This window comes from Solanum verrucosum, unplaced genomic scaffold (genome assembly GCF_900185275.1).
Source record: "Solanum verrucosum unplaced genomic scaffold, falcon-dt-bn FXZP01000251.1, whole genome shotgun sequence".
Taxonomy (NCBI): Eukaryota; Viridiplantae; Streptophyta; class Magnoliopsida; order Solanales; family Solanaceae; genus Solanum; species Solanum verrucosum.
The window spans coordinates 355,333-427,421 of record NW_026020453.1 but is presented as its reverse complement, the minus strand read 5'-3'; the positions used below and the strand labels follow the sequence as shown (position 1 = coordinate 427,421).

Below are 72,089 nucleotides of genomic sequence, written 5' to 3'. Positions count from 1 at the left end.
TGACCAATCATGTCATCACTATCAAATTTTTCCTAAAATATTTGGCAGATTTCATTAAACAAGAGACTCAAAATTTTAAAACAAATCTTAGAGACAATAAATAATCAGCAAGGTTGATACACTTGATGTGGTGGGCTGAAAACAGAGGGACCAATTGCAGGTTATGGACAAAACAGAGGGACAATTGCAGGTGATGGACAACACATAGGGACAATTGCAGACAATAGACAATTAACATAGCATAAGAAAGAGGGACAAGTGCAGGTTATTGACAAAAACAGAGGGACAATTGCAGACAATAGACAATTAACAGAGCATAAGAAAGAAAGAAGAAAGAAGAAGACGAGATAAAAAATCATACATTGCAGTCTCTTGAAATAGTGTCGCAGCAAATAAGTTAAACAAAAATAAATGTTTGGAATGAAGTAGTGAACCATTTGGAGAGAAGTCAAGAAGTGATTTACGAAGTAAAAAATATAGTTACTGTCAACCTCCCTAAAGCAGAAAAGTGATACAAGTTTGATTCTACGAACAATATTTCAATGACATTGGATAACCATTTGTAAAGTATCAGATGTCAGTTGTGAGGTACTGCTACGTAGGGTAGAGTACGTATTTCTAATCTCATTACTAAAGTAGCTTGACATTTTACACCAGGTAAAATTTGTGCAAACATTAAACTTCTGCAATATAAAATAATCTCTTACTGATATGTTACACCCAGGTGACTGCACTTTACATCTATTCCTATATGTTCTGATATATTGCAGAGAAGGTCAAATAAATGAACCAGCAACAAGATTCAAGAAATACAATTCAATTAGTAATATTCATTTAAATCCTTACAGTGACATCTCCCCACATGTGTTTCCAATTTAGCTTCTTCGATGTCTGTCCATGAGTGTACTCGCAAAGGACACATATTACGATCACGAACTAAGGAACCTAAGTGTCTCGAAAATAAAGCGTGATGATCCCCAACAACTCGATTGTGGTAAAAAGTGACTCTAAGCTTTTCTCCAGGTTTGAGTCCTGTAACAACTTTACACAAATTTGGTCCTCTAACCTTTTTTATCCCTGTCAACTTCACATGAACCTACAAGTTTTGACATATGTCAAACATTACAGAATCTCAATCTAAAAACAGTGAAGAAGTTCTAACAGTTCAGAGAGTTAAATACCTTCTTTACTTATCTGAGTGTCTTGCATCACTTCAACTTCATCTTGAGGAAGAGTAAGATCATCTTCCATTGGATCTAACCCCAAAGAAACACGATTTTTTAGAATCTTTATTTTTTCCATTCAAAGTTCTCTTTTCAGCACACCTTCTCGGAGAGCCCACATATGTAAAGCTTTGTGCTCGCTCCCGTGCTAATAAAACATTGAAATAAACTCAATCCACTAATAACAAAATGAATTACCTACTAAAACAGAAAAGTGCACTTTACTTTAGGCTAAGTGAATTCACCAGAAAAGATTTTCTTTGACAAAAAAAGTATCAGCTTTTTAGATGCTGGAAGAAATCATGTGATGGCAAAAACATGAGAATAGTTGTTGCTGAAGAGAATAGAAGTGAGTATATGGAATTAGAGAGTATAGCTGCTCGTAGATAAATAGATACAGACACTGCCACAACAACTAGCATTTAAAGAACCACTTATTCCATCACGTTACATGATTACGAAAGTGATTTTTTGAGACATAATATGACCTGGAAAAGTAGCACATGCTAAGAGTTTACTTGTAGCTCAAAATTGATACACAGAAAAAAATAATCCCAAAAGCGAAATGACATTTCATTCACATGTTAAAGGAAGTCTCCATATGCATAAGACCGTAGAAACTCAAATATGGGATGCAGGTAAAGAGCAACTGCATCTATATAGAGAAAACTGGTTTTAACAAGATACCTTTAATCTTTTCTAGAGCACATACTTGGACTACTGCGTATATAAGACCTTGTAAAATACCTGATTTACTTCTCAAAGCCTCTTGCATTGCTTCAAGATCATCATGAGGAAAGGAAGTATCATGTTCTATTGGATTAAAATTAGGTTGCCTAATGATCTTAGTACTTGCTGGTACATTCATATCAGAAGATACAACACTATACCCTTTACTTTTTCCAATCGAAGTTCTTTGTACAAAAATACTTCCTCTGGCAGAACCCACAGATGTAATGTTCTTTCTGTTTTCCTTGCCTATAATAAGAACATTACAAAATCTCAAACTCAAATAAATAAAATAAATCTGTATGTTTAGAAAATAAAATACCTGGTATGCTTCTCATGTTCTCTTGCATTACTTCATAATCGTCATGAGGAAAGGAAGTTTCAACTTCGATTGCATCAAAATCAGGACAAACGACATTAGTCTTTTGTGGAATGACATTCTGATCATATATGGCAGAATTTAGACCTTTGTTGTTTTCAATCATTATTCTCTTTCGATGCCTTCTCTTACAGAGCTCAGAGATGTAAATCTGTTTCCTCGTCCCATTACTTCAAGATCATCACGAGGAAAGAAACTATCAACCTCTATTGGATCAAAACCAGGTTGCATAAGGTTCTTATTCTGTGCTAGTTCATTTTTATCAGAAGATGGAACACAATAATTTTTTCCAATAGAAGTTCTCTGTACAACATTACTTCCTTTAACAGAGCACGCAGATATAATGTTCTGTCCATTCTCCTTTGCTACAATTCAAACATTATACAACCTTAATCGTCTAACAATAATAAATTTTTCATACTAAGAAAATGAAATAAGATTAGAAACCTGGTTTACTTGTCACAGTCTCTTGCATTACTTCGAGATCATCATTAGGAATGAAGTTTCATCTTCCAGTGCATCAAAACCAGGAGGGACGACATTAATCTTCTGCGCAACGACATTTTGAGTATATGTTGCAGAATTTAAACCTTTGTTGTTTCCAACCATTGTTCTCTTTTCGACGCTTCCTCTTACAGTACTTTCTTTAACAAAGCCCCCAGATGTAGAGTTATGTCTGATTTCCTTTTCTGCAATTCAAACAAGTTAATCATTATAATCAATAACCTGATTTCTTCTCTGAGGCTTCTCCATACATGATTTTCTAAAATTAATCAACTTGAAAAAACATAAATTTAGACCTATTCAAAATTACTATGGAAGTGCACTTTCCTAAAGTTAAAACTGGAATCAACTTAAACAAAACATCCTTCAAAACTATTCTAGATCAGAGAGCAGGGACAAAATGGAAATCCACATTACTATTTGGAAATGACAGTATCTGTTTACGCAAGAAACTCAATGTACAGACATCTGTAGCTTGAGAAAATAAGACATAATCGCCTAACAATATATATCTATAGCTTGAGAAAATAAAATACAATACCTAATTTGGTTCTCATAGTTTCTAGCGTTATGTCTGTTTGATCAATCAAGCTTCTCTTTTCAGCAGTTACTCTTACAGAGCCCATCAATTTGAGGCTTTGGCCTCGTCCCCTCGCTAAAACACCAGGTGGAAGGAATGATTGCTTAAAATTCTTTGAACTTGATCCCATTTCAGACTTCTTAAATTTGAAGGATTCATGTCATCCTACCATAAAATCCAACAGTAGAGTACTATTAGAAAAGTATCTTTTAGGATGCATATTAACATAGAACAAATACAATAATAGTTAGGATAAACAAAAAAAAGCTAAATTCTACGACACATTTTCTCTATTCATTATGTACAAAGTAATAAGAAGATATTATTATTGGATCAACCTTTATTCTCTCTAAGTACTTCAACTGATCAAAGTTACGTAAAAAAGATTTAGAATATGTACATGTAATTGAAAAACTATAAGTATCAACTATTCCAAACCTGGATGAGTTCTTTTTCTTTTCCTATCAATTGAATAATGTAAATCCTCGAAATCATTATCATTCTTTTGCATATCATCAAAAGTATCACGAGGCAGAAACTTTCGCACCACATTCCAGCCTTTATTAGAATGATCTCTAGCATAAAATACTTGTGATGCTTGATTGGCTAACACAAAAGGCTCATCGGTTTTCAAAAATCGTTGGGGGGTTAACACTTACAAAGTCATATTCATCCATTTTAACTCCCCTTTCATTGTCATATACATCAAACCACATACATCTAAACAAAACCAGCCTTCTCCCGCCAATAAATTGTAGTTCAAGAATATCTGTCAGATCGCCATAGTAATCAATGATTTTACCTTCTTCATCAGTCTCACCAGCAACAACTATCCCACAGTTTTGTGTCCTCAAACCTTTATCGTAATCTTGTACATGAAATCTATATCCATTAATAATGTAGCCTTTGAATCTTGTCACATATTTCATTGGACCACGTGATAATGTGAGTAAATCTGCCATTTTCTTACTTTCGTCATGTTTGCTTAATCCTTCAATCTATCATGATTAAGAACATAGTTTAGAAAATATTATCTATATGATTTGAAAATAAAAGTTTTTAAACAGTATTCACCTTTCCTTTAAACCAACTGATGAATTGCCTATCAGAATTTTTTTCAGAGGAATCGCCTGGAATTTGAGAAAACTCTCTATAGAAGAGGAAGCATAATAAGAAATAAGGAATTAATAATAATTCTGAAGAAGTGATAAGATGATTATTTTGAAAATTCATTACTTACTCGAGAAATGGTTGAACTTCATCACAATTCTTCAAAATATAAATATGTGCTTGCTCTAATTCTTTTAAATTAAGTAGTTGTGTCTTGCCACCTTTTAAAGCTCTTCCAGGTTGACAGAAAATCATTAAACCTCCATCAGATTCTAGAGCACCCCCATCATAGTTTCGTTCAAGGAGATTAAATTTTGTTTCCATTGTATGCAAATACCTTGAACATAAGGTTGTAAATTCATTAGCTATATATCCCTCTGCAATAGATCCTTCAACGCAAGATCTATTACGAATAAAAAGCTTCAAAAAATATAACCATCGCTCCACTGGATACATTGATCGGTATTGAACAGTCCACCAATCATAGCCTCATTAGCTAAATGAATTGGCAAGTGCTCCATGACATCAAAAAAATGCAGGAATGAAAACCTTTTCTAACTTGCATAGAGTTTCAGGAATTTGTGCTTCTATTTGTTCCAACTCCTCAAGTTTTAAGCACTTTGCTCCAAGAAGATTGAAAAACAATGACAACTCAATTAGCGGCTCACGCACTTCAATGCATAGCATACTACGTATGGCAAGTGGATTAAATGTTGAAGAAGAACATGACAATCATGACTTTTTAATCCTGAGATTTTGTGATCTTTCATATTGATACAGTGAGAAATATTTGATGAACATCCATCCGGGAACCTTTAAATCCTTCAAAAAACTTAAAACTTGTGCTTCTCTTCAGGAGATAATGTGAAACATGCTGTCAGTAAGTCATATTTTTCTCCATTTCTTTTTGGATGTAATTCTTTCATGATCTTCAATTCTTGCAAATCCAAACGACTACTCAAGGTGTCTTTTGTTTTTCCTTTGATATTTAAGATTGTTCCCAAAATATTATCACATATATTCTTCTCAATGTGCATCACATCTAAATTATGCCGCAACAACAGAGTTTTCCAATATGGAAGGTCAAAAAATATACTCTTCTTATTCCAATTATCACCTCTACTATCATGTGATACTTTAATCTTCTTCTTTTGATCATTTGTTAGAGGTAACCCATCTAAATCAGCCACTTGATCAAGTGTGTCCTCACCAGATAATGTATTTGGAGGTAATCCCCACTCTGCAGTACCATCAAATGACTTCTTATCGTTCCTCCATTTGTGATTAAGGGGAAGAAAGCGTCTATGACCCATATAACACTGTTTTTTACCATTTGTCAATCTTTTTGAGAAAGTTTCTCTATTACAACATGGGCAAGCCAATTTTCCTTTTGTACTCCAACCAGATAAATTTCCATACGCTGGAAAGTCATTAATGGTCCATAATAAAGCAGCATGCAACGTGAAATTCCGTTTAATGGACGCATCAAAGGTACAAACTCCAGTTTCCCATAATTCTTTTAATTCATCAATCAAAGGTTGGAGATAAACATCAATTGCATCTCCGGGACTTCCAGGACCGGGAATAAGCATTGACAAAATAAAATTTTCCTGCTTCATGCATAACCATGGTGGTAAGTTATAAGGAATAAGTACCACAGGCCAAATACTATACGGAGTTCTAGAACAGCCAAATGGTTGAAAACCATCACTAGCAAGTCCAAGTCTAACATTACGAGGCTCCATAGCAAATGATTGATGCAGTTCATCAAACTTTTTCCATGCTTTTGAATCGACCGGGTGCCTCATAATTCCATCATTAGCTTTGTTTTCATGATGCTATCTCATTAAAGGAGATGTTTTTGAGGACATAAACAATCTTTGAAGTCTTGTCTTTAAAGGAAAATAGCGTAAGATCTTGTATGGTATCTTTTTCCCCTTTTTTAATTTTAGATTCCCCATTATGTTTATCCTCCTTCCATCTAGATGCGCCACAAATTTTGCAAGAATCAACAAACTTGTCATTCTTCCAATATAGCATGCAATCATTCCTACATGCATCGATCCGATCATATGAAAGCCCTAGGCTTTTAATTAGCTTCCTTGCTTCGTAATATGAATCTGGCAAGTTTGATTTATCAGGCAACAAATCTTTCTTTAACATCTTCAATAACATATTAAATGAGTTATTACTCCAACGACCAATACTTTTAATATGAAGCAATTTCACCAACGTAGAAAGTTTTGAAAGTTTTGAACCTTTGTACAGGGGTTGATCAAAATCCTTTAAAAGACTATAAAATCTTTTTGCTTCAGGATTTGGTTCCTCCTCGAGAACATCATCATCGCCAATATTCATATTATCTACATTATAAAAAGGATGTAAATCTGTGAGAATGTCATGTATTTCATCCTCCTCATGATCCTCGCCAATTTTATCATCGTCATTTACAGATTCAGAATCTGGTTCTTCTGTCTCACCTATCGTCTCTCCATGGTGATACCAAAAGGTATAATTTTGAATTATTCCATGTACTATTAAATGTGATCTAACAATCTCTCGTGTTCGAGACACTGCATTACAACATTTGACACATGGGCATCTTATTTCATTCGCTTCCCTCAATCTTGTAAAAGTATAATTCAGAAAGATTTCCACCCCATGTATATAAGCATCATCAAGTCTATTATGAATAAGTTGCATCCATTTCTTATCAGGTGCCATAATATTATCTAGAAAATAAAATATGGATCAAAAGTATTTCAATACAAAAATTAAAAAAACGAGCAACAACTAAAAATATATTCAAAGGCCAAGAACTAATACATTAATCAAACAAGATGGAGAGGGGGTTGACAAACCTACAAAATAGTGGCATCTCATGCACGCTAAGATACTCGAATAATATAATCACTTTTTGGAGTATTTGACTAATGAATAAAGATTCTAAAAGCAGATACAGAATGGTAAAGGCTGAGGTGTTTTGTATCAAAGATGAAATTAAAAAAAAGGCTGATTTTTGCAACATCGATTTATGCACTTTGGATAGAGAGAGGAATACGAGAATATTTCAGAACAAAGCATCTACCAAAGAGATATCACTCCATCAGATGAAGTTCTCAATATGTACAAAAGAGATACACAGCCATCGATTATTAAGTTTCATTTGTTCCCTATGAAAATACTGTATTAGCTGAACGTAGGTAGAATGTTTATCATCAAATTTTTGAATTTGTTCAAAATTTTGAATCTGTTTTCAAGTAGAGTAGGCTACTGAGAAGGGACATAATTTTGTAGTTTGCCCTCATATTGTAAAGCTCACTGGAAATGAACAAAAAATTGCTTTAATTGTCAAAAAAAATTGGTGAAGGAGTAGAGAAAATATAGCCAACAAGAAGCAACTTTCCCACTTATACCACATATGTTCATCTTTTGAGGTCTAACCCATCAATATAGAAGGAAAAGGAAAAACATAAATGGCCTCAAAGAAGCTAATCCACCATTCAGTCTCTTAAATATAATAACATACGAGTCACATAGGCTACTACTTATTCGGCATATCAATAAAAATCATAAGAAAGAACAGATGAATAGAATGAAAAAGAACAATTGATTTAGTTCATACATATTACATAAAGAAACACATATTAGACAACATTGAAATTCCTAACCAAGCTTCTTTGATGGTTAGGAAGATTCTTAACATGAGGAATATTGGGGACAGCAGGAGATCATAGATCAGGTAGTTCAAGAGGGTATATTTCAGATCACTCGAGCTTTTTAAAACTGAGAGGAGATATCAGTAAAGTACCATGAAGAGACCTAAAATATTATATTATGGCTGAACCTAAACAGGTGTTCATACGGTGTCTCACATTACATGAAAAGCTATGAACAATCTACTGCAGTGGGGAATGATATTGGGTCGCACGTGTGTATTCTGCTAATCTATGCCTGAAACTAATGGCCATCTACCAATCACTGCTTTGTTTAGCTCAATCTAGATTAATTAGAACATTGTCGATTTATATAAACAATCAGGCATATACGATGAGTAAGAAGTACGACACAAAACAGATTGTTATTATAAAAAAAATTGATAGAATAAGAACATAGACCATCTCCGATCTTTATGATTAATCTGAACGACTTGTTCTAGCTGACTTCTGGGACAATCTTGCAGCAAAAGAATGATCGAAAAAAACAACTCATGACAGAACAAAGACTGATCAGTCCAAGTTAGATGATTTTAAAAGTTGGTGCTGCCGCTAAAAATCAAATCGTCACATCTAGTTTAATTTATAATTTGATCCAGTTTGAGATAAAGAGCAAGCATGAGAAACCATTCCAAAAGCAATCTTAGCAATCCTAATTATAGCTAAAAACCTACCAGCTTCCCGTTTGATCTACAAGACATTATGTGGCTGACTTCTCGAATAGTCTTACCAATCAAAAACAGATTACTTGAAGTTAGATGGATGTAAAATTGATGTTGCTGCTTAAGAAAAAAATCAACACATCAGTTCCTTTTAAAATTAAATTTCACAAACCAAAAGTAAGAATGATCAGACGACATATAGGACACCAAAAACAAATTAAACGTTATAGAATACAAAGAGGTCAAGAGTTTTGGCAGAGAGAAGAGAACAATCACTTACTATTGATTTTGTAGAGGAGGAATTTCTCAGTTGATTTGCAGATTTGATGCTATCGATATCTCTGTTTGAAGGAGAGAAGATGAAGAACTGCTCCTTAGATTCAAAGTTATCTATGTTCTCTCTTATGAACAAAGAAAATTGAAACCCTGCTTTGCGCCGTGGATCTGATGAGAAACGTATAAGTTCAGAAGAGGCCAATTATCTCTAAATAAACTGGAGGGAAAAATTTCAGAAGAGGCGCCCTTTTTCCTAAAGTTATTGGTAAATTTAATTTTTAACCCAAATATAATTTACATACAATAAATGCTAAAATAAAGAAAACACAATATATATATATATATATATATATATATATATATATATATATATATATATATATATATATATATATATATATTTGGATTAAAAATTAAATTTACAAATAACTTTAAGAAAGAATTAATTAAATTTTTTTAACGACCGGAATAATATTTTATAACGACTAAATATTTATCCCCTCGCTTATAATAAATTAAAAACTACTTCTACCGACCAAAAAAAAAAAAAATTCGTTATAAATACACCTTTTACGACCGCATATATGTCCCTACGTTAAGACATGGTCGTTAAAATACACTTTTCTTGTAGTGACTCTTTGCTTAACTTGAAACTTTAGTCTTAAAACAAAGTTAAAACGTTTGTTAAAGACTTTTGAAAATTTTAAAACTATGCTTTGACTTGCTTCTTAACTTCTAGACTTGGCTCTTAACTTCTCTTGACTTTGATCTTAACTTTTGTTGAATTGGATTATGGATTCAAGGTTCATGATCTCAAGTTTATGGATGATTTCATGATGTTTGGATGTACCTTAGAGTGTTGAAATCAACTAGAAAACATAAGTACATTGCTAAGGAACTAATACGGAAGAGTGGGGAAGAAATGGGAAGGACTGGCGACATTGGCGCTCTAAGAGGCGCGGGGCGCCAGAGCACAAACTTCAGAGCTGAAGTTGTGGTGCTCTGGCTGGCGCGTCGCCCCAGAGCCCAAACTTCAGACTCTGAAGTGGGACGCTTTGAGAGGCGCGTTTCCCCAAGCCCTTGCCCAGAAAACTCTGACTTTTCTCCTTCGTTTTTCATCTCAAAACCCTCTAATTTCACTTAGTTCTTTCCCCAAACACTTAAAATCACTAATAACCTCAATATACAATAGATTCAAACCAAAATTACACCCAGAAACATGAATCATATCGCAAGAAACTCCAACAACACAACCCACAAGAAATTCAACGAAACTTTCAACAATATTCATCAAGAACTCAATTTCTAACATTCAAAGACTTAAATTCTCTGAATATAATCATGGTTGGCGGATGGACGAACTAACCCAATGCTATATGATCTCACATACCTTGTAGGGATCACCCCTGATGAAATCCACAAGCGAATCACGACGATCTTGACGGGTCTTGAACGTTCTTCTCCTTTCTCCTCTTCTCTCAAAACCCTAACTTTTTTGGTAAAAGTGTAAACTGATGTAACTCATCTTAGATCCCTAATTAATAACCAAAAACGAATTAAAATAAAAGGGTAAGGAAAAGACCAAATTACCCTTTAAAAATTCGGATAGAACTTTCCTTAATCCAACAACCCAACTTCCAAAGGGTATAACTTACTCATACGAACTCGGAATTGTGTAAACTTGGCAGCGTTGGAAAGATCATTCCAAGGGATTTCCAACCATATCTGGAACTACACATAACTCATCCTGAGCTAGGGGTTATGGCCGTTTGAAGTTGACCAAAACTCAACTTTAACTTACTTTCAATTTTCCAGATTTCCTTTCCAGATTTTTAAACTTCATTCTAGTTCTTTCTAGTTGCGAGGTGTTACATTAAATTTCAGAAAGAGGTCACCAATGCATGGAAGGACATAGACATATAATTCTTCCGTCCATTTGAAAGACCAATGTTTGTCCTTGAACGAGTTCTAAATTTCGCACGTGTAATAGACACGTTATATAAAGAGGAAGATGGATACACAAACGCCAAAGGCAAACTTAAAAACATGATCAACTCGATACTGACATAAGCTATCAAAATATAAATAGGCGGAATGAGATGAGAGACCCTTGTACTTGACACCGTTTGTCACCTAGACACTTCTACTCTCGAATTTATCAACTGAACACTTAAAGTAATTAAAACACACTATTTTAAACCCCTTTGACCGTTGACTAAGCTTATGTGGCATTTTTTTGCTGAATCAGATCAAGAACGTGGTTACACACGTTTAAAAGCAAGTGAAGACAATTATTTAAAATTTAAAAATATTTAAATTAAAAGAAAAATATAAAATTTAAAAAAAAAAAAGAAGAAGAAAACTCCATTCCCAATATGTTGTACATTTCTTCTTCTTCTTCCTCATAATTTCACCCATCACCACACACATCTTCTTCGATTTCTTCCAATGCTCTTACACACAATTCTTCCTCTTTCTCTTCTCAGATGCTTCCTATCATTTGAGAGTTCTAATGATTGGGGAAAAATATACTTATTTAGAATTTGGTAAAAGGGAGGGGAAAAAAGAGGTTCTAAATTATGAAATAGATGTGGATTTTAGATGGATTTTTGAAAAACATATGTTTGATTCTTTCTAAATGTAACACAATTTTATTGAGAGCATCTTGGAAGAGTTTTTCTATAATGACCCATTTTTGGTCTCCTTCTCTTCTTTCTCTCATCCTCCAATTTAGTCACTTTATTTCTCACCCCCACTAAAACAACAAAATTTATAATAAAAAACATAACAAAGCTTTGCTTATCTCTAACTAGTGAACTTATCTCCGCACGAAATAGACTATATGACCCGTCTTTTTTCTTAAATAATTTTTACTTTACTTAAAAATTAATTTTGACTATTAAAAATTCAAATGAAACCTCCATGTTTAGAATTTCAAATAAAATGTTATTTGGTCTCATTTGTGAAAAAAATATAACAAAACACAACTCTGATTTTAAAAATTTATAGTAAAATAAAAAATATTTAATTTCTAATTATATATGGCCAAATGCCCACCAAATTCATGATTTATTTTTTCTTTCTTTCTAATACTCGAATATTAAAACCATCAAAAAATATAATCAATTTTATTTTCAATATTTCTTTCAAACGTATAATCTAAATAGAAGAAATGATAATATACATAAAAGTCTTTTTTCAAAACTTAAGTTTTTAAATTCTAAATCAAAAGTTACATAAAAAACATTATCTATATTTTGTTTTAAGTAATTATGAAAAACATGCATAAAAATAGTTTGTTAGCAAATCTTTGACTATATATTTCTTCACTAAGTTATCTATTTATTTAATTAGTCTTTGCTACTGAAGAAATAATTAAATGAAAACATGATATCAGGAGATTTCTTTAAAAATACATCTCATTGTATCGTCCAAAAAAAAATATAAACACAAAAATATATTCCATCCGATTTTCTACTAAGTAATGTTTTTTGTGAAATGTTGATATTCATTTGGTGAGTAGATATAAATATAATGGTATTCAATTGTTTTAATCAAGTTATGAAGTTTTTAAAATTTTCAAGATTCTTAAATGCATAAAGTAATACTAAAAACAAAATAATATGTTCAATCTATTTGAGAATTTATAGAAAAGGCAAACGGGCAAGATATATATGCTTCATTAACGCTTAATTTTTTCCTTCCAAAGACAATAGAAACAATACATATCTTAATGTGTATGGAGCAATGAAAAAGCATTTAAGTCTTACAAATATAACTATTCTAACAATTCCTATAATCATACTTAAATAACATGAATTAAGAAAACTCATATGCATGAAATTATGTTTCTTCTTCTTTTTTATGTCAATTGAATTTTATATCGAACTATGATTCTTCTAGATATTTAATTAGTTGAAATGTGAGTGTCATATATTTGTGGTGATTTTTTTTTCTTGTGTATATGTATTTTTATTTCTAATAATTAATTTTCTTAAGAACTTTTAATCTTTCAGTGAAAATGTACTATATTGAATAAGGAAATTATTTGCAGGCAAACGATAAAAAATCTATAGGTAGATATTTCAAGTATTTTTCTTTTGGATATTTTTTGTGATCATATCATCTAATTTTTAAGAATTTAATTGAGAATTTTCATTCATTAAAATATTAAACTTGATTGAAATATTCAATGCATTAATTTGTAAGACTATCATTCCGATTATGTGTGAATGAATTGTATTCGTAAGAACAAAAAGGACATCACAATAGAGATTTTTAAACCAGAGATCTAATAATATATGATGAGGAAAAATATATAAAAAAAATTAAACTACTTCTACAATTATATGTTATACTAAGCTAAAAATGCATAACAACTTAATTTTGTCTTTGTGTCACTACATGATATTTTTTATTTATACTATCTATACTAAAGCAAAAAATGCATAACAACTAAATTTTCCTTCGTGTCACTACATGATTTTTTTTTTATTTGAAGAATTTTATTCTTTAGAACGAATATGATATACGTCAAACATCAATGTTTGATTATTATACAAAGAGATCAATGAATATTGGAATGAAATTAATCGAAAAATAAATATTATGAATAAAATATATAAAGAAGACAAAATATATCAAAAGATGTGAAGGTAGGCATACAAGTATCAATACATTTATTTTTGTGAAGGTAAATACAATTAGATATAACATTTTAACTTTTCAAGAATGAAAAGATGTAGTAAAACAAAACTAAAAAAGTAATAATATAAGTGAGAAAATAGACAAGAAATGTAGAGAGACAAGAGAGAATTTTTTTTATTCTTTCAAGTATATTCAAGTGTTTTCTAAATCTTCAAGAGCATAACACATCTTCAAGACCTCTATTTATATTGTTATAAGAGGCATACAAAAAGATAGTAATAAACATGATATTAATTATTGAGAATGTGGGGAAGATTAAAGGGTGTGTAAGATAAATGAGGAGATGGTGAATGTGTGAGTATTATTACACATAATAGTGAAATTATATATTGAAGTTATGGACATCCACATTAATATAATATATTTACAACAAAATATAATTATATACAAATAATAATTATATTAAAAATGAGGAGAAAATTTAAAAAAAATGTCCAAAAAAAAGGAGAAGAATAAAATAGAAATGGAGGTCATAGAGAGGTGTCACATCACCTTATCTATGTTTCTCCTTTATATATATATATATATATATATGATTCCTCTTTAACATAAATATTCACCAGGAAAGAAAAAAAATGAACGATAACATAAAATCTAAGTAGCAAAATAGATGAAAAATATGGCAAGAAAAGAAAAAATTGAAAGAAATCAAGAAAGAAATAATTTTGGAGATTAGTTTGAGATTTCTTTTTAAAAAATATTATTTGTAATAAAAAAGACGTGGCAATATATAGCTGATGTGAATAGTGAGGTGGTATCCACATCAGCGTGATTGAGAGACACATGATCATAGGGGTTTAAAATAGTGTGTTTTAATAATTTTAAGTGTTCAGTTGACAAAGTCGCGATTAGAAGGGTCCAGGTGACAACGGAGCCAAGTATAAGAGTCTCCCAGGTCATTCCCCATATAAATATAATGATGAAATTGCACTATTCATCATTCAAGTATTCAGAGCAAAATAAGTCATTTAATAAATTGAAGACCTTTAATATGCTATTCATAATGTATGAGCTGTTAATTCTTGGGGAATGTTTGAAATAAACAATAGTTGCTTTTAATTTATTAAGCAAAAGTGTGGTTGGTTTGTCTTTTTTCTCTCATGTTCATTTTTAAAAAATATACAACACTGGAGTTGTATTAAATCCTATTTTATTTCATTTTCAGCTTGTTTGGATGATTGTTAATTATAATCACTTTATAATGTACTGTAATCTATTGTATTTGTATTGTATTGTATTGTTGTCATAATAAAGTTTGAATAAATTGTACCTTTGTTACAGTTCAATAACTTTTTTATTGTTTAGTTGGACTCATGTATTGTACTGTATAATAATTATTTAATTTACTTAAACTCCCATCATTGTTGTAAATATTAGATTCAGTAATAGGATACAATCAAACTAAACAACAATTAGAAAAAAGTCAACTAGATGCACTGGTTATGACTCGTTAATATTTTAAGTTATTAATTCATACCAATCCTAATGAAATTAATCATAAAACTAAATTTGTTCACTAACGATGATATTATTGAGAATGAAAAAGTCTCACCGTGATGGTAATGAGATGTGTTATCTCCTCACAAGGCTTGGACAATCCTATTCTTTTGTGCTAGCTTTAGGGGTGTGACTTAAGCCAAGCCTAATTTTGGACAATCCTATCTATTGTGCTAGCTTTAAGGTGTGACTTAAGCCCAAAGCCTAATTTTTCACGATATAAAAGAAGGACCTATCTCAACCAATATTGGATTCCCAAATTAAATTATCCATGCTTCAGGTGTTCAGTATTTTTTTTATTAAACTGTTTCCAATGATCATTGATATGAAAAAGTTACATCTTGGAGTTTGGCATACCAATCTTAAAACAACATCTTATGGTAAAGGTAAAATTAGATAAACTCAAAAAAAATTAACACAAAAAATGGAGGGAGTCTAAGCTAGCTATGTAATGACTCGGAAGGTCCCTTTTGAAAATTTTCATAAAATTATCGTTTTACCCCTCCCAATAGTGACCCTGATTCATTTTTGATTGATTTTGCAATTGGTTTCGAGTTTTGAGTGAAAAATTATGAATTATGATAATTATGGAAGTTTGAAAGGCTTTTAGTTTGTTAAAAAGTGATTTTTGGTGTCTTTTGGAGTTTTGAGTCTCAGAATGAAAGTTCGTCGATTTCGTCAACTCTAGAATATGGAAATTAGTCTAGGAGAGTTGCCAGTTTCAAATTCAGAGTATTTTTGTGGATTTGAGGTCTTAAGTTGGAAATTGTTGAGATTTTAGCCTTTGGATTGACTTTGGTCAACATTCAAAATTCAGATGCTCGGTCAGATTTCCGACAATTCCATTGGATTCGAAGAATGATTTTAGGTCTAGGAGAGGTCTTCGTTGAAATTCAGAGGTCACGATCTTTATTTGGTCTTTTTAGGCATTATGGTCGGACTTTATGGGTTTTGGGTCAAAGAGACCTAGAATTCGTGTTTTGATGGTTCCATTGAGCCTGAAACATTTATTTTAGTCTAGTTGCAAATTTGGTTTGTGTGAAAGGGATTCCAAACGAATCCCGAGGATCATTTCAAAAATATTTTATGCCTTATCTGATTGTTGGTTTGTTGTTTCTAGTGCAGTGTTATTTATTTTTCGTAATCGCGTGGATGACTTTCATGATCGTGATGTTATAAGGTGTTGGTCATCGCAATCGAGTGGAGGTTTGCCGCAATCGCGATGGTCAAACTTAATGAGTTGACCCATTTAACTCATCACGTTCACAAAACTTTGGTCATCGCGATTAAAATTTTATGCCCAGGTAGAATGTGTTTTTTTAAAAAAATTAGGGTTTCAACTCCATTTCATCATTTTTGAGTTTTGGAAGCTTTGATGTGGTGATTTGAACAAGGTTTTTTAGAAGAAATTGTTAGGTAATGATTTCTAACTTGAAGTCTTCATTTACCCGTTATTAATGAATTTAAGTGTTCAAATTAGCATTTTTGGAATGATAATTTGAAATTCTTGAATTAACTCCACAAATTGAATATCTTATGTAATTAATATAATGCTCCATAAAGAATCCAAAAACTTGATAAAATGATGATTTTGAGCTAAATTCTTATCTGTTTTCGAAATGGGTTTCACCAATAGTTTCCAAATGACTTGGATACTGTAATCATAATTATTTTTGGGTTTAAACCTCATTTTCAGAATCGGGTTTTTGAGTTGATTTGACCTAGCTTTCGAAATATATGATATGAGTGTTGCTATTTCCGTAATCTTATTGTGATTACTTGTTGGATTAGATTGTGTGGCCTTGGATATTGTTCGAAAAGGAAAAGCTCAAGTCTCGAATTGATTTTTGATTGAATTAAGGCAAATGAATTTCTAAACCTTGTAAAACTTGTGGAATATTGTATTTCCTTTCATTGTGTGTGTTGGGGAGTAATGAGAATGAGGTGATGAATGCAATTACTCCACTTGATTGATCTTAGTGAATGAAAAAGGGAAATAAATGAAAAAGGCAACATGTTGATACTTGTGTTTTGTGATTGCCTTGATAATGATCCTAATTTGTTGATTGATAAAATGATTTGATGGCATCATTGAAGACTTGAATTGCTTGAGTTTATTGTCTCTTCTTTATGGTGTGAAATTGTTTATTTCCATTGATTTATGTGCACTATGATGAGATAGGTGGTGATTATGACAATAAAAAATAGTTTCGACAAGTGACTTATACAAAGCTGATGGGAAATGGTTTCGGCGAGTGATATTATGTTGATGGGAAATAATTTTGGTGAGAGATATTATGCCGATGGGAAATATTTTCAGCAAGTGTTTGACTATTGTGATTTGATGAACTTGATACTTGTGATTGAAATACTCTATACTTGTGATTGATCTACTTGATACTTGTGATTGACATACTCGATACTTGTCATTTATTGACTTGATACTTGTTGACTGATGAATTGTGACTGTTGGACTATGATTTTAAGCTTTTTGAACCATATATTGTAAATTATTTAGTTGAGTTGATTTTTATGCAGGTTGTAGTTGAGGCGGTTCAGTTGGAATGAAAGGAGTACTTGTGTTCAAGCTTAGTTTTTCCTTATTTATTGGGTAGCTTCCTGAGTACCGTGTTGTTTGGTACTTACTCCTTGCTTCTCACTTATGTAGGTTCCGAGCATGGACTTGTGTGATCATTCTTCTTCATCTTTCTCTAAAAGCGAAGATTTTGAGAGGTAGTTGTTTGCCATCCCAATGGGCCCTATTGTTCTTTATTTTATGCTTTGTTTTATTATATTCGAGAAACAAAGACATTGAGATTTGTATTTAATTTTAAATTTTGTTTTCATTCACATGATATTTGTACACGTGATAACTATATTTTGAAGGTGTTTCTGTAATTGGCTAAGTTTTCCCCACTTGATTCACCCGATATGACTTTATATGCAAATAAAGAATGGTTCGGGCCTTAGCTTAGAAATTGTAACACCCCAGAAAATTTTTGAACTAAGACCCGAACCTTTCTTCGTAGTGGGTGAGATTTTTGCAAGGAATTAAAAATTTCTTAAGTGTTAAGGTCATTAGATGTAGCACCTTGAGTTCCAAAGAGAATTAAATTGGAAATAGCAAAAATCTGAAATTTTGTAAGTTAAGCTAAGTATGAGTTTTGGGTCGACTTCAAACGACCATAACTCATAGCTCAGGATGATTTAGGTGTACTACCATATACCGTAGGAAAGATATTTGAATTATCTTTCCAACGCCGCCGAGTTTACTAAGTTTCGAGGTCAGATGAGGGAGATATGGCCTTTTGAAGATCGGCTGTCCAGTTAAGGAAAGTTAGCCGAAAATAAAGAGGGGTATTTTGGTCTTTTCCTTACCCAACCAGATTTAATTCGTTTTTAGTAATATTTTAAGGGTCTAATACTATTAGGTTCAGTTTTATAATCCTAAAATTGGCCTAGGGTTTTAGTTGAGAGTTCAAAAAGAGAAAAGAAGAGAGAAGAGGAGAAAAGAGGAGAGGATCAAGCGTTCGTCGAGATTCTTGCGTGTTGTAGCGGATTTTCGCCATGGGTTTGATCCCTAAGAGGTATGTAAGCTTCCATAGTGTTGGGTTCTTTCACCCACACGCCAATCATGATTTATTCAGCGTAATTTCGTTCTTGAAATTTAAAGATTAGAGTTCTTGATGAGTTCTTGATAAGTGTTCTTGAAATTTTATTAAGTTTTAATGTAAGATTCTCCTTGGGTCAACTTTAAACTACCATATCTCTTAGAATATTAAGATTTACGTGAGCCATAACCTATCCAATTAAAGGTAATTGAATCTACTTTCCAACCCCACTAATTTCGCGTCAATCCAATTTCTGAGTAAAAAGTTATGACTATTTTAGTAACCTATACAGTGCTGTTACGAATTAGCCGACGGGAAAATATTAAAAAGAGTCGTTTTTTACCTCCAAGAAAACCATCAACGAATTTCTTGACAAATAAAAAGGTCAATACAATCAGATTTTCATCTTTACTCATGAAAATCATATTTTTGGCCATAGAGATTTCAAGAAACTAACTCGAGAATCTCAAGAAAGGTTTTCTTGATTGTTTACCTTCAAGCTAGGGTTTCAAGGCTTCTAATCAAGTTCTTCTTCAAGATTCTTAAAGATTCTTAAAGATTCTTCATGATTCTTCAAGAATCTTGTTCTTCTAGGTATGTAAGGCAATCATAGTGTTGGACTAGTTCGTCCTCACGTCCTACATCTACTTTCAGATAAGAAAAAAAGAGTAATCTAGGATACTTTCCCTAGATTTGAGTATTCTTGAGATAAGTTGATTTTGAGTTCTTGAATTCATAGTTCTTTTAAAAGTTCTATTTCTAATTATCGAATAGCTATATTGTTATTGAGATCCTTCATATCATGAATCATAACTCTTGAATTCATAATTCAAATTCAAGAGAGAGTTAAGTGTAAAGTTCAAGGAAGCCTTCGAGTTCAATTGTGAATCCTTTGAGATCAACTATCGATTTGAACTAAGTTTTGAGGAAGTAAGTCAGAGAATGAGAAGAGACACATACATGAGTTTCATAATGTTATGATGTAGACTACGAGTCAAGTCGTTCATGCCCATAAATTCCACATGAACTCCAGAAGTTGAGTATCTTTGAGAGGAGTAGTATCTTCAAGTTCTAAGTCTTGAGTATTGAGTTCCTAATCCGCTTTGAGATTATATTTCTAAGCATGGGACTATTACATGTTACCCATAAAGTCTTTGAGTTGAATTGATCATGTCCATAATTCCGCATGAATCGTATAAGTCGAGCAGTCTTGAGAAGAGAAGTATCTTTGAGTCCTTGAGTTGAGTCGTTCATGCTCATAATTCCGCACGAACCCTCTGAGTTGAGCATTCTTGAAATTAGTAGTATCATTGAAGTTCTTGAGTTCCAAGTATTTGAGTTCTATCTATGGTTATTGAAAACCTTGCATTGAGTAGTTCATGTCCATAATTTGGTATGAACCATATTTTAAGAAGTCTTTTACAAACGTTTTAACTTTGTTTTAAGACTTAAGTTTTGAGTTCAGTAAAGAGTGAAAAGTAAAGTTTGAAGTCCTTTTCTTCAAAAGTATATGAGGACTAAGTATTCCCAAAGAGTTTATAAATGTTTTCACATTTAAATAAGAACGGAAACTGAGATTTCCAAAGGGCCTTCGGGCTAGTTTTCAGAAAAGAGTAATAGCTTTCTAAATGAAGCAAGCAGGGAAACCTTAGATTTCCAAGATAGCCTTTGAGCTAAGTTTTTGAGCAATTATCTCAAATCAGCAGAAAAAAATATGTTTTTAAAACATAAGAGCTAGTATATTTTGGGAGTAGTATTGAGCACCGATATGGGGGAGAGTTCAGACAACTCACAGCCCTCATAAACCATGTAGCCATCATGGGTAGAAAAGGGTCATACTTTTTAGATGAACCCTTTTCACATAGACTAGTGGATCCATTAGTAGTTCAGGTTCTATACCTTTGGCCGGGTATAGGATGCGCTGGCAGCGTGAGGTAGATCGCTGTATCATCACTATAGCTCTTATGTGATGGTTGTCAGTTAGAGAAACTCCCACAGAAGTTATTGTATTTTTATATACATCAGTTTATTGTATTTTTATATACATTTCAGAGTTATGTTGTATCCTTGCATACACACAGATTTGACAGCATGTTTTTAAACAGTTTGTTTCTTTATATTGCACTTGTTTTAAATTGCTTTATATTGAAATGAGTTCAGTCATATTTAGTTGAGTATTCAAAGTTGAGTATCCAGAGTTGAGTATCCAGAGTCGAATATCATATCTTTGAGTCGAATATCATATCCTTGAGTTGAGTATCTAATCTCTGAGTTGAGTATCTTATCCTTGAGTACTTCTGAGTTGAGTAAGTTTGAGTAGTTTGGAGTATTCCTTGAGTTGAGTAAGATTGAAAACAGGCAAGTATGTTTCCTTTTTATCAAGTTTCAAGCTTATGTTTATGTTTTAGAATTCCCCTTACATGCTCGTACATTCCACGTACTGAGCCATTTGGCCTACATCTTTTCATGATGCAGACACAGGTATTCAGGATCATCAATAGGAGCTTCGTTGATACATCCGAGAGTTCGAGTTAGCTATGGTGAGCCTCCTTGCTTTCGGAGGATTTAATTTACCTTTCAGTTATATCAGTTGTTAGGATGTCGTGGGTCTTGTCCCGACTTCCATCTTTATCAGTTAGAGGCTTCATAGATAGTCAGTATAGTTGAGAAGTCTGTATCATTTATTTTATTAAATGTTTTAAAGACTAAAGTTTCCTTTTTATGGCGAGTTGTATATATTTTATTATACAGAGTTTTCTTTGGACTTAAAGTTTGTATTTAAGTTTTATGAACTTTTATTTCAGTTTTTAAGCTTTGTATGCTTGAATCAGTTTTCCGCTTGTAGTCAGCCAGGATGAGGGTTCGCTTGGGGACCAGCAATGGTCTTCAAGTGCCGGCCACGTCCAGGGTGTAGGCTCGGGTCGTGACAGAAATTTTCAGACTGTTACATGAAAACATGTAATGCAAAATTTATGAATACAAGTGATACAAGATCGAATGAATACTGATGCAAAAGTTTTGAATACAAGTGATACAATTGAGATAGAATACACATGATATGTTTGATTCCCAAAAATTAATAGGCATTTATGAACAACCACAGTAACAACATATTTAGTGTAATTTTATAAGTAGAATTTAGGGAAAATAAATATATGTTAAATCTTTGTGAAATAGAAAACTTATATTTAACTACTTGTAGTAAAATCAGGGTCATATGTATCTTCGAACAATTTGAATGTTCAGAAGTTGATGGATCACTTACTCTTCATCAATCCTAAAATTTACACAATAAGGGTAATTAATGTGAAGATGCTACGTTTGAGGAATCAAGTAATTAGTGCATGCATTTATCGACTTAGATATAAATTGGAGAGAGAAAAATAGAGCACACTGCTATATTTTGAGCATCCAAAGACACCTAAAATTTCTTGTTGACAAAATTATATAAATTTTAGGAATCACATAGTTTTAATATGAAATTACAATCAATCAATCCCTATTTAATTTGTAATTACATTAATTCCTGAAAAAGTAAACAAACCGGATACATAATATGTAGCTCGGATACTTTAAAAACTAGCTCGGATTGATTATAAAATAAACCGGATACATAATATGTAGCTCGGATACATTAAAAAATAGCTCGGAAACATTATATAATAATTTAGAATTAGGAGAGAAATAAGGGGTTTTAGAGGTTTCTAGAAATAGAATGGAATATTAGAAATAAGGAAACATAAGACGTGTATTTCAGTAATTTTTCAAAATTGAATCACGTGTTCTTATACATTATTGAAAAAAACCTATGTAAGAAATTCTTAAACACCATTCGTAGCCATAGAGAAAAAAAACTTAAATTTCCTGTTGACAAAATTAAATCACGTGTTCTTATACATTATTGAAAAAAACCTATGTAAAAAATTCTTAAACACCATTGATAGCCTTAGAGAAAAAAAAACTATGTAAAAAACGTCTTAAACACCATTGATAACCATAGAGAAACTGAATTGTACACCTGTTGAGAAAAATGAATTAGTTAAGGCATTTCCAAACCCACCCTCTATTTTACTCTCCAAATACAGAGTTCTCTATTTTTCCAGACAATTAACACCAACTCAATTTTCTATGTTATTCTCTAAATAAAAAATTTCTCTCTTCTCAATATTATATTATTATTTCTATTTCATTCTTATTTTGTATTTCATAATATAGGTGTCTTTCTTTCTTTCAAATAATCACTTTATACATTTTTTATGTCATATAAAAAATTATTTTTTCAATTTTTTATTTAAAATTTTATTTTATTATAAATTTTTAAATAACATAAATTTCAAATAATTATGATATCATATACAAATTAGTGGACATAAATTGCAACAAAAATTGTTGTGATAAAATTATTATGTTATGTATTGTGTTTTTATCTCGTATTTAAATTATTATGTCGTGTTAAATTAATTGTGATTGACATACTTGATACTTGTGATTGATTGACTTGATAATTGTTTGACTGATGAATTGTGACTGTTGGACTATGATTTTAAGCTTTGTGAACCATATATTGTAAATTATTAAGTTGAGTTGATTTTTATGTTGGTTGTTGTTGAGGCGGTTCAGTTGGAATGAAAGGAGTACTTGTGTTCAAGCTTAGTTTTTCCTTATTTATTGAGTAGCTTCCTGAGTACCGTGTTGTTTGGTACTTACTCCTTACTTCTCACTTATGTAGGTTCCGAGCATGGACCTGTGTGATCATTCTTCTTCACCTTTCTCTAAAAATGAAGATTTTGAGAGGTAGTTGTTTGTCATCCCGATGGGCTCTCTTATTCCTTATTTTATGCTTTGTTTTATTATATTCGACAAACAAAGACATTGAGACTTGTATCTAATTTTTAATTTTGTTTTCATTCACATGATATTTGTACACGTGATAACCAGATTTTGAAGGTGTTTTTGTAATTGGCTAAGTTTTCCCCACTTAATTCACCCGATATGACTTTATATGTAAATAAAGAATGGTTCGGGCGTTAGCTTAGAAATTTTCAGAGTGTTACATGAATACATGTAATGCAAAATTTTTGAATACAAGTGATACAAGATCGAATGAATACTAATGCAAATGTTTTGAATACAAGTGATACAATAGAGATAGAATACTCATGATATGTTTGATTCCCAAAAATTAATAGGCATATATGAACAACCACAATAATAACATATTTAGTTTAATTTTATAAGTAGAATTTAGGGAAAATAAATATATGTTAAATCTTTGTGGAATAGAAAACTTATATTTGACTACTTGTAGTAAAATCATGGTCATATGTATCTTCGAACAATTTGAATATTCAGAAGCAGATGGATCACTTACTCTTCATCAATCCTAAAATTTACACAATAATGGTAATTAATGGGTTCAATTAATGTGAACATGCTACATTTGAGGAATCAAGTAATTAGTGCATGCATTTATAGACTTAGATATAAATTGGAGAGAGAAAAATAGAGCACACTGCTATATTTTGAGCACCCAAAGACACCTAAAATTTCTTGTTGACAAAATTGTATAAATTTTAGGAGTTATATAGTTTTAATATGAAATTACAATCAATCCCTATTTAGTTTGTAATTACATTAATCCTTGAAAAAGTAAAACAAACCGGATATATAATATGTAGGTCGGATACATTAAAAATTAGATCGGATACATTATAAAATAAACCGGATACATAATATGTAGCTCGGATACATTAAAAAATAGCTCGGATACCCGATTTATCAAGTCATGATGGCACCTACTATAACCCACCAGCAGGTAAGCCAACCCGTAACCCGGAACAACAAGTAATGGGTCTGAGGGTAGAAATTAAACAAGAGTAGGCAAATAACAATATAAACAGGCGGAAGCAACTCAAAACATATATACAAATAAAGATCCCTCCCAGAACCTGGAAGTCACCAATGCAGAGCAACTACAAAATGAGTACATGTCCCAAAACTGGACAACAGAGACTGGACTGTCTCGAAAGGAAAAAGACAAGTCTATATATACAGATGGAGACTGAAATAGTACAAAACGCCGTGTGCTCACCCCCGTCTCCGGATAAGTCTACTCCAAGCTCGATCAACGCTGGCTACTAGTGCTCGGACCTGCATCACAAAATAGATGTAGAGCGTAGCATGAGTACCAAAACAACAGGTACCCAGTAGGCATCATAGGCCGACTGAGCAAGATAAGCAAAAGTGAACTGAAATGCAAATAAAGGGTCACATCAAGTGCAAAGAGTAGTAAATGGGGGTATGTACACGAGCGTACAAGCAACAAAGACAAGTAATCTAACTGACTCCGCCGACCTCATACTCTGATACTGTTATGGATCCCTGCTCTAACCGAGCAAACTGATCTCTGAGCTGATCTCTGATGCTCCTGGGAATAAATCGGGCCAAGAAGGCCTCTGAAAACTCAATCCATGTGACCGGTGGAGACCCAGCTGGCCTGGTCTCTAAGTATGTACGCCACCACTACCTGGCGGGACCGTCTAACTGGTAAGCGGTGAAGTCTGCTCCTCTCGACTCCACTAAACCCAAAGTCTGTAGCCGCTCGCAGCAAGTAACTAGAAACTTGTGGGCATCCTCCCCCACTGCCCCAGAAAACCTCGGCGGTGCTAGTCTAAGGAACACCCCGAGCATCTTCTGCTCCCGTAGTGGCATGACGCCCTCCAAATTGTCAGGCTGAACAATCGGTGCCGCTAGCTGCTGAACAACCGGTACCGCTGGTGTAGGCTGGCCCTGCGGTACTGGAACGGCTGGAGCTGGGGCCTGCTGCATACCCACAATGGCAGCTAGTATCTGTACGAGCATCGCCTGTATATCTGGAGCTGCCACAGGCTCGGGCAGTGGCTGGGCTGGTCCCGGGCCCATCGGTTGCTGCTGTACTGGAGCTGCTGGTGGCTCTATCACCGGCTCCGGAGTTTGCTCTCGGTCCTGGGCTGGTGCTGTAACTCTGGCACGACCTCGAGGTCGGCCTCTACCCCTAGCTGGGCCCCTACCACGCGTGCAAGCCAACCCTATAAAAGAGTGGTACAAGTAAGATTTTCAGAAACCGATAAGACACACAATGCACGACAGTGATACAAAAGCGACACGTTCCTAAAGACATCCTGTAGCCTCCCGAAGATAAGTAGCGGACGTCTCCGTACCGATCTACAGGACTCTACTAAACGTTAGCTCTGTACAAGTGAGACCGACGAACCTGGGCTCTGATACCAATTTGTCACGACCCGATTTATCAAGTCATGATGGCACCTACTATAACCCACCAGCAGGTAAGCCAACCCATAACCCGGAACAACAAGTAATGGGTCTGAGGGTAGAAATTAAACAAGAGTAGGCAAATAACAATATAAATAGGCGGAAGCAACCCAAAACATATATACAAATAAAGATGCCTCCCAGAACCTGGAAGTCACCAATACAGAGCTACTACAAAATGAGTACAAGTCCCAAAACTGGACAATAGAGACTGGACTGTCTCGAAAGGAAAAAGACAAGTCTATATATACAGATGGAAACTGAAATAGTACAAAACGTCGTGTGCTCACCCCCGTCTCCGGATAAGTCTACTCCAAGCTCGATCAACGCTGGCTACTAGTGCTCGAACCTGCATCACAAAATAGATGTAGAGCGTAGCATGAGTACCAAAACAACAGGTACCCAGTAGGCATCATAGGCCGACTGAGCAAGATAAGCAAAAGTGAACTGAAATGCAAATAAAGGGTCACATCAAGTGCAAAGAGTAGTAAATGTGGGTATGTACACGAGCGTACAGGCAACAAAGACAAGTAATCTACCTAACTCCACCGGGCTCCCATAAACCCGACGGGTACGCTCGTGCACAATAAAAGAAATCACCTGCAAGGACCCCAATAAGCCCGGCAGATGCACCGGCAGTTAAAGTAAAATAATGGAGCTAGAAGGTCTATCACAATATTACCAATTTTTGGACTTTTAACTGAACCATTCCCAATTATATTCCAGGATCTCATTACGTCCCGGACTTTAATCGGAATCTCTCCAACCTCCAAAACCTCAACCTACAATGAGAGTAATCAAGACTAAACTGAAGCTTTAGTGAGGAATTGGAAATACACCACGTGCAAGCTGGACCACGGACTCGAACCGGGTACTATAGCTAATGAGTCAACCTATATGGGCTGGACCACGGACTCGAACCGGGTGCTGTAGCCAAAGGTCGGGCACGGGTGGGCTGGACCACGGACTCTAACCGGGTACTGTAGCCAAAACCAGATCACAGGTGGTAAGCTGGACCACGGACTCTAATCGGGTACTGTAGCTAAGCCTAGACATAAGTAAGCTGGACCACGGACTCTAACCGGGTACTGTAGCTAATAGAAAAGCAGGGCATTATGGATACAAGGTCATAAGCTGAGTTACCGCTTAGCTAAGGCTCAGACTATCAGACTCAAGTCTTCTATATCAGTCTATAAGGAGCTGACCGTCCGAAACGACGTCGGAAAAAGTTGTACTGCCCAACGACATCCGAAACCTCGCAAGTCTATGGCAACACTAGTATAAGTCTAGACTAAGGCCAAACATACTTCAAATCAATATTATCATATACACCACAAGGTATGGATGTTCAATAATATCAAGAGACATGCTGTCATAATCCAACACTTTCCCGAAATAAGGTCTAAGGCAGGGATTATAGAAATTTAGCATGCTCGACACCCGAACCCCTCCATACTCAAGCAAATCAATAAACAAATGCCTAAACATGCTCAATCTCACGAGGGAAAGCCATAGCCTACCTGAAAGCCGACCACGCGTGCTCCAACTCACGGTACCGAAGCTTTTCCCTTCCGAACGGTCTCCAAATGCTTCCCCACTAACAAAAGGTTAATCACCTCGTCATTACGAATATATTGACACTAAAATTATATTTTTCGGAGACGGACCCAAAATGGGGTCTAAAACGGGATTGTGGGACCCACAATTGGAATCCCGAAAACGAATTCGTGAAAACGTCCCAAATACCTTACTAAACTAATACCCCAAAATTTAGCACAAACAGATGCCTAAAACATAGCAAATCAGCCACAACAATTAACACTAGCAGCCCCTTGATCACCCATTTCTGGAAAAATGAGACCCTTCCAACCCAAACAGATTATACCACGACGATCCTTGCGAAAAACTCTACAAGTTAGCCTCAAGAATGACTCAAAATGGACCTAAGATGATCAAGATCTCACATTTCAAAATTCAACAACAATTCATTCCGAAAATCACCCTAGCAGTAGCTAAAATCGATTTCTTACCTCAAACGAAGCCTCCCCCCACGTTCCTGAGATCACCTCTAGATTCCCCACGAAATTCTCTTGAAGTTAGCCTTTTGAATCACTTAATTCGGGCTTAAAATGGAGGAGAAATCTTATGTTGAAGATGTGAAAGAAATAATGGACGAAATTCGTCCTACAATCTGGAAATTTCCAGATTTCCTTCCGCTGCCACGTGGCGTCGCGTGGCTCTGTCACGTCACCGCCGCGTTAGAATTCTACAACCCTTCAAACTTAAATTTTGATGTTCCGAACTCGTTCGGAGTCGGAAAAATACAAACCATATATGGAATCTGATTGAAAATGATATTTCGGACTCAACGGTGAAGGCGGAATTTCCATTTGGAGATCGCTTCGATGAAAAGTGGGTCCCACACCCAGTATCGTTTTGAGCCAGATTTCACAACTGCCATCTAAAGCCTGGGGAAGTGAACAAAGGGTCGTTCTAGACCAAAATCGATATTCCGAAGCTAACCTAGCTGTCAGAATTTTCATTTGAGCACGTCTTCCAAGAAGGTTGACCAAAGTCAATTTTTCAAGTTATAAAATCTCCAAAACAGGGAAACGGGCCTAAAACCTAAACGAATGACCAGGCGACCGAACAGTCAGTGCCAGCAAGTCATAAATGACTTGGGGTCGCTACAGGAATGCTCTATACGAGGGAAAGAATTCTTTAATTTAAAAAAATGACCTGGAGGTTCATTACAGAATATTAGAAATAAGGGAAAATAAGACGTGTTTTTTAGTAATTTTTCCAAAATTGAAACACATGTTCTTATACATTATTGAGAAAAAAACCTATGTAAGAAATTCTTAAACACCATTGGTAGCCATAGAGAAAAAACTTAAATTTCTTGTTGACAAAATTAAATCGCGTATTCTTATACATTATTGAAAAAAACCTATGTAAAAAATTCTTAAACACCATTGATAGCCATAGAGAAAAAAAAACTATGTAAAAAAGTCTTAAACACCATTGATAGCCATAGAGATACTGAATTGTACACCTGTTGAGAAAAATGGATTAGTTCTATTTTACTCTCCAAATATATAGTTCTCTATTTTTTCAGACAATTAACTCCAACTCAATTCTCTATGTTATTCTCTAAAAAAAAAAAATTCTCTCTCTTCTCAATATTATATTATTATTTCTATTTCATTCTTATTTTGTATTTTCTAATATAGTTGTCTTTGTTTCTTTCAAATAATCACTTTATATATTTTTCATGTCATCTAAAAATTTTATTTTTTCAATTTTTTTATTAAAATTTTTATTTTATTATAAATTTTTAAATAACATAAATTTCAAATAAATATGATATCATAAACAAATTAGTGGACATAAATTGCAACAAAATTGTTGTGATAAAATTATTATGTTATGTATTGTGTTGTTATCTCGTATTTAAATTATTATGTTATGTTAAATTAATTGTGATTGACATACTCGATACTTGTGATTGATTGACTTGATACTTGTTGACTGATGAATTGTGACTGTTGGACTATGATTTTAAGCTTTGTGAACCATGTATTGTAAATTATTAAGTTGAGTTGATTTTTATGCAGGTTGTTGGTGAGGCGGTTCTGTTGGAAAGAAAGGAGTACTCGTGTTCAAACTTAGTTTTTTCCTTATTTATTGGGTAGCTTTCTGAGTGCCGTGTTGTTTGGTACTCATTCCTTGCTTCTCACTTATGTAGGTTCCAAGCCTGGACCCATGTGATCATTCTTCTTCATCTTTCTCGAAGATTTTGAGAGGTAGTTGTTTGTCATCCCGATGGGCTCTCTTGTTCCTTATTTTATGCTTTGTTTTATTATATTCGAGAAACAAAGACATAGAGACTTGTATTTAATTTTTAATTGTTTTCATTCACATGATATTTGTACACGTGATTACCAGATTTTGAAGGTGTTTCTGTAATTGGCTAAGTTTTCCCCACTTAATTTACCCAATATGACATTACATGTAAATAAAGAATGGTTCGGGCCTTAGCTTAAAAATTTTCAGAGTGTTACATGAATACAAGTAATGCAATTTTTTTTTAATACAAGTGATACAAGAGCGAATGAATACTAATGCAAAAGTTTTGACTACAAATGAAACAAGAGAGATAGAATACACATGATATGTTTGATTCCCAAAAATTAATAGGCCTATATAAACAACCACAATAATAACATATTTAGTGTAATTTTATAAGTAGAATTTAGGGAAAATAAATATATGTTAAATCTCTGTGGAATGGAAAACTTATATTTGACTACTTGTTGTAAAATTATGGTCATATGTATCTTCGAACAATTTGAATATTCAGAAGCAGATGGATCACTTACTCTTCATCAATCCTAAAATTTACACAATAATGGTAATTAATGGGATCAATTAATGTGAACATGCTACATTTGAGGAATCAAGTAATTAGTGCATGCATTTACAGACGTAGATATAAATTGGAGAGAGAAAAATAGAGCACACTGCTATATTTTGAGCATCCAAAGACACCTAAAATTTCTTGTTGACAAAATTGAATCACGTGTTCTTATACATTATTGAAAAAAATTTATGTAAGAAATTCTTAAACACCATTGGTAGCCATAGAGGAAAAAACTTAAATTTTCTGTTGACAAAATTAAATCACGTGTTCTTATACATTATTGAAATAAACTTCTGTAAAAAACTCTTAAACACCATTGATAGCCATAGAGAAAAAAAAACTATGTAAAAAAGTCTTAAACACCATTGATAGCCATAGAGAAATTGAATTGTACACTTGCTGAGAAAAATGAAATAGCTAATTAAGGCATCTCCAACCCCACCCTCTACTTTACTCTCCAAATATAGAGTCTCTATATTTTTAGACAATTAAAGCCAACTCAATTCTCTATGTTATTCTCTAAACAAAAATATTATATTATTGTTTCTATTTCATTCTTATTTTGTATTTCATAATATAGTTTTCTTTGTTTCTTTCAAATAATCACTTAATATATTTTTCATGTCATATAAAAAATTTATTTTTTCAATTTTTTTAATTTAAAATTTTATTTTATTATAAAAATTTAAATTACATAAATTTCAAATAAATATGATAGCATATACAAATTAGTGGACATAAATTGCAACAAAAATTGTTGTGATAAAATTATTATGTTATGTATTGTGTTTTTATCTCGTATTTAAATTATTATGTTATGTATTGTGTTTTTATCTCGTATTTAAATTATTATGTTATGTATTGTATTTTTATATTAAAATTTTCATCTTATCATTTTTATTTTGTGCATTCATCGTAATGACAATTAACAATAATATCAAATTATATTAAAGTGACGAAAATCAAAAAAATGAAAATATTATTAATTCAGAATGAAAATAGTTTATATTAAATAATATATATTTTAAAATATTATATTACATCTAAAAATAATTACGTATATTATATATTTAATTAATGGTCTTATAAGAAAAATAATGTGTTAATTATAAAATAATAGAAATAATAGTACAATAATCAAAAAGTAAAATAGAGAGTGTGAATAGTAGTTCTCCAAATTATTCACCTCTCTATAAGTGATGAATAAAGAGTGAAATGGAGGGTGATTGGAGAGCTCATTCTCTATTTTACTCTCCAAATATAGAGAATGGAGAGTAAAATAGATTTGGGTTGGAGATGGTCTGCTTGTACATCCACTACAAATGTATATATCCTACTCTATAAAGCTGGCAATTAACAATTCATATTCTAACTAACTACACGTGTATATCCATATCCCTAACACCTTCTACCAAAATATCTAGCTAAGGTAATGTCCACTCTGCCCTCAACATCCGCTTCAACTTATTCCTATTTTATCATTCTCGCTTAAAAAGGAGCGGAGCTACGACCAGTAAGGGTGGTTAGCCAAACACCCTTCGCTGAAAAATTAGACAATGTATATAGGCAAAATATTCTTTATTATTTGAGTATATAAATAAATGAACACGCTTGTAAACAACGAATGGTGTTGGTCCAATGGTAAGCTTGCTCGCATGAGTGTTTGACGTCCCGAGTTTGATTCCCTTGTAGTGCACAATTTTTTCCTTTTTTAAAAAAGGAAACAAACAAAAATAGTTGTCTATATCTTTCTATTTCTAGCCTTGAATTAATAGTACTAAGAAATGACATCTTTTCTATTTCTAGCCTTGAATTAATAGTACTAAGAAATGGCATCTTTTCTATTTCTAGCCTTGAATTAATAGTACTAAGAAAGGTCTTGGAATCCTCTTTCCAACGTGACCAAGTTTGCTAATTTTTGAGCTCGTATGAGGGAGATATGCCCGTTTGAAGTCAGGGCTGTCTAGTTAAGGAAAGCTACCCGGATTTAAGAGGGGTATTTTGGTCTTTTCCTTACCCAATTAATTTAATACAAAATTTGGTAATATCCAGGGGTCTAAACTGATTTGGTTAAATTTTACAAATCCAAATTTACGCTAGGGTTTTGAGAGAAGTTTAAGAAGAGAAGAAAAGGAGAAAAAGTCAAGCGTTCGTCAAGTTCATGAGGATTTTCGTTGCGGATTTCACCAAGGGTTGATCCCTAAGAGGTATGTGAGTTCTCATAGTGTTGGGTTTGTTCACCCACACGCCATTCATGTTATTTTCAGTGCAAATTGGTTCTTAAAGTTTAAGGATTTGAGTTCTTGAAGCATTTTCTTGAAATTCCTGTCGTAATCTTGATTGTTGGGGTTTCGATGACTTCTTGAGATAATCGTATGGATTTTAAGAGCTATTTTTTTTAGTATATTCTTGTGTACTTTGGTTGGGTATTTGAATCTAAGTGATTGGGGAAGAAACCATTTGATTTTAGATAAATTAGGGTCGAAAAATAAGTAAGAAAATTCGTCAAGTTTTCTAGGAAAAGGGGTGGGGTGCCACGCCACTCAGTATGCCACCACTCTCCTTTTGTATTTTTGGCTCTGGGGTGCCACACCACTCAGTATGCCACCACTTTCTTTATGTAGTTTGGCTCTGGGGCGCCACGCCAATCAATACGCCAGGGTCGCCAGGTCCTCTACCCTTTTCCACTTCTTTCCATTTGAGTTCCATTGAATCGTACCTATTTTTTCTAGTTGATTTCTACACTTTAAGGTACTTCTAAACATCATGAGATCATCCATAACATGAGATCATAACCCTTGAATCCATAATTCAAATTCAAGGAAGAGCTAAGAGTCAAGTTTAGAGAGCTTTTTGGAGTCTTTTACAATTTTTTTAAACTTGTTTTAAGACTTAAGCATTGAGTTTGAGAAAGAGTAGAGCCGGGTTCATTTTCTTTAAAATGTTATATGGGAACTAAGTATTCCCAAAGATTAAATGTTTTCACATTGAAGATGAGAGGAAACATCGATTTCCAAAGAGTTTTCATGAGTAGTTCTGAGTACCATCTCTTTTAAGAGAAAGATTAAAGAGTTATGTTTTTAAACATATGAGCTGAGTATATTTTTGGGATTAGTATTGAGCATCGATATGGGGACGAGTTCATATAACCCACGTCTCCATAAACCATGTAGCCAATGTGGGTAGAAAGGTTCATACTTTTTAGATGATCCCTAATTATTTTTTAACCATAGCTTAGTGGATCCACTTAGTTGAGTAGTTCTATACCTCGGCAAAGTATAGGACAGTTCTAGCACCGTGGGCGAGACACTGTATCATAGTGATGATTGCCGGTTAGAGAATTTCCCAAACAAAGTTTATTTTGTATTTTTATATACAAGTGGGATATTTTTGTATTTTCCAATACTTGGAGATGTTATCTACTATTTCAAATGCTTTATATAAACTGCATCTTTATTGTTGTTTTATTTTTGCATTGAGTTGAGTAACCTTGAGTTGAGTAGAGATGATGTAAGTGTTTTCTTTCAGATTCTAGTTCAAGCTTATATCGTGTTTAGATTTCCCCTCACATGCTCGTACATTTATGTACTGACACCATTTGGCCTGCATCTTTTATGATGCATATATAGGTAACCAAGATCAACATCCAGCACTTCGTTGATCCAGTTGAGCTTCAGAGTTGTTGGTGAGCCTCCTTGCTTCCGGAGGATCCCTTTTAATTGCTTTATCATTTTAGTTTTATTAGGATGTCGTGGGTCTTGTCCCGATGTGCATCTCAGTTCGTAATAGATAGTTAGACATTATTAATTCATTAGTCTTGTCCATTTCAGTTGCTTTGTTATAAGACTTGAGTTGCCTCATTGGCCAGTTGAATGTTTCCTTTACAACATTCTATGTTTATTTCATGAGCTTATCTTGGAGTTCTTTTATATGTTGAGTAAAGTCATCCGCTGAGTAGTAAGCTAGGCCAATGGTTCACTTGGAGCCAGCAATGGTTCTCAAGTGCCAGTCCCGCCCAGGGTGTAGGCTCGGGGCGTGACAACTAGTTTCATAATTTGTATTAACTCTCCTAAACTAAGTAATATATGATTGAATTAATGTAACTAGAGTTATGACTTTTACTTGACTTATATTAATAGTAGACTCTCCATCTGAGTTAGGTGTGTATACATTTATGGAGTGAATCATCGGTCATTGTATATGTATATTGTAGGAATAGTTCTCCAGTCACATCAATTGGTTGTTCAAGATTCATGAATGTATATGTATGTGATGAGTTTGAATGTAACTATTCAATGTTTATATGACTATATGACTGCTTGTTTGATTTGATCTATTGTAACTATTATTTTTAATCTCAGATTAAACATGTCTCCTTTTAATCCCCTTAGAACTATTTCGGATCATAACAAACTTGAGGGTCCTAACTATGTTGACTGAAGGAGAAATCTTGACTTCATGTTAAATGCTAAAGAGTAGAAGTTTGTACTCTATGAGGAATTGATGGAATGTCCATTGAAACAAGATGAACCGCCCAGTGATGAGGATAAGGTAGCTTATCATAAATAGCTCAAAACTGATGAGATGGCACAATGTTACATTATGACTCCAATGTTAAATGTGCTGCAACATCATCCATCATCAAGCTATGTTATCTGCTTTTGAAATTTTGGAAAATCTCAAACAAATGTTTGTTGACTGGGGTCGATCAGATAAGTAGACTGCCATGAGATCTCTCATGAAAACTAAGATGGTTGAATACACTATTGTTAGAGACCATGTTCTAAAGATGATAGGTATTTTGAATGAACTAAAGGTCTTGAGGATGACATTGACAACGACTCCCAAGTTGAGATGATATTGCAGTCTCTCCTTGATAGTTTTCAATAGTTTTGCCTAAATTATAATGTGAATAAGACGAATCTATGTTTGGCACAATTGTTGAATGAGCTGCAGGCGGCAGAGACAATTGTCAAAAATTCGGCATCATTTATGACATTGTATGTTGAGAAAGGTTCTACTTCTAAACCACAAGATGGACAGAAGAAGAAAAAAACTCACAAAGCTAAGGCAATTGCACCTCCAACTGGGGGCGTGAAAAAAATCTAAGGGCAAGTGTTTTCATTGCAAGATGCCAAACCATTAGAAGGCACATTGTCCAGTTTTCTCAACCAAGAAACAAACAATCCTGGTAACTCATTTTCACTCGTCGTTGAAACATTTTTAGTGATTGTTTCTACCAATTCATGGTGTGTAGCCTCATGAGTTGCTGGTCATATCTGGACTACTTTGCATGGGTTTTAAAAAACGCGCAAGCTGATTAGAGGTGAAGTTATTGTGTTTTCAAGCGGATGGTTCAACAGCTCCAGTTTTAGCAATAGGAAATATCATTGTTTTGTTTGATAGTGGTAGAGTTTTAATTTTAAAAGACGTTCTATATGAACCTACTGTTAGAGAAATTTAATTTCAGTTTCTAAAGTTTTGAGAGATGGTTATGATGTTAATTTTTCTAGATAACGGTTGTGTTATTAGCTATAATAAACATTTTGTTTCTGATAGTACATTGATTTTTGGTCTTTTTATTATTAATTTCTCTCTAGATTTACAACAAACTATAGAACTAAATAATGTTAACCTTTCAAGTAAAAGAAAGTGTTCTTCTGATTTTAATGAGACTTATTTATGACACTTGCATGTATGTCATATAAATCTAGATAAGATTTCAAGGTTGGTTCGAGATGGACCTTAAGGTTTATTAAAAGTGGAGGCACTGCCAACATGCGAATCTTGTTTAGAAGGAAAAATGACTAAGAGACCTTTCCCCTCAAAAAGAAATAGATCCAATGATAAATTAGAGTTAATTCATTATGATTTGTGTGGCCCGATGAGCATTCAAAAGAGAGCTGGGTATGAGTACTTTGTGACTTTCATTGATGACTACTCAAAATATGGATATAATTATTTGTTGCACCATAAGTCTGAATACTTTGAGAAGTTCAAAGAGTTGAAGGAAACAAAGAAACGACATAGAAAATATATCAAGTCACTACGATGTGATCGTGGTGGCGAATACCTCTCTAATGAGTTCATTAGTTACTTATCAGAGCAATGAATTACATCTCAAATGTCTGCGCCTAGAACGCCACAACAAAATGGTGTAGTAGAAAGAAGAAACAAAACTCTTTTAGAAATGGTTAGATCAATGATGAGTTATTGTGATTTGCCTTATTCATTTTGGGGATATGCATTAGAAACTACAAATTACATTTTGAACTTAGTTCCTTCTAAATATGTTCCTTTGACACCTATTGAACTGTGGACTGGGCACAAACCTAGTTTGAAACATGTTCGAGTTTAGGGATGTCCAACACATGTGCTGAAAAGGAAGACAGAAAAATAAGAACCTAAAACAGAAGCATGTTTTATTATTGGATATCCTAAAGGAACGAAAGGTGGTATGTTTTATAATCCTAAAGAAAAGAAGGTCATTGTGACTACAAATGCCAAGTTTCTGGAAATGGATTTTTTAACAAACCATATTCCTAGTAGTAAACTAGTTTATTAGGTATTAAGCAAAGAGATAACAAATCAGTCTACTGAAACTAATGGAAACCAAATTCAAACCCCATATGTTAGAGTTAACATACCATTGCATTATAGTAGCGGGAGAAATGTTAATAAACATATAATTCAACAAGTACAAGTTCCTGAAAATTCATTGCATCAAGGTAGTGTGAGTAATAATGAGCAGATTACATTAAAGGAAAAAGTTGTTGATATCTCCGCACCGTAAGGTGATGAAGATAACATGGACACTCAAGATCCTACAAATGATGTGGTTCCACCACAAGATCATAATAATGCAACTCTCTCTGAACCTGCCCCTGCAAATGTAGTGTTTCATAGTGGGAGAGTGATAAGAAAATAACTTCGGTATGCACTCTTGTGAAAGTCTTTGGACAGAATCCCTGAAGAGTTGAATACCGAGCCTGTGAATTAAGACTAAACACTACAAGATAAAGATGTAGAAAAATGGATCATTGCTATGAAATCAGAAATGGAGTCATGTACTCTAATAAAGTCCGAGATCTTGTAGAACCATCAATAGATAGAGTCAAACCCATTGGATGGAAGTAGATCTATAAGAAAAAGAGAGGAGTAGATGGAAAAGTGCAAACTTATAAAGCTAGACTTGTTGCAAAAGGATTTACTAAGAAAGAAAATCAATTGGTTTTTCATTATTTAATAAGAAAGATGGCAAATCCTACCATTGTATTTCCTTTTTTCATTTTGATTGGATCAAATATGAGGAAACCTTTTCACCAGTAATCATGCTTAAGTCCATTAGAATTCTCTTATCCATTGCTGCTCATTATGATTATGAAATTTGGAAAATGGATGTCAAGACATCTTTCCTTAATGAAAGTCTTGATGAAATCATATTTATGTGACAACCAGATAGTTTCATAGAAAAAGACAAAGAACACATGTTGTGCAAGCTTAAAAGATCCATTTATGGATTAAAGCAAGCTTCTAGGGCATGGAATACTTGTTTTGACAATGCAATCAAGACTTTTGGTTTTGAGCAATATCTTAATGAGTCTTGTGGGTACAAAAAGTGGAATGGGGATTAAGTGATGTTTTTGGTAGTATATGTAGATGATATCTTGCTCATAAGAAAAGAATGTTGGCTTGATGAATTCAGTTAAGGAATGGTTGTCCACTAATTTTGATATGAAGGATTTGAGAGAAGCTACTCACATGGGATCAAGGTTCTACGTGATCGCAAGAAAAAGATGTTAGGTTTATCTCAAGCTCTTTATATTGTTACAATTCTTACCAGGTTTAGCATCCATGATTCTAAGAAAAGATTTCTTCCTTTCAGACATGAAATTTCTCTATCTAAGGATCAATATCCTAAGACAAAAGAGGAAACAGAAAGCATGAAGACAGTTCCTTATGTGTCATTTGTAGGAAGCCTCATGTATGCAATGTTGTGCACTAGACCTGATATCTATTTTGTCGTAGGCATGGATTTCAGATATCAATCTAATCCTGGAAGAGAACACTGGACAACAGTTAAGCATATAATCAAGTACCTGAAAAGGACTAGAGATTACATGCTAGTCTATCATTCAGATGAGTTGGTGCCCATAGGGTACAGAAACTCAGATTTCCAGTTTGATATGGACTCTAGAAAGTCGACCTCAGGAAATGTGTTTATTTTGGGAGGTGGAGCCATTGTTTGGAGAAGCATCATGCAAATATGTGTTGCTGATTGTACCATGAAAGTTGAATATATAGCAGCCTCTGAGGCAACTAAGGAGGCAGTATGACTCAAAAACTTTCTGAAAGACTTAGCGATTGTTCTTGAGATAGAAGCGCCACTCACAATGTTTTGTGATAATAGTGGTGCGGTTGCAAATTCAAAGGAACCACGAAGTCATAAAAAGGCAAAGCACATTGAGCCAAAGTAACTTTTGATTCGAGACATAGTATAGAGAGGAGATGCGATGGTTGCGAGGATTGCATCAGAAAATAACATGGCAGTTCCTTTCACAAAAGCTTTACCACAAAAGTCTTTTAATAGGCATGTTGAAGGAATGGGTGTTAAAGTTGTAGGCGCATGGTTATGAGTCTAAGTGGGAGATTGTTATGATATACTATTAACCATGTGTTTTAATATAGTATAATTTATTGAACAATTGTTTATTTAATTATTCAATTCAATAAAGTGTTACATTAAATAGATCAATTTGTCGCATATGTGTCCTCAGCTTATATAGTAGATGATTTGGTGTACAAAGTATAAGCTTATACACAGAAGATCAAATCATTTGTTCATATAAGTTAAAAGTTATAGTTCACAATCGTAGATGAAAATTTGAACAAACCATCAGAAAGATTGTAGCACGGGATTAAATGTAATTGATCTTGACTATGAGAATGGTATTCTCGTGCTAGTGCATTTTTTATGTATTGAACAGGACCGAGTAGAGATAGATGTTTTAGACTGATTAATAAAAACATATTCTCTAAATTGTTAAATGTACTTATATTCTAAATCTTGATATAATAATTATGATCTGTATATATTAACTATCATTTTGATTTATTAAAAGGTGAGATTTTGAGATGGATCAATATGTTTGGTAGATTGGATGATAATAATATATATTGGTGAAATAATTAGTTAGTTGGTGGAATCAATGTCTCAATATAGAGATTGATGATGCACCTATTTATGAGAAGCTTATAAGTTTTTATGTGTAAACCCGACCGGTAGATTTATGAATCTGTCACATGAAATAAGTTAAGTATTGCTCTAAAGGAAATTAATCTTTGAATTAAATTCGTCAGTAATTTAATTTATTGATTAGTATTTGTAATCTTAACGTGGGGAATTACATAAGTGTGTAATGGAAAATTTTGAAATATAAATAGAGGAGTGCAATTAGGAATTTCTAGTGGAATGATTTGTAATTTATTATGGTAAGAATAATTCAAATTAATTATTTGAAATTATTTCCATAATAGGAAGTCTCATTAATCAATTATGTGATCCCTACGGTGTCCATATTTAACTAGAACTCAGAATTCTATTTTCTAGTAGAAGAAGGAAAAGTAGTGTGCAATTTTTTTCAAGAGAGAAAAGAAACGTGGGTTTCTCTTCTTGAAAAAAAAAAAAGGAATTGAGAGAGTTCCCTTTTTGGACTGGGAAGAAATCTCTATAAGTAGGGATTCTTCTAATCTAGAAAGACATTCAGTTTTCTATACGATAATTGTCCACCCAGGTATTGAGCGAGTTCAATTGTTAGTTTGGGATCGCTGTAGAAGACCGTAGAGCTAGAGTTTGATTTGCTTCAAGATATCTGCACACACTTCAAGAGGTAATCCTTGAGTTAATTTTAAGAATACTTTGTAAGTGATATATATTTGTGGTTGTTGTCTATATTCATGTATGATATATGATTCTGAAATGCTTTCGTTGTGCATGCTATTTTCTAACAACTAATTCTAATTAATAAGCCTTGACTTATAATGTAGACTTAAGCAACCTATAACAAAATAATTGAATCCTAAAAATTCAAACCAATGGACTAAGTTACATTATAAATAGGTCATCCTATTAGCACAACTTAAACCCACAAATTAATCTTGAAAAAAAAGCAATAGAAAAAAAAACTTTTGAAAGAGCAATGGCTGCTTCTTCTCCTAATAAGTCTCGCCCCTTGGCAAATTTTCACCCAACTGTTTGGGGATATCATTTCCTTTCTTATACTCCTGTCAGTCACACATATATCTTTAATTCTTTTTTTCTATGTTAATTGTTTTAAGACGTAACATAATATTTGATTAATTAACGTATGATGAGTATTTTTCGGATGCAGGAAATTACTAACCAAGAAAAAGTTGAAGTTGATGAGTACAAAGAAACAATCAGGAAAATGTTAGTGGAAGCTCCAGAGGGTAGTCAACAAAAACTTGTGTTGATAGACGCAATTCAACGATTGGGAGTGGCATATCATTTCGATAATGAAATTGAAACATCCATTCAAAACATTTTTGATTCGTCTCAACAGAACGATGACAACCTTCACGTTGTTTCTCTTTGTTTTCGACTTGTGAGGCAACAAGGCTATTACATGTCTTCTGGTAATTGCACTACATCCTTCATTGTTTCTCTTCGTTTTCAACTTGTGGGCGTTGATTGAGTCCTGCAAGTACTTTTAATAAGGTTAAATTTCTTATAACTAATAACGAACATGATGTTTAACCAGATGTGTTCAAGCAATTCACCGAACAAGATGGAAAATTCAAGGAAACACTTGCTAATGATGTCCAAGGATTATTAAGTTTGTATGAAGCATCACATATGAGAGTGCAAGATGAGGAGGTTCTTGAAGAAGCTCTTACCTTTACCACTACTCATCTTGAGTCTATAGTCTCCAACTTGAGCAATAATAACTCTCTTAAGGTTGAAGTAACTGAAGCCTTAAGTCAGCCTATTCGCATGACTTTACCAAGGATGGGAGCAAGAAAATACATATCCATTTATGAAAATAATGATGCACACAACCATTTGCTTTTGAAATTTGCTAAATTGGATTTTAACATGCTGCAAAAGTTCCACCAAAGAGAGCTTAGTGAGCTTTCAAGGTAGTACATTATTTGGTCTATATATCTTCTTTAATTAGGTGAATAATGGTAATTTGGAATAAAAATGAAACGCATGCAACAATATCGTTGTTCTTGTGATGTATGTAGGTGGTGGAAAGATTTGGATTTTTCAACCAAATATCCATATGCAAGAGACAGATTGGTTGAGTGTTACTTTTGGATATTAGGAGTGTATTTTGAGCCAAAGTATAGTCGTGCTAGAAAAATGCTGACAAAAGTATTCAAGCTGATCTCAATTATTGATGACACGTTTGATGCCTATGCAACCTATGACGAACTTGTGACTTTCACTGATGCAATCGAGAGGTAAAACATAAAAAAATATCACAAGTATATGAGAAAGTAAATATGATTTCCTAATGTTATTATGAAATATATATATATATTAAAAGGTGTAAGAGTTAATTAGCTTGTGGTTTTGATGATATATTAGATGGCATGCTAGTGCAATCAATTCAATACCGCCATATATGAGATCTATTTATCAAGCCCTTCTAGACATTTACAGTGAAATGGAACAAGTGTTGTCCAAAGAATGTAAATTGGACCGTCTATACTATGCAAAATATGAGGTAATATTATTGTTTACCTAACCCACATAAATATTTCAATTAAGGAAACGTTATCATTCCAAAAGATTAAATAAAAAAAGAAGATACTAGCTAGTACTAATTGTCTAGCTTAAATTACTCGTTATTATTTTTAGGTGAAAAAGTTGGTGAGAGCATATTTTAAGGAAGCCCAATGGTTGAACGATGCTAACTATATTCCAAAATATGAGGAGCACATGGATAATTCACTTGTAAGTTGTGGCTATATGATGGGAGCAACAAATTGCTTGGTCGGTGTGGAGGAATTTATATCCAAAGACACTTTTGAATGGTTAATGAATGAGCCTTTGATAGTTAGAGCTGCTTCATTGATTTGCAGAGCAATGGACGATATTGTTGGACATGAAGTAAGTACAACTATAAGTATATACATAAATTATTAGTGAGATTTGAAACAATAATTAAGACTCCAACTTTCATTAAACGTAAATAAACGAAACCTAATAGTGCTTTGACTTATAAAAAACAATAGTACTTCTTATGTTGCACTTTGTGTGAGGGCCAAACTAATTACTCTCCTTTGTGAATTCTATTAGAGAATCTTCAAGTTTTTTTTAGATAAAATTTATATATTTAAAAATTATATTTTTTAAAAATATCGTAAGTCACGACAATATAGTTCAAAATATTACAAAAGTTTCTATATTTTATAACAATAATTAAAAGAGAAAGAAAGGAAAGAAATAGTCCTAGTTGCTTGAAGAATATATTATGTTGAATAGTTTGGATTTGCTTCAAATATATCTGCATATGATACAAAAGAAACGCATATATATATATATATATATATATTGTATGTGTTGGATTTAATTACTTCAAATTCTTAAAAGTTAGTTAAGAAGCCTACAATATAATACCATAAATAATGTTTAAAATGTATTAATTATATATACGGAAGATATTAGAATTATTAATTTCATGTAGGTTGAACAAGAAAGAGGACATGTACCTTCAATTATTGAATGTTACATGAAAGAATATGGAGCTTCAAAGCAAGAGGCTTACATTAAATTCCAGAAAGAGGTCACCAATGCATGGAAGGACATAAACAAAGAATTTTTCCATCCAACTGAAGTACCAATGTTTGTCCTTGAACGAGTTCTAAATTTCGCACGTGTGATGGACACATTATATAAAGAGGAAGATGGATACACAAACGCCAAAGGCAAACTTAAAAACATGATTGACTTGATATTGACTGAATCTGTCAAAATATAAATATAATGATGAAATTGCACCTTCATCATTCAAATATTCAGAGCAAAATAAGGCATATACAATAAATTGAAGACGTTTAACATGCCATTCATAATATATGAGCTGTTAATTCCTGGGAATGTTTGTAATAAACGTTGTTTTTAATTTACTAAGCAAAAGTGTGGTTGGTTTGTCTTTTTTTTTGTCATGTTCATTTTCAAAAAATATACAACACTTAAGTTGTATTAAATCTTGTTTTATTTCATTTCCAGCTTGTTTGGATGATTGTTAATTATCATCACTTTATAATGTATTGTATTTGTATTGTATTATTGTTGTAATAAAGTTTGACTAAATTGTATCTTTGTTACAGTTATATAACTTTTTTATTATTTAGTTGGATTCATGTATTGTACTGTAATAATAATTATTAAGTTTACTAAAACCCCCATCGTTATTGTAAATATTAGATTCATTAATAGGAATTAGGATACAATCAAACCAAACGACAATTACAAAGAAAAGTCAACAAATAAGAAACTAGATGCATCCATGCTCCAGGTGTTTTTTGTTTTTTTTTTACCGTGGTTTCCGGGCGTCGCTTTGCGAACCCGACTAGCTATACCCACCGGGTCCCGCTGTTTCAAGGCGGGTCCACCACGGTTAGTTCCACGGGGCCCTGGAGACACGGCCGGTTTGTAATGCCTCCAGTGGCCCTGCTGGGGCTCGAACCGGCGACCTGAAGGACTTTGTCCCAGGCCTTTACCAGCTGAGCTACCCCTCAGGGTTATGCTCCAGGTGTTCAATGTTAAAGAATAAAAAAGTCTTATAAATGGCTGATTAAACAAGTGACCTCATTATATATAAAATTTGACCATATAACTAAAACTCTTTTTTTTTAAAAATGTGTACACTACATTTTGCTTTTGAAATTTGCAAAATTGAATTTTAACATGCTGCAAAAGTTGCACCAAAGAGAGCTTACAGGATAGTAAATTATTTGATCTATATAATTTTCTTTAATAAGATGAATAATGGTAATTTGAATTTAATAAAAATTCATCGATATTATAATAAAAATAGCTTTTAGCGGCAATAAATATACATATTAATAAAGAGAGCGTCAAAATCTTTACTAATATTAGTTAATTATCATTAGATTCAATATCGTTATAGACTTTTGGGACATTTACAAAGTGTCTCAATTACTTCTTATTCACTGTCAGAGACAAGATTTCCATCAAGGGGGTTCAAAAAGATAAGTAAGCACATTATAGTATTCAAGAGGGTTGGGACGGGTTAGATATAAATGGGGCGGGGTCAAATCAAATTGTGTCACACCCTAAATTCGGATGTGATGGCACGTGTCCATTTCCCACCGTACATGTCAGCCTAACCCAACCACAACGATAGAGAAGTAGGAATACGAGAATAAAAGATAATAAATAAGCGGAAGACTTTAATTAAGACTTAACACTACCCAGAATTTCGTTGTCACATGTACAAACCTCTAAATACAGAATTCGAATAAAAATATACAAGTCTCAGAGTATAGTTCTCGAATAGAACAAAACTGAGAGTAAAGATAACTCAAGGGCACGTCTGGAATGAACCGCTACCTCTCGAGTATGTCCAGAAGCTCAATCTGCTAAAGAAAATACTAAGCCGAATCTGAGAGAGAGCTGTCAACCTACACAATTGTGTAGAAGCAAGGGTGAGTACCGAAAACCACAGGTACTCGCAAGTAACTCTAAACTAAGCAAAACTAGCAGCTACAAACAACTCCTTTCAATCCCAACCGAACCACCGAAACTTCAATCTAGCAGCAAACCAACTAACCTATACTAAACAGATCATATTCAATAGTCAGAACCAACAGTATATCCTCATCAACCTCAGATCAACAAATAAGAGTAAGTAGATCAAATTCCACATAAGAAGGGTAAATCGATACAATCCACACGTCACAGACAAAGATAAGACAAATGCGATGCAAAATGCAATAATGATGTCATGTAGTCGTGATGCATATCTGTCCTACGATACACATCTGTTGACGTAATCAGTCCGCGCTGAATACTCAAATCAAAACCCATGGGGGCCACACATGGACCATGTATCACCGCCGGAACCAGATCCCATCGGCATCCAAATCGCTAGCCAGAGCTAGTCTCAACTGTGTCTCATATCCATCCATCCTCATATCAGTGTCTCAGAACTCATGCAACAGATAGTTCACACATGGGATGAATAATGAATATGCACATGTCATCAATCACAATCACATCATAGTATTACACATCATTTGTCTCAATCACAACCATATCACGACCACATCATAGTATTACACATCACCTGTCTCAATCACAACCAATTCACGGCCACATCATAGTATTACACATCACCTGTCTCAATCACAACCATATCACGACCACATCATAGTATTACACATCATCTGTCTCAACATCAATGTCTGTATCAATCATAGCCTACTCATGCTCTTCTATCCCCTCAATATCAGTTATCACATGACTTATTCAACAAATTCAAGTCACATATAACACATTTAGCTCGTTTTATTCCCCATCTTTCATTTACAACAATTTCAATCAACAAATAAAACTCATCCTCAATCCCCATTACTCCCCAACACAATTAGGAAAGTAGTCATGCGTAGTCTAAGAGTTTTACAAAGTTTGGAAGCCACTTGCCTTAAAATGAACTCCAAAAGTTACTTGACTTGAGCCTTTCCTTTCCGAGTATAATCCAGATCACGATAATCTATTCAAACAATTATTCACAATCACAATTCGAGTCCAATGACACCAAAATCAAGAAATTTAAGGAAAAAGGGCAAAACGGTCCAAAAGTCTCATACCGGAAAACGATACCCAAATCTGGAATTTTTTCATGTAAAATGATCCTTAAAGTATTTGGAAGCTAATGGTGAAAACCAATTTGAAAACGGATTTGAAATCAATTCACAAACTCAATTTGAAGGAAAATCCACGTTCTTGAAGAAGCCTAAAATATTCGGATCCGAAACCCCGACTCGAAAATGAAATATCTCTTCAAAAACATCTTACCCATGCTTAGATAAGTTCAAATATGAAATTTCATCAAAAACGGAGTTAAGATCGACCTTGAAATTCTCAATTTATCAAACTTTAACTTTACCGGGAAAGTCCAAATTGTACGCGGTTAATATGATGAAAATAATCGATGAATCAATAATTTTATGTTAAAATCAGTTTACCTATAACATAAGGATCGTAAATATACCCTTTTCATCAAAAAAGGGAGTCCAAATCGATAAAACACCAATTTTTCCCAAGAGGTTTACGGATAGGGAAAAAAACTAGATAAAGAAATTATGAGAAAATGTTGAATTGAAGATTGAATACTAACCCTCATATTAATTCAAGAAGAAACCCGTAAGAATCACTCCATTCCGATCTCTAGAACTCCCGATATGCTCAAAATACCAAATGAACACAGTCTGAGATTTTTATAACAGTATATGACTGTTATGCACCAGAAAAACAGCAGTTAATCTTTCACTAAAAAGGCCGTAATTTCCTCATACGATAGTGAAATGGCCCGATTCTTTTTTGTAAATGTCTTAAATAATGATACGGACCTGCTCATTCAATCGGAGCTCAATTTCATGCTCGTTTGCCTAGTCAAATGTCATTTCTACTCGGTAAATAATTATTTCTTATTTGCGATAAAAGTCCAATCTCGGGTTAGCGAAAATGCACCAAAATTTACAGATAAGTCCTATAATTCATGCACAAAATTTCAGAACCTTCGGAAAATTTTTTCGACCTTTAAAACTAATAATGAACCCTTTAGTTGCCACAATTTGCTGAAATAGTGTCAAAGCATCCAAGAAGCTTAAAAGCTCACCCAAAACTCATTTGGCACTTCCCGAACACAAACCAAATATGCTACTAGCTTGAAAATGACATTTTGAACTCAATGAAATTGTCGGAATTTGAATTCGAGGTCTCCTTGACCCGGTATCCGATAAGGCGTCAAGAAACTAACTTTAAGCTCAAAAACTCAAAACGCACTCCGAGCCTCTAGAAATTCAACCAAGACTCATTCTAGACTTAGAATCACCCCCTGAATCCAACGGTGCCCTCGGAATTCCATTTCGAGCACCGAAACCTCGTTTGTTGACCAATGTCAACTCTTGATCAAAATTTCACAATTTTTGCAACTTAGGACCTCAAATCTTCGTTTTAACTCCAAATTCGACTCCGTAAATTCTCATAGACCCGTTTCGACATTCTAAAACCTCTAGAATCAACGGAAATCCGATTCGAGTCTCGAAACTCCAAATGACTTGAAATAGCACTTTTAACCAAACTTTAACTCTTAAAAACTCAACTTTCCAAAAACTCAATTTTTCATCAATTTTCCTTCAAACCAACTTCGAAAATACAACAATTAGGACTCGGGGAAACTATCGGGAGGGGTAAAACGGTCATTTTATGAAAATTTCCAAAAATGACCTTTAGGGTCATTACAAATTGTTTGCAACAAATTTAAAGTGACAGAAAATAAATTACAGTCACAATAAAATAAGAAGAAACATAACTTTATTGATAAAAATAGTGTGGGTACAATTCTGTTCCTCCCTTGACTCTACTCTCTTAAGATTTATCCATGATTCGAGGGCCGTTAGTGACATATTTCTCGAACTAGGATGATTTAGATTTGATGTCTATATGAATATTCTATGACTTTGGTGGAATATTCGAGACGTATTTTAAGAGAATTTGGTACCATTTATATACGCATAAACTAGGGTTTAGGGTTGAGCAGCCTCTAAGAATTCAAATTGAAACTAAACACACCTTCTAGAGTCTCATAATTGAACACGTTTTGTAGAGTCCACACAATTTCAATGTCGATAAATGCCCCCTGGTTCAAGGCTTGTCGGAGTGTAGACTTGATGAAACTCAAAGACGACGCTTGAAGTACTCATTCTTACACCTTTGCATCTTCAGATTTGATTTAAGAGAGAAGAGATGAAGGGCAGATTTGGTCCCACTGGGTGTACCAATTTGTCTGCAACAAATTTTAAAGTGACAGAAAGGAAATTATAATCATAATAAAATAAGAAGAAACATAACTTTATTGATAAAAATAGTGCGGGTACAATTATGTTCCTCCCTTGATTCTACTCTCTTAAGATTTATCCATGATTCGATGGTTGTTAGTGGCGTATTTCTCGAACTAGGATAATTTAGATTTGACCTCTATATGAATATTCCATGACTTTGGTGGAATATTTGAGATGTATTTTAAGAGAATTTAGTACCATTTATATAGGCATAAACTAGGATATAGGGTTGAGTAGCCTCCAATAATTCAAATTGAAACTGAACACACCTTCTAGATCCCAAAATTGAACACGTCTTGTAGAGTCCACAAAATTTCAATGTCTACAAATGCCCCTTGCTTCAAGGCTTTTTGGAGTGCAGACTTAATGAAACTCAAAGACGAGGCTTGAAGTACTCATTCTTACACATTTGTAGCTTCAAATTTTTAGATTTAATTTAAGAGAGAAGAGATGAAGGGCAGATGTGGTCCCACTGGGCTTTTCAATTTGTTTGCAACAAATTTTAAAGTGGTAGAAAATAAAATGCAATCACAATAAATTAAAATAAGAAGAAACATAACTTTATTGATAAACATAGTGTGGGTACAATTCTTTTCCTCCCTTGATTCTACTCTCTTAAGATTTACCCGTGATTCTAGGGCCGTTAGTGGCATATTTCTCGAACTAAGATGATTTAGATGTGACCTCTATATGAATATTCCATGACTTTGGTGGAATATTCGAGACGTCTTTTAAGAGAATTTAGTACAATTTATATAGGCATAAACTAGGGTTTAGGGTTGAGTAGCATCCAAGAATTCAAATTGAAACTGAACACACCTTCTAGAGTCCCATAATTGAACACATCTTGTAGAGTCCACAAAATTTCAATGTCGATAAATGCCCCCTGCTTCAAGGTTTGTCGGAGTGTAGACTTGATGAAACTCAAAGACGTGGCTTGAAGTACTCATTCTTATACCTTTGCAGCTTCAGATTTTCTGATTTGATTTAATAGAGAAGAGATGAAGGGCCATATTTGATCCCACTGGGCGTGCCAATTTGTTTGCAACAAATTTTAAAGTGATAGAAAATAAATTTCAATCACAATAAAATAAGAAGAAACATAACTTTAGTGAAAAAAATAGTGTGGGTACAATTTTGTTTCTCCATTGATTTTACTCTCTTAAGATTATCCATGATTCAAGGGCCGTTAATGATGTATTTCTCAAACTAGGATGATTTAGATTTGATCTCTATATGAATATTCCACGACTTTGGTGGAATATTCGAGATGTATTTTAAGAGAATTTAATACCATTTATATAGGCATAAACTAGTGTTTAGGGTTGAGTAGCCTCCAAGAATTCAAATTGAAACTAAATACACCTTCTAGAGTCCCGATTCGAATTGAACACATCTTGTAGAGTCCACAAAATTTCAATGTTTACACAAATATAAACAACTAAATAAAATTCAACTCAACCTGAACACAAACAATAAAATCAAGCAAGTATATGTTTGACATAATATTAAAATAAGTATGAGAGAATGTATTTCAAAAAGAAAATAATTATGGGTCTTGTCTCCATCATTGTTGTATATATACGTTATTCAATTTTTGAAGAGTAAAGACATAAATACACCATCAAAGTTGTCTCGTATTTTCATAAAGACACCTTAACTTTCAAAGTGTCCTATCACCCCACACATTTGATGCTTATGCAACCTTTGACGAACTTGTGACTTTCACTGATGCAATCCAGAGGTAAATCATCAAAATTTCACAATTAAAATAATCTTTTAATTTGACAATCCCTCGCTTATGAATATGAGAAAGTAAATATGTTTTCCTGTTGTTATTATATATATATATATAGAGAGAGAGAGAGAGAGACACACAAGGTGTAAGGTTAATTAGCTTGTCCTTTTGATGATATATTAGATGGGATGCTAATGCAATCGATTCATGCTCTTCTAGATATAAGATATGTTATATCTAGAATATATCATAAATAATATTAAAGAAATATTCAGATTAAAACAACTATCGGAAGAATATTACAATAAATATTATTACATTTTACCATGAATTTCACACTACCAAAAAATAACATTAAAGAGATATCAAGATTAAGACACCTAGCAAAAGAATATTATAATAAAATCTTTAAAATAAAATACTTACCTACCACACTACCATCTACCACACTACCACTTCTATGAATCCCTCAGTTACCAATTCTGCACCGAAAAATGGTATAAAGGGGATGGGAGGACGAGACATTTTTCTCAACAAGTTGCGCAAGTCCAATTTGCTCTCCCAAGTCGTATTTATCCACCCGGATCCCAAACATAGTCTTTTAATTCGTTGTTGGGCTATTTTGCCCATATTTGTCCTAGTCCGTTCATAACAATAAATCTCTCAACCAAATCAAATTCAAAATTTGAAAAATTGGAATTAACCTTCGTTATGGAACCAACGACGTTTCAACTTCCAACCGGAGACTAGATCTCCGACGAACAACAATATCACCATCTTCAGCAAATCAACTCCACCAAATCCCAACACTTAATGGACCTTGGTCAAAAACATATGTAGAAGAAGATGATGAATTTGGGTGAATGATTGAACCAAGATCACGATGAAGAAATTAAGGTATTTTGTATATTTTTTGTGATTTGTATTTTTATCAATGCATTTCACATTATGTTGAATACAATTGTATGAATTTAGCGTATTAATGTTTATTGAAGCTTTTTAATACTATTCAAACCTTATTTGTATATTTTCAACAATTATATACAATTACTTTTTTGTATTTTTATATTACCAACAAGTATATTATAACACCCTAAAAAATTTCTAAGTAAAGACTCGAACCATTCTTCATTTGTGAATAAGATCGTACCAGATGATTCTTAAATTGCACATATGTGTACAACTCAATTCTTTAGTGTGGGAATGAATTTTGATATTAATTAAGGTCACTAGAATCCCCTAGCACAAAGTTGAGTTGAAAGCTTCCATACCGATTAAGTTTTGATGTAAGATTCAACTTGGGTCAACTTCAAACGATCAAATCTCTTAGACTATGAAGAGTTATGTGGCCCATAACCTATCAAATTAAAGGTATTTGAATCTCCTTTCTAACACCACAAATTTCGCAACAATCTGAGTTTTGAGTAAAAAGTTATGACCATTTTAGTAACATGATAAAGTACAGTGACGAATTAGCCGATGGAAAAATATTAAAAAGGGTCATTATTGTCTTTTTACCTAGGGATGGCAATAGGGCGGAGCTGATACGGAGCGGGGCGGGTTTAAGGCTATGCGGGGCGGGAGGATTTAAGGATGTGTGGGGCGGGTCGGATACGGGGTGGGTTAAGTAGATTTTTTAAAAATTAATATGGGGCGGTTTGGGTTGCGGGTATATGTGATTTTATGTTTGTTCAAACTTAATTTTAACTTTTTACATGTTATAAGAGTGATAGAGGATTATTTATTAAGATAATTTCATTAAATCTACTAAAACATTTAAGATAATAAATGAAAATGGTTCAATAAAAAATAATACCATTTCTTACATGTTTCTCAATTGACCTCTAAAAAAGAATTTTTTAAGTCACTATCCTATTAAATTAATACAACTTAATGAAAAAATAAATTTATTTTTATGAATTTTATTTTTAGTATCAAACATAAGTAGAAAAAGAAAATATTAAAAAAATTATGCGGGGCGGGGTGGGCGGATTGAAAATGAAAAAAGTTGTTATGCGGGGCGAGGCGAGGTAGGCTGGGGCGGATTAAAAATTTTGGGGGTTAAGCTCAACCCGCACCGCCCCATTGCCATCCCTATTTTTACTTCTAAGAAAACCCTAAACGAATTTCTTGACTAATTAAAGGCCCAAAATAATCAGATTTGCATCTCTTAATCCCCCATTCTCTTATCTCTCAAATCCTAAGGCAAAACCCTAAGAAAAAATCAAAGCATAGAAATTCCATTCAAGATTCTTTCAATCTTTTTCAAAATTCTTTTTCAAGGTAAGTCATTCTCCAAAATTTTCATTCTTTCCAACACAAATTTTTTCCATACAATTATGAATAATTAATTAGAATCCTAATTCTTGGCCACAGAGATTTCAAGAATCTCAAGAAATGTTTTCTTGATTGTTCTCCTTCAAGCTAGGGTTTCAAGGCATCTATTTAAGTTCTTTTTCAAGATTCTTCAAGAACCTTGTTCTTTCAGGTATGTAAGGCTATAGTAGTGTTGGACTAGTTCGTCCCCACGCCTTACATCTACTTTCAAATCAATAAAAGAGTAATCTAGGATTCTATCGTTAGATTTGAGTATTCTTGAGATGAGTTGATTTTGAGTTCTTGAGTTCCTGATTCTTTTTGAAATTCTATTCCTAATTATTTAATTGCTATATGTTATGTATGATTCTTGAGTAGATTTGATCATGTCTATATTTTAGCATGAACCTTATTAATTGAGTATTCTTGAGATGAGTAGTATCGTTGAGTTTTGAGTAATGAGTTTTCTATGTTGTTATTGAGATTCTTGAGTTGATTTGTTCATGTCTATATTTCAGCATGAACCCTATTTTGAGTTATAATTTTTTACAATCTTTTAAAGCAAACATTTTTGTGTTAAACTAATTTTCTGAGAAAGCAAAGATGAGTTTTGACAAAGAGTTTTAAAATATGATTAGTATGATAGTCGAGTATGCCATCAATATTTAAGCAGTATGGTATCTAGATATGCCATCAATGTTTATGTAGTATAACTTCCCGAGTCATCAATGACAGATCACAATATGATTTTTGACATAGTTTTGAGAAAGAATTTTCAAATATGAATTGAGTAAGAATATAAGGGAACTAAGTATTCCAAAAGGTATCTGTTTTTACATTGAGAAAGGAGAAACTTTGATTTCTAAATGAGTTAATGAGTTCAGAGATATTTCAGAGTAGTTATCTCTTTGAGGTTATTTTGAGTAATTACCTCAAAATTGTGAAAGTGTATATTTTATACATTTGAGTACGAGTATATATATTATTGGGAGTAGTATTGAGCACTAATATGGGGATAAGTTCAGACAACTCAAAATCCTCATAAACCATGTATGCCAACATGGGTAAAGGATCATACTTTTTAGATGAATCCTTAGTGCCTTTGGGCAAAGCTTAATTAATCCACTTAGTTGAGGTGTTCTATACCTCGGCAAGGTTTAGGATAGTTCTGGCAGTGTGGGCGAGACGTTGTATCATCATGTAGCTCATAGTGATGGTTGTCAGTTAGAGAATATAGCACCCCAGAATTTTTTTCAAACTGAGACTCGAACCATCCTTCATTTTGAGTAGAATTTTACCGAGGAAATTAAAAATTTCTTGAGTGTTACGGCCACTAGATGTAGCACCTTGAGTTCCAAGAATAACTAAAGGGAGTTCATTCAAGTCATTCTTAAGTTCATTTAAGTTTTAGGTCAACTTCAAATGACCATAACTCTCAGTACAAGATGAGTTATGTGGGATATAAGGTATCCAATGAAAGGTATTTGAATTATCTTTCCAACTCCACCAAGTTTGCTAAGTTTTGAGTTCACCTGAGTGAGATATGCCCTTTTGAAATCAGGTTGTCCAGTTAAGGAAAGTTATCAGCAAATAGTAAGGGGTATTTTGGTCTTTTCCTTACCAAATCAGTATGAATTCATTTTTTGTAAGGTTTTAAGGGTCTAATCCTATTAGGTTCAGTTTAATAATCCTAATATATGCCTAGGGTTTTAGTTGAGAGTTCAAGAAGAAAAAAGAAAAGAAAAGAGGAGAAAAGAAGAGAGAATCAAATCGTTCGTCAAGAGTGTTGCATTTTGTTGCTGATTTTCGCCATGGGTTCAATACCTAAGAGGTATGTAAGCTTCCATAATTTTGGGTTTGTTCACCCACACGCCAATCATGTTATTTTCAGCAAAATTTCATTCTTGAAGTTGAAATATTAGAGTTCTTGATGCGTTCTTGAGAAGTGTCTTGAAGTTCATCCTAAATCTTGTTGTGTTGGGGTTTTGATGATTTATTGAGATTAAAGTGAGTGTTTTGAGGGCTTTATTGAGTATATTAGAGTACACTTATGTTAAGTAATCGAATCCAAGTGATTGGGGAAGAAACTGTTAGATTCTAGACGAGTTAGGGTGAGAAAACGAGCAAAGAAATCTGTCGAGTCTTCTGGGTTGGGGCCTAGCGTGTCGTGCCGGCCAGAGTTCCCCAAATTATGCTCTGAAGTTCAAGGGCTGGCGCCCCGCGCCACTCAGAGCGCCAGGGTCACTTGCCCAGTCCAGTTTACAATCAGTTGCTCCATTTGAGTTCGTTCGAAGGGTACCTTCACTCCTTTTCGATTCTAACTACTCTAAGCTACTTCTAAACACCTATAAATCATTCATAACATGATCATAACCTTGAATTCATAATTCAAATTCAAGGTAGAGTTAAGAGTTAAGTTTTTGAGAATTCTTTCGAACATTCTAAGAAAGTCCCTTTGAGTCCTTTTGAGGAGTCTTTTACAACTTCTAGTAACTTGTTTCAAGACTCGAGCAAGTGAGTATGAGGATGAGGAGAATGTATTTATGAGTCTAATTTATCATCATGAGATCTTTCATATCATGAACCATAACTCTTGAATTCATAATTCACATTCAAGAGAGAGTTAAGAGTACAGTTCAAGGAAGCCTTTGAGTTTAATTGTGAATCCTTTGAGATCCATCATCGATTTGAGTTAAGTTTTGAGTAAGTAAGTATGAGAATGAGAGGAGTCGTATACATGAGTTCCTTATTGATATTTTGACCCTTGAGTCGAGTCGTTCATGCCCATAACTTTCGCATGAACTCCATCAGTTGAGTACCTTTGAGAGGAGTAGTATGTTCAAGTTCTAAGTCTTGAGTATTGAGTTCCTAATCCCCTTAGAGATTATATTTCTAATCATGAGACCATTACATGTTACCCATGTTTGAGTTGAATTGTTCATCCCCATAATTCCGCATGAACCTTATAAGTCGAACAGTCTTGAGATGAGAAGTATCTTTGAGTCCTTGAGTTGAGTAGTTCATGCTCATAATTCCGCATGAACCTTTGAGTTGAGAATTCTTGAAATAAGTAGTATCATTGATGTTCTTGAGTTCCAAGTATTGAGTTCTATCTATGGTTATTGAAAACCTTGCATTGAGTCATTCACGTCTATAATTTGGCATGAACCATATTTTAAGAAGTCTTTTACAAACGTTTTAACTTTGTTTTAAGACTTAAGCTTTGAGTTGAGTAAAGATTAAGAGTAAAGTTCATTTCTTCAAAGATTATACGAGAACTAAGTATTCCCAAGAGTTAAAATGTTTTGACATTTGAACAAGAACAGAAACATCGATTTCCAAGAGAGCCGTTGAGCTAGTTATTAAGTAATTATCTCAAATCACAGAAAGAGTTTTATTTTTTAAAACATATGAGATAAGTATATTTTGGGAGTAGTATTGAACACTGATATAGGGACACGAGTTCACAATAACTTAAGTCTCCATAAACCATGTAGCCATCATGGGTAGAAAGGATCATACTTTTTAGATGACTTCTTAGTGCTTTTTAGCATAGACTAGTGGATCCACTTAGTTAAGGCATTCTATCTGACGACAAAGTATATGACTGTTCTGGCAGCGTGGGCAAGACGTTGTATCATCACTTAGGCTCATAGTGGTGGTTATCGGTTAGAGAAACTCCCACAGTATTATATTACTTTATATGTAATTGAGTTGCTATTGTATTCTCTTTAATACATTAAGTTGTTACCTACTATTTTAAATGCTTTGTATAAACTGCACTATTATTGTTGTTTCTACCTTGCATTTGAGTTGAGTATCTTGAGTTGATCTGTGTTTCATTGTGTCTAGTACCTTATTGTTGAGTTTCACTGAGTTGAGAACCTTATTACTGAGTTGAGTATCTTATCCTTGAGTACTTCTGAGTTAAGTAAGTTTGAGTAGTTTTGATTATCCTTGAGTATTTCTTTAGTTGAGTAGGTTTGAAAAGAGGTAAGTATGTTTCCTTTTTATCAAGTTCAAGCTTATGTTTATGCTTTTGAATTCCCCCTACATGCTCATACATTCCATGTACTGAGCCATTTGGCCTGCATCCTTTCATGATGCAGATTCAGGTATTCGGGATCATTAACATGAGCTTCGTTGATACCACATGGAGTTCGAGTTAGCTATGATGAGCCTCCTTGCTTCCGGAGGATTTCATTTAGTTTTCAGTTTTGTTAGGGTGTCGCGGGTTTTGTCCTGACTTCCATCTTTGTCATTTAGAGGCTTCATAGATAGATAGTAGAGTTTGAGAAGTCTGTTTTATTTATCTTATTAAATGTATTAAATATTTGAGTTGCCTATTGTTGGCTAGTTGAAGATTCTATTTTTATTCAGAGTCTTTCTGTAACATCTCGCAACTAGAAAGAACTAGAAAGAAGTTTAAAATTTGGAAATAGTTATTTTTGGAAAGTATAAGGAAATCTGGAAAATTTTAAGTAAGTTAAAGTGAGTTTTTGGTCACTTTCAAACGACCATACTTCCTAGCTCAAGAGGAGTTAGGTGTAGTTCCATATATGGTTGGAATGATCTTTCCAACGCCGCCAAGTTTTCACGATTCCGAGTTCGTATGAGTAAGTTATTTCCTTTGGTAGTTGGGTTGTTGGATAAGGAAATGTTCAATCCGGGTTTTAAGGGGTATTTTAGTCCTTTCATTGCCGTATTATTTTAATCCATTTTTAGGAGTTTAATATGGGTGGGTTCAAATCAGATTTTAGTCAGTTTTAGAATTTGGGATTTTCGCTAGGGCTTGGAGAAAGGAGAAAGGAAAAGGGGAAGCAAGAGCATTCAAGATACGTTCAAGATTCATCGAGATTAGCTTGTCGTTTTCGTCACGGGTGATCCCTACAAGGTATGTGAGATCACGTAGCATTGGGTTAGTTCACCCACGCTCTAAGCATGTTTTAATTCAGCGCATTTTCGTCTTAAAAAGATTGAGAATTTGATGTTATTGGTAGTTTTTCTTGAATTGATTTCGTTCTTGAATATGAGTTGGGATTAAGTAGTTTTCTTGATGTTAAAGTGTTGTTTCCTTGAGTTGCTTGGGTTAGATTTAGTGTATATGATTTGGGTACATGAATCTAAAGTGAATTTGAGAAAAAGAATTGGATGAAGACGATTTAGGATCAGAAAACAAGATAAAATATTCGGCAGACGTACCTGGGGAGGACCAGGCGTGTCGCGCCCCCATAGTGCCAGGAGGGTGGGGCAGCGCGCCTGCAGTGCTCCCAAAACAAGCCCCAGTAAGTTAGGGCCTGACGCGGCGCGCCAAGGACGCGCCCGGATCAGTGTTTTTCACCAATTTTTCGTCGTTTAGCCTATTTAAGTTTTTCTAAAGTATCCTAATACTTTCCATTGATTCTAACTATTCTAAATGACTTCTAAACACCTATAAATCATCTTGAAACATGATTCATAACCTTGAATCCTTAAATTCAAATTCAAGGAAAGTCAAGAGCCAAGTCTAGGAGGTTGTTTGAGTCTTTTCAAGAAGTCTTCTGCAAATGCTTTTAACTTTGTTTCAAGGCTTAAGTTCAAGCTAAGCAAAGAGTAAAGATTTTAAGTTTTACTTCTTCAAGAAGTATATGGGAACTAAGTATTCCCAAGAAGTTTTAAAATGTTTTCACATTATGAGAAAGAAAAAGGGAACATCGATTCCAAGAGAGCTTTTAAGCTAAGTTTTGAGTAATTATCTCAAACCAAAGAAAGAAGTTGTTTTAAAACATATGAGCTAAGTATATTTTGGGAGTAATATTGAGCACCGATATGGGGACGCGATTTCATATTAAATCAAGCCCCCATACCCCATGTAGCCATCATGGGCAGAAAAAGGATCATACTTTTTAGATGATTGCATAGTTCTTTTTAGCATAGACTAGTGGATCCACTTAGTAGTTCAGGTTCTATATCGATGGAAAGGTATAAGACGGTCCTTGACAACATGAGGTAAAACGTTGTACCATCACTTAGGCTCGCAGTGATGGTTGTTGGTTAGAGAATCTCCCACAGAAGTTAAATTACTATCTAAATGAGAAAAGTTAAGTTTGTTATTGCTTTATCTTTAACGAACTAAGATTGTTTTCAGTTGTTTTATAAGCTTTATATATATATATATCGCATGTGTTTTATTGCTTTATATTGAGTTGAGTATCTATGAGTTGAGAAGAGCCAGGTAAGTGTTTCCTTTCAGAATTCTTTCAAGCCTATATCTTGTTTTAGCATTCCAACTCGCATACTCGTACATTCAATGTACTGATACCAGTTGGACTGTATCTTTTTATGATGCAGACGCAGGTAACCAGGATTAGCATCCAGCGTCTCGTTGATCCAGCTTAAGCACTCAGAGTCTGTTGGTGAGCTTTCTTGCATTCCAGAGGACTCCTTTATTTACTTTCTAGTCTTTCAGATGTTAGGATGATCGGGGGTCCTGTCCCGACATCCCTCTTTGTTTTAAAGGCTTCATAGACAGTTAGTAGTCGGATGTCTTTACATTGTCATTTCATATGTTAAGACTTGAATTGTCATTTTGGTCAAGTTGAATGTTGACTCTTAAACATTCTAAGTTATTTGAGTAAGTTCATTTGATCATTGTATTAATGTTTAAGTCTTCCATTGAGTAAGTAAGCCAGGCCAAGGGTTCGCTCGAGGCCAACAATGGTCTTCGAGTTCTAGTCTTGCCCAGGGTGTAGGCTCGGGGCGTGACAAACTTGGTATCAGAGCATAGAGTTCAAGAGTCTAGGGAGTCTATGAAGTCGTGTCTTTATAGTCCTAGTTATCGGTGTGAAGTGCACCACATCTATATATAGAGGCTGCAATATTTAGGAACTATCGCACTTCTTTCACATTCATTTCGTGAGTTAGAGTTTATCTCTAGAAAGTTTCCCTCTAATTCATGTTTGCGCATGTTTCAGATAATCATGCCTCTACGAATAGCAGCCAGAGGTCGTCCAACTAGGAGGAGTGTTGAGGAACAAGAGTTACCCAATGCACCTGAAGTGCAACCGTAAGGAAAAGTTACTAACGTTGAGTTCAGAGATGCTATAAGGATGCTCAGTCAAGTTGTGACCAACTAAGTTGGGCAGCAGAGAGGAGCTCAATAGGAAGAGGCTGACACTTCAAGGATTCGTGAGTTCTTGAGGATGAATCCCCCAAGTTTCACTGGTTTGAGCACTACAGAGGATCCAGAGAACTTCATTGAGGAGCTGAAAAAGGTGTTCAATGTGATGCATGTTGAGCTAGCTGCATATCAGATGATAAATATTGCTAGGACTTGGTTTGATCAGTGGAAATGGGGTAGAGCTGAGGATGCAACGTGCGAGCTTTCCATATATATTACATCTTTTACTATTGCTTTCTGCTTGAGTATCATGAGTTGAGTCTTTCGAGTTGAGTATCTTGAGTTGAGTACCTTCGAGTTGAGTATCTTGAGTTGAATTGTGCTTAATTGAGTCGAGTACCTTATTGTTGAGTTGAGCCTCATTTCACCAAGTTGAGAACCTTATTACTGAGTTGAGTATCTTATCCTTGAGTACTTCTGAGTTGCATAAGTTTGAGTAGTTTTGAGTATCCTTGAGTATTCCTTGAGTTGAGTAAGTTTGAGAAGAGGTAAGTATGTTTCCTTTTTTATCAAGTTTCAAGCTTCTGTTATGCTTTAGAATTCCCCTTAGATGCTTGTACATTCCATGTACTGAACAATTTGTCCTACATCCTTTCATGATGCAAATTCAGGTATTCGGGATCATCAACATGAGTTTCGTTGATACCACATGGAGTTCAAGTTAGCTATGGTGAGCCTCCTTTCTTCCGGAGGATTTCATTTACTTTTCAGTTATATCAGTTGTTAGGATGTCGTGGGTCTTGTCCCGACTTTCATCTTTCTAAGTTAGAGGCTTCATAGATAGATAGTAGAATTTGAGAAGTTTGTTTCATTTATCTTATTAAATGTATTAAAGACTTGAGTTGCCTATTGTTGGATAGTTGAATATTCTATTTTTATTCAGAGTTATACATTTGAGTTCAAGATTTTTAAGTTGAGCAACTTTCACATATAACAAACACAAAATTCATATTTGTATGCTATAGCAAACTTTGCATAATTGCACTCCATAGCAAACATAAATATGTATATTTCGCTATACATATACAAAAGAAAGCAATTGTATAATCTGCTTTGGTATACATATACAAAAAGATCAATTGTATAAAGTGAGAGAGGCGAGTGAGCGAGTGAGACCTGGGAGAGTGGCGAGTGAGATCTGGGAGAGGGGAGAGAGGAGAACGAAAATATATGTATATATACAATTTTCATGCATTTTATACATTTGCGTTTTTTGTATAAAGTGAGAGAGGGAAGTGAGAGAGCGAGATCTGGGAGAGTGGCGAGTGAGATCTAGGAGAGGGGAGAGAGGGGAACGAAAATATATGTATATATATAATTTTCTCTCGCTTTATACAAACACAAACACATTTTATACAATTTGCGATTTTTATTTAAAGTGAGAAAGGTGAGTGAGAGAGCAAGATCTGGGAGAGTGGCGAGCGAGATCTAGGAGAGGGGAACGAAAATATATGTATTTATACAATTTTCTCTTTCTTTATACAAACACAAACGCACTTTATACACTTGTGTTTGTATAAAAAATGAGAGAGGCGAGGGAGAGAACGAGAGTGGCGAGCGAGATTCACCAGGAGAGAGGTTAAATAGCAATAGTTTAAATCAAACTATATTTATAACATTTAATTTGAATTAATAGTTTGCTATTATATACAATTTTCCCTTTTAAGTTTCATGAATTTTATTCAGATTTTAAGCTTTGTATGCTTGAGTTAGTCTTCCGCTTGTGGTCAGCCAGGATGATGGTTCTCTTGGGGACTAGCAATGGTTCTCGAGTGCTGGCTACATCCAGGGTGTAGGCTCGGTCGTTGTAGAAAAGACCAAAATACCCCTCTTAAATCCCAGTAACTTTCCTTAAATGGACATCCCGACTTCAAACGGGTATATCTCCCTCATACGAGCTCAAAATTTAGCAAACTCAGTGGAGTTGGAAAGAGGATTCCAAGACCTTTCATTTGATACCTTGTAGCCCACCTAACTTATTAGGTACTAAGAGTTATGGTCGTTTGAAGTTGACCCAAAACTCATACTTAGCATATCTTGGCAAAATTTTTAGATTTGCTATTTCCAAATTTGATTCTTTCTATTTTTAGATCTTTCAAATAGCGAGGTGTTACATTTTTTCTTTTTTTTGGGATTGTTTGCCTATTTTTGGGAGGATGATAATCATGGATTAAATTTAATTATTTTATCTCACCAATTAATGGTTATTACTGGGCTTTTCAAATATTTTTTTTACTTTTTCTGCCTTTTTTGATTCAATCTAGGTAAATAGTAAAAGATTTGTAAAAGATATTTATCTTTCCACCTCTTCAGTTTTCTAAGCTATTGTTATTTTCTAGACACGTTTATTTTCTTGAAAAATTAAAAACTTCTCTCTTATGTGTTCTTCTTTGTTCTTCTTCTCTCTCCGAAGAAGTAAAGTATATACAAAATGATTGAGATCTGAAACATTAATTAAGATTCAAAATTTCATTAAATATAAATAAATGAAGCCTAATAGTGTCTCGACATATCAATAACAATAGTATTTCTTATGTTTCACTTTGTGTGAGGGTCAAACTAACTACTCCTCGGTGTGAATTTTATTAGAAAATCTTTAAGATTTTTTTAGATAAAATTTATATGTTTTAAAATTATATATATATATATATATATATATATGTACTATAATTCACAACAATCTATAGTTCAGAATAATACAAAAGTTTCTAAAAACAATATGATTAAGTAAACTCATTCAACTCTCTTAGTTGGTTTGTCTATGTGACTTAAAAGATTTTCTGTCCCCCATTGCAATGATGACAGTAAAATGATACTACTAATAATAAAAAGGTAGAATGGTACAGATAGAAATGCTAATAATACCAATAATAAAAAGAGAAAGAAAGCAAACGAGAATAGTCCTAGTAGCCTGAAAGAACACATATATTGTATGTATTGGATTTTATTCGAATTCTTAAAAGTTAGCTAAGAAGCTTACAATATAATACCAAACAATGTTTAAAATGTGTAATCGTATATACAAATGATATTGAAATTGATTAATTTCATGTAGGTTGAACAAGAAAGAGGACATGTAGCTTCAATTATTGAATGTTACATGAAAGAATATGGAGCTTCAAAGAAAGAGACTTACATTAAATGTCACACCCCGAGCCTACACCCTGGGCGTGGCCGACACTCGAAGACCATTACTGGCCTCAAGCGAGCCCTTAGCCTAGCTTATTGACTCAGCGGAAGACTATATGCAATAAGAGAAGAATTCAAATGCTAACTAACTCAACTGTGTGGAACTGAAATCAAAATGTTTTTAAAATAAACATTTAACTTAGCCAAAGTGGCAACCCAAATCTGAACATAAGTCAATAACAAAATAAAGACAAATGAACTAACTGACTATTTATCTATGAAGCTTCTAATAAATGAGATGGATGTTGGGACAAGCCCCGCAACATCCTAATGAACTGAAAATAAAATTGAAAGCAATAAAATGAGTCCTCCGGAAAGCAAGGAGGCTCACCAACTAACTCTGGAGTGCTCACTGGATCAACGATGCGCTGGATGTTAATCCTAATTACCTGCGTCTGCATCATAAGACGATGTAGGCCAATTGGCATCAGTACATTGAATGTATGAGTATACGAGTTGGAATGCTAAAAACAACATAGGCTTGAAAGGATTCTGAAAGAAACACTTACCTTGGCTCTTCTCAACTCATGAATACTTAATTGAACTCATTTCATTATAAAGCAGTTTTAAACGAGTGTAATATAAAGAAAAACTGTTGAAAACATGATGTCAATTCATAATCATAATACAATAAAAAGATAAAACATGCTTCCTCTCAAAGTCTACTTGTGCAGTGCATGAATGAAGTCCCATACCCCTATTTACACTAAGCAGAACCCTTTGAGGAAACATACAACTACTGTTGTGGGAGTTTCTCTAACCGACAACCATCACATAAGAACTATAGTGATGATTAGCGATTTACCTCATGCTGCCGAGGCCCATCCTATACCTTGTCGTGATATAGGAAGCTAACTCACTGAGTGGATCCACTAGTCTATGCGAAATGGATTCATCTAAAAAGTATGACCCTTTTCTACCCATGATGACTACATGGTTTATGGAGACTTGAGTTAATATGAACTCGCATCCCCATATCGGTGCTCAATACTACTCCCAAAAATATACTTAGTTCATATGTTTAAAAATAAAACAACTTGTTTTGTGATTTGAGATTAGTGCTCAAAAACTTAGCTCAAATGATATCTTGGAAATCTCAGTTTCACTACTTGCTTCATTTAGAAAGATATATATTTCTCTTTTCTGAAAACTAGCTCGAAGGCTCTTTGAAAATCTCAGTTTCTGTTCTTATTTAAATGTGAAAACATTTAGAAACTTCTTTGGGAATACTTAGTTCCCTAGTAGCTTTTGAGAAATGAACTCATCTTTACTCTTTGCTTAACTTGAAACTTTAGTCTTAAAACAAAGTTAAAACGTTTGTTAAAGACTTTTGAAAACTTTAAAACTATGCTTTGACTTGCTTCTTAACTTCTAGACTTGGCTCTTAACTTCTCTTGACTTTGATCTTAACTTTTGTTGAATTGGATTATGGATTCAAGGTTCATGATCACAAGTTTATGGATGATTTCATGATTTTTGGATGTACCTTAGAGTGTTGAAATCAACTAGAAAACATAATTACATTGCTAAGGAACTAATACGGAAGAGTGGGGAAGAAATGGGAAGGACTGGCGACCTTGGCGGTCTGAGAGGCGCGGGGCGCCAGAGCACAAACTTCAGAGCTGAAGTTGTGGTGCTCTGGCTGGCGCATCGCCCCAGAGCCCAAACTTCAGACTCTGAAGTGGGACGCTCTGAGAGGCGCGTTTCCCCAAGCCCTTGCCCAGAAAACTCTGACTTTTCTACTTTGTTTTTCATCTGAAAACCCTCTAATTTCACTTAGTTCTTTCCACAAACACTTAAAATCACTAATAACCTCAATATACAATAGATTCAAACCAAAATTACACCCGGAAACATGAATCATATCGCAAGAAACTCCATCAACACAACCCACAAGAAATTCAACGAAACTTTCAACAATATTCATCAAGAACTCAATTTCTAACATTCAAAGACTTAAATTCTCTGAATATAATCATGGTTGGCGCATGGACGAACTAACCCAATGCTATATGATCTCACATACCTTGTAGGGATCACCCCCGATGAAATCCACAAGCAAATCACGACGATTTTAACGGGTCTTGAACGTTCTTCTCCTTTCTCCTCTTCTCTCAAAACCCTAACTTTTTTGGTAAAAGTGTAAACTGATGTAACTCATCTTAGACCCCTAATTAATAACCAAAAATGAATTAAAATAAAAGGGTAAGGAAAAGACCAAATTACCCTTTAAAAATTCGGATAGAACTTTCCTTAATCCAACAATCCAACTTCCAAAGGGCATAACTTACTCATACGAACTCGAAATTGAGTAAACTTGGCAGCGTTGGAAAGATCATTCCAAGGGATTTCCAACCATATCTGGAACTACACAAAACTCATCCTGAGCTAGGGGTTATGACCGTTTGAAGTTGACCAAAACTCAACTTTAACTTAGTTTCAATTTTCCAGATTTCCTTATACTTTCCAAAAATACTATTTCCAGATTTTTAAACTTCATTCTAGTTCTTTCTAGTTGCGAGGTGTTACATTAAATTTCAGAAAGAGGTCACCAATGCATGGAAGGACATAGACAAAGAATTCTTCCGTCCAACTGAAGGACCAATGTTTGTCCTTGAACGAGTTCTAAATTTCGCACGTGTAATAGACACATTATATAAAGAGGAAGATGGATACACAAACGCCAAAGTTAAACTTAAAAACATGCCTTCAGTATGTATTCACCCAGAAAGAGTTGAATCTTCGCCAGAGAAGGTGGCTTGAGTTCCTCAAAGATTATGATATAAGTGTGCATTACCATCCGGGTAAGGCGAATGTAGTAGCAGATGCTCTTAGCAGATTATCCATGGGTAGTGTAGCACATGTTGAGGAAGAAAGGAGAGAGTTAGCAAAGGATGTTCACAGACTTGCTCGCCTAGGAGTTCGTCTTATGAGCATATCAGGTGGTGGTGTAACGGTTCAGAATGGGGCAGAATCTTCTCTGGTAGTAGAGGTTAAGGAAATGCAAGATAGTGATCCAATCTTGCTTGAACTTAAGGGTGCAGTCCACAATCAGAGAGTGGAGGTTTTCTCCCAAGGGGGAGATGGTGTACTTCGCTATCAAGGTAGATTGTGTGTTCCTGATGTGGGTGAATTGAGACATCACATTCTCGCAGAAGCCCACAATTCTAGATATTCTATTCATCCAAGCGCCACTAAGATGTACCGTGATCTGCGGGAAGTCTATTGGTGGAATGGTATGAAAAGAGATATAGCAGAATTTGTGGCTAAGTGCCCCAATTGCCAGCAAGTCAAGGTAGAACATCAGAAACCATGAGGTATGACTCAAGAGATTGACATTCTTACTTGGAAGTGGGAAGTGATCAACATGGACTTCATCACAGGTTTACCTCATACTCGCAGACACCATGGCTCCATTTGGGTGATTGTTGATAGGGTTACTAAGTCTTCTCGCTTTTTGGCGATCAAAACTACAGATTCGGCGGAGGATTACGCCAAGCTTTACATTAATGAGATTGTGAGGTTGCACGGAGTTCCTTTGTCTATCATCTCAGATAGAGGTCCTCAGTTTACATCTCATTTCTGGAAGTCATTTCAGAAAGGTCTTAGTACTCAGGTTAATCTTAGCACAGCATTTCATCCGCAGACGAATGGTCAGGCAGAGAGTACCATTCATACCTTAGAGGACATGTTCAGAGCTTGTGTGATCGACTTCAAGGGTAGTTGGGATGATTACCTTCCTCTGATTGAGTTCGCCTACAACAATAGTTACCATTCCAACATTCAGATGGCCTCTTATGAGGCATTGTATGGGCGTAGATGTAGATCTCCAATTGGTTGGTTTGAAGTAGGTGAAGCAGCCTTGATAGGACCAGATTCAGTCCTTGATGCTATGGAAAAAGTGCAACTCATTAGAGAGAGACTTAAGACTGCTCAGAGTCGCCAGAAGTCTTATGCAGATGTGAGAAGAAGGGAACTAGAGTTCCAAGTTGATGATTGGGTTTTCCTAAAAGTGTCACCTATGAAAGGGGTGATGAGATTTGGCAAGAAAGGGATGCTCAGTCCTAGATATGTAGGCCCTTACCGGATCTTGAAAAGGATTGGTAAAGTGGCTTATGAGTTAGAGTTGCCAGCAGACTTAGCAGCAGTACATCCAGTCTTTCACATTTCTCTTTTGAAGAAGTGTGTGGGTGATCCAACATCCATAGTACCATTAGAGAGTGTGGCCGTGAAAGATAGCCTTTCATATGAGGATGTACTAGTTGAGATTCTCGATCATCAGGTTAGAAGGTTGAGGAATAAAGAAGTCGCCTCAGTCAAGGTTTTGTGAAGGAGTCAGTCCGTAGAGGGAGCTACTTGGGAAGCAGAAGCAGCCATGAAGTCCAAGTATCCTCACCTCTTTCCTTCCGATTCCATTCCAGCTTGAGGTAATAGTTCCTCTTCAGTTTTTCATACATTCATGCGAAAATTCAGTCTTAGAATCATGTTCCTTCAGTTTATACTTGCATTTTCAGCGTATTTGCATGTTCTTGGAACTCAGTTCAGTTAGAAATTCAGTTCTCAGTGTTTAGTGGTAGGGATTGCAGCCCTCTCCCTATATTTCAGCTAGATTAGTCTTCATTCAAGGATGAATGGTCCCAATGGGGAGATAATGTAACACCCCGTATCCAAAAATAGAGATTTCAAACTTCTGGTGTTACAGGTGGCACTCACGGACACCATTCATGGATCGTAGATGGACTCACGGTCCGTCCTGCAGGTCCGTGGTTCGTGACAGAAAACTTCCCCAGAACTCAGTCAGAAAATTTGGCTAAGTCCCGACTCACGGACAGACCCACGGTCCGTAGATCAGACCACGGTCCGTGGTCTATGTCTGTGGATCGAGACTTCCCTTACCCAGCCTCTGACACAAACTATGGTCGACCAGCACGGACCGTCAATCGATCCACGGTCCGTAGGTCTGACCGTAGATGAGGATTAGCATGCAGCTAGTTAGCTGAAAATTATTGATGGGTCAACTTCAGATGGTCATAACTCTTAGCACAATTGAATTATCTTTCCAACGCCACTGAGTTTGCTAAATTCTGACCTCCGAGTAAAAAGTTATGCTTAGTTTAGTGAAGCCCTGTCGGGCAAACTCGATCGACGGACCCAATCTACGGACCGTCGATTGAATGACGGCCCGTCAGTCCAATCCGTCGATCACTCCGACAACAGTTAAGTCAGGGGTCTTTTGATCTTTTCCTATTTCGTTTAACCCTTAAGATACGTCATTTAAACCCTAAATCATGAGGTTTTAGTCAGTTTAAGCCTAGAAACATAACTAGAACTTACCTTAGTCAAAATCATTAATAAAAACTTAGAAAATTAGAAGCAAGAGAGGAGAAAAAGGTCAAGAACCCTAGTTCAAAAACGCAGCAAGTTTCCTTCAATTCCAGCCTCGAAATCGAAAGATTTCTCTGTGGAATTCGTCACCAAGTATGTGGGATTTCACTAGTGGGTTCCTTTCACCCATTAGATCCCTAGAATTCAGTCAGTTTCTTGATTCCCTTATCATGAAATCATGAATAGACCTAGGGTTTCTAGAATTTCAACAGATCATCATGAATTAGTTATTTAGATATTCCAAATCAGATTATCATGTTATTGCTTAGTTTATCGCATGAATTTCAGAACCCTAGTTATGTATTTCTTTAGTTCTTGAATTACACATGCTAGGTCAGATATTTCAGTATTCAGTTATACATGCCTCAGTTTATGAATGCATCATTATCAGATTAATTGTTGCATTCTCAGTTTGCATGTTCAGTTCGAGCTATCCAGTAACTTACAGAAATTCAGTCATAATGTATTAATTACTTAATCCATTGGGAGTAGCATAATACCGAGTTGGAGTAGGGTTCAGCGTACCCATATAGTTCCAGAACTACGAGCCACGTAGGTGTAAGTCCCCTCTGTGGGCAACATCAGTTTAGTGATCACGCCAGCATGCCTCTATACCTCTGGCAGGGTATATTGGATCCTCTCGATGGGACGTATACATCGGACTCCACATTTAGCTCATGTGGTTTTATGTCGGTTATTAGTAGCTCCCACAGTTCAGTCTGACTCTATTGCATTGACCATATTTCAGTACAGTCAGTATTCAGTCTCAGTATGTTATAAATTTGGTCATTGCATCAGTTAGCTCAGTATTCAGTATTTTCATTATCTATATCATGTTCAGATTATTTCATTGCTTCATTGCTTTGTTCAGTTATATGTTATTTCAGCTTTACTATATCTTGCATGCTCAGTACCTTTCAAGTACTGATGCATACGTGCGCTACATCTTCTCGTGATGTAGGTTCAGGTTCTCAGCATCTAGATCACGCTTAGATCGATTCCCGATCTTCAGTTCAGCAGCATCAGTGGTGAGTCCTCATTCTTCGAGGACTAGTGACATGTTTATCGTTATCGCTTTTAGTCTTTAGTTTCAGTTTTGCTAGACCTAGTTGGGGCATGTCCCAACATTTCTAGTTAGTTTAGAGGCTTATTTCAGACATAGTTAGACTCAGCTTAGTATTGAGTTAATAACTTCTTTGTATTAAACTCATCAGTTTTCATATATCTCAATTATAGTATATGGGTATTCCCCATCTTTTCAGATTTATTTATGATTTAGCTTTCGCATCAGTTTATTATCTTTAGTATGCTCATGATCATGCCAGCAGGGTTAGCTTGGGATCACTTGTGGTCCTAGGTCCCGTGTCCGCGTCTCGAGGGTATCTCAGGGCGTGACAGCTTATGTGGCATTTTTTTGCTGAATCAGATCAAGAACGTGGTTACACACGTTTAAAAGCAAATGAAGACAATTATTTAAAATTTAAAAATATTTAAATTAAAAGAAAAATATAAAATTTAAAAAAAGAAGAAGAAGAAAACTCCATTCCCAATATGTTGTACATTTCTTCTTCTTCTTCCTCATAATTTCACCCATCACCACACACATCTTCTTCGATTTCTTCCAATGCTCTTACACACAATTCTTCCTCTTTCTCTTCTCAGATGCTTCCTATCATTTGAGAGTTCTAATGATTGGGGAAAAAAATACTTATTTAGAATTTGGTAAAAGAGAGGGGAAAAAAGAGGCTCTAAATTGTGAAATAGATGTGGATTTTAGATGGATTTTTGAAAAACATATGTTTGATTCTTTCTAAATGTAACACAATTTTATTGAGAGCATCTTGGAAGAGTTTTTCTATAATGACCCATTTTTGGTCTCCTTCTCTTCTTTCTCCTATCCTCCAGTTTAGTCACTTTATTTCTCACCCCCACTAAAACAACAAAATTTATAATAAAAAACATAACAAAGCTTTGCTTATCTCTAACTAGTGAACTTATCTCCGCACGAAATAGACTATATGACCCGTCTTTTTTCTTAAATAATTTTTACTTTACTTAAAAATTAATTTTGACTATTAAAAATTCAAATGAAACCTCCATGTTTAGAATTTCAAATAAAATGTTATTTTGTCTCATTTGTGAAAAAAATATAACAAAACACAACTCTGATTTTAAAAATTTATAGTAAAATAAAAAATATTTAATTTCTAATTATATATGGCAAAATGCCCACCAAATTCATGATTTATTTTTTCTTTCTTTCTAATACTCGAATATTAAAACCATCAAAAAATATAATCAATTTTATTTTCAATATTTCTTTCAAACATATAATCTAAATAGAAGAAATGATAATATACATAAAAGTCTTTTTTCAAAACTTAAGTTTTTAAATTCTAAATCAAAAGTTACATAAAAATATTATCTATATTTTGTTTTAAGTAAATATGAAAAACATGCATAAAAATAGTTTGTTAGCAAACCTTTGAATATATATTTCTTCACTAAGTTATCTATTTATTTAATTAGTCTTTGCTACTGAAGAAATAATTAAATGAAAACATGATATCAGGAGATTTCTTTAAAAATACATCTCATTGTATCGTCCAAAAAAAAATATAAACACAAAAATATATTCCATCCGATTTTCTACTAAGTAATTTTTTTTGTGAAATGTTGATATTCATTTGGTGAGTAGATATAAATATAATGGTATTCAATTGTTTTAATCAAGTTATAAAGTTTTTAAAATTTTCAAGATTATTAAATGCATAAAGTAATACTAAAAAGAAAATAATATGTTCAATCTATTTGAGAATTTATAGAAAAGGCAAACGAGCAAGATATATATGCTTCATTAACGCTTATTTTTTCCTTCCAAAGACAATAAAAACAATACATAACTTAATGTGTATGGAGCAATGAAAAAGCATTTAAGTCTTACAAATATAACTATTCTAACAATTCCTATAGTCATACTTAAATACCATGAATTAAGAAAACTCATATGCATGAAATTATGTTTCTTCTTCTTTTTTATCTCAATTGAATTTTATATCAAACTATGATTCTTCTAGATATTAAATTAGTTGAAATGTGAGTCATATATTTGTGGTGATTTTTTTTTTCTTGTGTATATATATTTTTATTTCTAATAATTAATTTTCTTAAGAACTTTTAATCTTTTAGTGAAAAAGTACTATATTGAATAAGGAAATTATTTGCAGGCAAACGATAAAAAATCTATAGGTAGATATTTCAAGTATTTTTCTTTTGGATATTTTTTGTGATCATATCATCTAATTTTTAAGAATTTAATTGAGAATTTTCATTCATTAAAATATTAAATTTGATTGAAATATTCAATGCATTAATTTGTAAGACTATCATTCCGATTATGTGTGAATGAATTGTATTTGTAAGAACAAAAAGGACATCACAATAGAGATTT

General features: G+C 34.0%; 1 protein-coding gene and 1 pseudogene across 1 annotated transcript; both read left to right on the top strand.

Moving 5' to 3' along the window:
* LOC125808612 (terpene synthase 9-like) overlaps window positions 1–11,264 on the top strand; it is a 40,441-nt pseudogene extending 29,177 nt beyond the window's left edge.
* A 29,663-nt stretch (window positions 11,265–40,927) lies between these two features.
* LOC125808613 (terpene synthase 9-like) lies at window positions 40,928–43,833 on the top strand. Its single transcript, XM_049488289.1, has 7 exons — window positions 40,928–41,014; window positions 41,120–41,384; window positions 41,510–41,888; window positions 41,997–42,215; window positions 42,343–42,481; window positions 42,616–42,867; window positions 43,445–43,833. Exons 1-7 carry the CDS (start codon window positions 40,928–40,930, stop codon window positions 43,736–43,738), a joined length of 1,635 nt encoding a protein of 544 aa, XP_049344246.1. The 3' UTR covers window positions 43,739–43,833.
* The last annotated feature ends 28,256 nt before the right edge of the window (window positions 43,834–72,089 follow it).

Bases quoted from the DNA above. Each gene is read 5' to 3' on its own strand.
- LOC125808613 (XM_049488289.1), top strand. From the start codon at position 40,928: ATGGCTGCTTCTTCTCCTAATAAGTCTCGCCCCTTGGCAAATTTTCAC. The intron at 41,015-41,119 runs GTCAGTCACACA...TTTCGGATGCAG, and splicing joins ATTTCCTTTCTTATACTCCT to GAAATTACTAACCAAGAAAA. The intron at 41,889-41,996 runs GTAGTACATTAT...TGATGTATGTAG, and splicing joins GAGCTTAGTGAGCTTTCAAG to GTGGTGGAAAGATTTGGATT.